General features: G+C 43.6%; 1 protein-coding gene and 1 pseudogene across 1 annotated transcript; one reads left to right on the forward strand and one right to left on the reverse strand.

Annotated features, from left to right (window-relative positions):
- Nucleotides 1-20,953: 20,953 nt before the first annotated feature.
- Nucleotides 20,954-23,199, forward strand: LOC112259176 (homeobox protein XHOX-3-like). Its single transcript, XM_024433922.2, has 3 exons — nt 20,954-20,957; nt 21,287-21,525; nt 21,958-23,199. The coding sequence occupies exons 1-3, from the start codon at nt 20,954-20,956 to the stop codon at nt 22,426-22,428; spliced, it is 714 nt and encodes a 237-aa protein (XP_024289690.1). The 3' UTR covers nt 22,429-23,199.
- A 4,368-nt stretch (nt 23,200-27,567) lies between these two features.
- LOC112259177 lies at nt 27,568-58,936 on the reverse strand (annotated as a pseudogene).
- Nucleotides 58,937-72,089: the final 13,153 nt, after the last annotated feature.

Consider the following 72,089-nt stretch of genomic DNA (forward strand, 5'->3'; position numbering starts at 1 on the left):
AGTAGCCTATATGCTGCAATTAAAAATCCTTTACCTCTCCGACTCTGCTATTTTGAAGGTAGGCCTGGTGTTATCTAGTATTATGAAAACATATGTCAATCTTCTTCTGGAATTACTATCAGGTAACGAAATGTACATTTTAGCTCGAAGGCGCAATTCTGCATTTTATGGTTGATTTGCGTCAGCGAGAGACGCACAAGGTCCAGCGATATGGACAATGTTTCAAACAATATAACTATAATGAAAACGTTTCAAGCAATACAAATAGGTTAAACTAGTGGCTGATTCTTCTCATTAGTCAGGATTTGTACATTGTGTTTAAATGGGATAGCCAGAAATACTCTCTCTCAATCTTTACCCTCTACCCAGATTATTTAAGGGCAACAACAGCCCCATCGCCTCACTCATTCCAACCCTCACCACACACACGCGCGCGCGCACACAACCCCCAGACAGTAGTCTTTACATAGGGATCAGAATAGGCCCTCAAGGTCAAGGCCAAGTTTAAAGTGAGGCTGGCCCTCCCTGAAGGCTCTGTTTAGGCCGCCACCGACCAGACCAGACCAGACCCGCCCCTGCCTGAGTAAATGCTCAAGTTCAAGGCTGCCTCTGTCTGTGTGTCATCATCACAAACACACAAGGCACACAAATACCATATAACGTTTGTAACCAGCACCTTCCTTTCATTTCAATCAAAGATAGACCTATAGACCACAGGGCAAGTGACTAGGCTAGCCTATATACGCTCAATTAATACATGATTTATAGAATAATGTATTAAGAATTCAATCTACAGTTTCCAAACGTATATTGAGATTACTCTTGAATAATTGTGCAACAGTGCAGGATGAGATTGCAGTATGTTATGCTGTATTTGGCGCGTTTGTCTGCTATGTCATGTCTCATGCGTACCGCGTCGATGCCACGCGCCTTGGCTCCTGGAGGTGCAAAGCATCCGCCTAATGGCACATGTTGTACTTGCGCACAGAGCTACTGTACGCAGGAAATGCCTTAATAACCCTTATTGTCAAACTTCCGGCCCAGTTGTCGAGGCTCATAATGACTTCACAAAGGGTTCGGTGCATTTCACGGTTGTCTCGCTCTCCACGAAAATAAAAGGCATTTTCCTATACCCAAATCCAGGAATAAGGAATGGTAAGTGTCAAAAATGATTTGTAACCTAAGTAATATTAATAACTGTGCGTAATTGCGCAACTAACAAGGGGAGTGACTCGGAGGGAAGACAACAATAGAAAGAGTGGTGTACACGTGCAAATAAACTCAGGTTAAATATTTCCTAGGAGGGTAAATACAATTTATTACCAATGCTTTGAAAACGGTAATATATTCAATTTCAAACTACTTGTCCATAAAACATATTCAAACCCAAAATCTATACAATAGCTAGCGTTATTTGGTATGAGTTACTTGCGAATACAGTAGGCTATACAGTTTGGAAATAATACATTAAACTATTAGGCTCAATCGTGGAATAAGTATGATATCATGCGGTTACGAAAGTTATTGAGGAGAACGTGTCGTGCGTAATTATAATGCATCACCAAACATGAATAGGCCTCACCAACATTTTTTGTACAAAAATAGATGCATGTAGCCAGGAAAAAAAATCGGACTTTGCGTGTGGATTCGAAATGTAGATATTAGACATGCCAATGACTATTAGGGTTAAAACCCTGGGCGTTTTGAAATTTACCAAAACCATATCTTGGAATTTAAGTGCTCTCTGGAATTTAAGAGTTCTGTGTTCAATATTTGAGAATGACAAGTTCTTAAAAGTGTGATGTAACGAGTAGCCAACAGCCCAACACAATATGGTTGTGTGCTATTGATTTGTTATGGCAATTCATTATTTACATCCAAGAACTGTCTGATCAGGTATGCTACGAATGTTTAAAAACAGCAAATAATTCCTAATATACAAATAAATGCCAATTAGTCAGCATACTAACCCTTTGCAAATGTCATGTAATTTCCCATTGCACCCTTGAGCACTTGGCAGAGGTGGCGTGTTGCCATGGCCTCCCATTTAGCCCCTTGTGTGTTTCTGCGCCTGACCCATTTGGCTTGATTCTAAACTATTTCCAACCCTCTGTGTTGACAAGATACGTAGCCTATAACTTTTCTTCCTGATGAAAATGCCGGATCCCGACATTTAGATTTAATTTATGTGAACAATGGACATAAATATGGCATCAACATTCTGAAAACAAGACCCTAAACAACGAACCATTGGGTGAATTATCGACGAATACTTTCCATATAGTAACTGTTTTCTTTAAATATGAACCAAATGTCAAAGCAGCCTTTTAAAGTATTTGCAATCTCGAAAGAACCACCATTTGGTGCAGAGGACAGGTTGGGCGTTTCACCTCAAGTCACTACCGCAGGCCTGAGGCTCAACAGTTTTATTAGAGGGGCCACTCTTTCGCCATGAGGTCTAAGTCCTCAATGAGACTTTCGGGATACATTCAATTACCTAATAAATAGTAGGCTATTTATGTTTTCTAAAGTGGATTCGTGGAGCACAATACATACTAATCAAAGTAACCTAGTCCATTGCTGTAAAGTTGTTCTAGGCCTACATTTTGTCAACTGAATATTTGCAAAAATGCAAATGCAGCAACATGCTTTAATTTACTGCAGACATGGTGGCAGTATTGTAATAGCCTACAGTTCTTCGACACTCGGCATGTTCACGTTATTTTCTATTTTTCGTGTCTTTACCATACTGATCTACCGCGCACTGAATATGAAACGTTTTCCTAAATTGAACGTCATATAATATTATGCACCATTTTAAAGTATGCTAGAGCCTGTCTATTCAGTTGAAACCCTAAATAAAAAGATATCGACGACTGAGAAAACATAGACATAGCTGTATAGACTAGCCTATAGTTTAATTATTTTGATAATTTTTCTGCCCATGAAGCATTGTCCATATATGGACCTTGCATGCTGAGTCGCCATTATAGAGGAGTGAGTATAACAGGGAGGCAAAAATAAATTGACCTGTTTCGTAAATTAGTCGAAAATCTATATTTTTGAAAGCAGATTTTGGTTGAGTTTTTAAATTACATTTTCAAAGAGCTGGTTAGACAGCCTGACATGCGTGAAAAAAATAGATGTTTTTATTTGTTCGTACTAAAAAACGTGAGCTACAGCCGTGTAACTTCCATTTTCACGCTTCACAGCCATTAACATCAATACTTAAGGCTTAAATTCTATTCTTGAGTTTTACGCAAGGGGAAAAAAGCATGTTTAATCCTATTTGATTTGCAGCATAATCAACTTCACTGCTCTAACGAAACTATTATCACATTTGACGCTTGCTATTAATGAGAATCAACACCATTCAAACATTTTGCTATAATTTCCGACAGAATGTTAAGCAGCATGTGGTTACTAATACATAACAGTTGTCAAAAGGTCAAATTGACAGACCAGATTAAGGTCATTTCAATGAACATGAAGTCAGGCTATTTTTCAGGCTCAGAATAATGCAATATTATAACTGCAGTGTGGTAATTAATGTAGCTATATGCAGTTGTTAATTAAACCACTAAAGGTATCAAGCAAGTATCATCAGCAGCAGCCCCAGCATCACCCCTATAGTCAAAGTGTAGCTAGAATAAATTGTGTGAAAAGTTTTAGGAAACAAAACCATGTTTCAGCACTGAAGTAAAAAGGTTATTGGTGCTGCTTACTAATGGCCTTTATAACTAGTATCCCTACATAATCATCATCAACAACAACAAATCACCATCATCCTAATCATCATAGCCACAATGGTAACACAAAATACAAAATCTAAACGACTTAATTACTGTTATTGAGCTTGTTAAACTGGGTGAGTAAACAGTAGCAGTTTTTAACATGAAACCAAGTTGTGAAATATACGAAATTGAAGTAGCCCGATGGCTATTTATTCCAAATGTCCTTTATGTCCGCCAGCACCAAAGAAAAGAGTGTGGAGTGTTACAACACTTTAGTAAGATAGAGTGGCTATTATGTGGTTACATAAATGCCACTAACTGCTTGCTTTCTTGAGCTTTAGCCTAGATACAAAGTCTTCAGATTCTTCAGAATCTTCAGATTCCTTAACAAACTGTTTTACCATTTGGAACTATTTGAAGAACTTTCAAATATATTCTAAATGATGTTCCCTGTCTCAGATACATCCTCAGCAATGATGAAAACAACAAGGGCAGTGTGACGCTTCACACACAGGCAGCCTGTCATTGTATTCGCATAAAGATCTTATGAAAATGACCCTACTCCTTCGAAGGGAATCATAACGGATCATTAGCACCAACCGTATAACTCTGACTATCATAAAGCCACAATAGAGATCATTTCAATGTCCAGTTGTCACTGTTATATGGCGTGTTATTGCAGTGTGGTGTCAGTTCATTTCATTTCAACCAGTTTCAACCAGTTCACATCAACATGGGCATTGTTGAATACCAATTTAAGTCCTTCTTTGCTATTTATAATGGAACTGTTATAACAAGTGGATATAGTTCAAATATGACTGGTAACATAAGATGTATGGTAGTAAGTGTGTAATTTGAACGGCATTCTGTAAGAACAAACTAGCAGATGAAAAACTGTCCACTAAAGAAGATTGACTCATTCTAACTGGAAATGGTTCCTACAAGACAATACGCAGTATGACTTCTTTCAGAAAAGCTTTGATCGTACAGGAAGGAGCATAACTACGTAGAACAGGACACTACACTAAAAGCACATGTTTAGAATTAAGATAAGGCATAGACCCCTCATTATGAGTGGATGTCCTTTACTCTGTCAGGGAATCCTAACCCAACAAACATGCATGTGTAACTAGCAGTGATGTCTGCGGGAGAGTTGGGAGGAAATTTTAGTTACACATCTAAAGTTAGGACTCAGACCTTAGATAGTGTGTGTGTGTTTATACGTGTGTGTGTGTGTGTGTACGTGTGTCCGTGCACAACCCACAAAAAAACAGACCTGGCAATCTGGCGACTTTCAGGAGACTGGGGTTCATTTCAACAATGTGCTGTACAGTATTATCTGGGTAACATTTCATATAATAGCTGAATAATTACAAAAGTAAATTCTCATCACCACAAAACCAGGATTCATAACTTGGGTCCCACAGATTGTTATGGAGACACGCCATAATGTTCTCACGTGATCTTTAGTAGCAGTCTCTGAATATACCCTACACTACTCTACTGTACACCATTCACTGTTTTTACCGGGATGCCTGCATATTGGCCTTGTTGGGCACCTTCCTTGCCATGGTTTAGGGCAGGGGTACTCAACTCTGACCCTACGAGGTCTGGATTCTGCAGGTTTTCTGCTATACCTGAAAAGTAATTGCACACACCTGGTGTCCCAGGTCTAAATCAATCCCTGATTAGAAGGGAACAATGGAAAAAATGCAGTGGAACTGGCTTCGAGGTCCAGAGTCGAGTTGGAGGGGTTTAGGGCCTTAATGACAAATATACACTCAGTGGCCAGGTTATTAGGTACACCCAGCTAGTACCAGGTCGGACCCCCCTTTGGATCCAGAACAACCTGAATTCTTGGGGAATGGATTCTACAAGGTGTGGCGTTCAAACATTGCTAAATTGGTATCAAGGGACCTAAAGCTGTGCCGGGAAAAGATTGCCCACATCCTTACACCACCGACATCAGCCTGTACCATTGACAACAGGCAGGATGGGACCATGGACTCATACTGCTTATGCCAAATCCTGACTCTGCCATCAGCATGACGCAACAGCAACCGGGATTTGTCGGTTTGTGGTCCACCTGTTAGCTCGCATGATTCTTGCCATTCTTCTTCAACCTCTATCATCAACGAGCTGTTTTCGTCCACAGGACTGCCACTGACTGGATGTTTTTTGCTTGTCGCACCATTCTCGGTAATCCTTAGACACCGTTGTGAGTGAAAAGCCCAGGTGGCCGGCTGTTTCTGAGATAGTGGAACTGGAGCGCCTGGCACTGCCAATCATACCACGCTCAAAGTCACTTAGGTCACTCATGTTGCCCATTCTAATGTTCAATCGAACAGTAACTGAATGCCTTGATGACTGTCTGCCTGCTTTATATAGTTTATTTCTGTAGGAGTGGACAATGTTTTTGAATGGGGCGGTGCACCTAATAAACTATGTTGAGGATATAAGACATGGTTCACAAGCATAGTGAGTGATCCGTCCATTAGCCCCTTAGTGGTCTTGTCACCAACATGCAGATTTTGCAAAGGACTTAGCACCTAAGCGAAGGGCATAACATCAGGTACGTCCTTTGTATCATTAGTTATAGATACATAATTGTACCCTTGAAGTTTGTACTTTAAAAGAGCCAAAAGGTACACATTTGCCTTTTTAGGGTAGTACCACAGTGAAAAAGCTGTCTGATCCTTTTAAGTGGCAAAAATGTACCTATTGTGATGATGTCTCATCAAATTGGACATATAGGTAGGATGAAAACATGCCAACAGGATATGTATGCGGTCAAAATGACCATCTGCTTCTGTAGTTATTGACAAAGTTGATGGAATTACTGTTAGCCCACATATACTGTCAACTATTGATCTAACATAATACAATCCCAAATTACGAGACACCATCATGGCAAGTAGTAACTAGGCAGGCAAGTTGAGCCATGACTGAAAAAATACATATTTAAGTACATAGTTTAAGACAGAAGGCAACTTAGGCTACCTCAGAAAAATACAAAAAGCAATAAAAACTATTCTGTATCATGCATATCCCTCATTTGAAAGATCTTTATCTAAAATGTTTGCCAAATATGGACCATTACAGATAGAAACCTACATAATTAGATAGTGAATATCATAAAGCAGATCAAGTGAGACTGAAAATATTACTTCATCGAGTAAATCATTAAAAAGAAATCGATATTGCATACAGAAAAGTAGAGTTGAGCCGGTCTAGAGTACTAGAACAAATCCCCCCACAAAAAAAACTGAAAGTCGACCAGGACACATTCTCAACAATAGACCTACTAGTATACTGCAATCTATCGAAGTTCTATATAATAGGCCTACAAGCACCTGACCTGCCTTTTGTAGACCTTCATTTAGGCCTACATGCACCTGACCTGCCTTTTGTAGACCTACATATAGGCCTACGCATGTACATTTTCAAGGACGATGAAGGAACCGGACACAAAAATGAATAGCGGCCCATGGAATGTTATTAATTGTAATCTATAACATAATGGCCAAATAAATTAAAACAATCAATACTTCTCCCTGTTCTGTTATATTCCAGGACTCTAAGGACTCTCCAGGACTCTAAGGACTCTATTTATCTAAACATGAACTACAACTTGGGTGGCTGTTTTAAATGAGGATATGCTGGATAAAATGTTATTTAGGAAATCAATAATGACTGAGGTGCACGTTTCAATGGTTCAGTTTCCCATGACTAATAGACTCACCATCGACACAACCCAAGGTTCAGTTTGAACTGTAAAAGTTCAGAATAATCAACTCAATTTTGTTTTGATTAACGGACAGAAATATATCTGTATAATGACCACTACCATTACGCCCGAGCTACAAGAGACACTGGCGGCCGTGTCGGATAATTATGACTGTGGTTTAGATTTCAGTCCTGATCGTCAACTTAGAGGAATAAATGCGTTTATGGCGGAGAATTCCCACGCAGTTCCAGGCAGTGCTTTGAGTTCTGTTTCAGCTTGAGCACAGTAAATACCCGGGCTCGAATCATTACACTCTTTCATCTTCGTTTTATAATGGCAGTCTGTGCAGTCGTTCAACCAACCTGAGTTAATGGATGCGGAGACGAGAGCCAAGGCAAGTAACAAGAGCCTTACCTGAAAACGGTATCGGCCTACATGAGAGCCATTACGCACAGTTTATGCACCAGCCATTCTGTCGACTCTGAGCACAAGACATTTATCGTAGACGTAGCCTACATGTTCTCGTTATCAGTTGTATGACTCAAATTCACTTGCTAGAACATCTTGACAATGCGTTACGAAAAGTGCCTAAAACAAAACTTTACTATAACCAAATATCTATGGTCATGACACAGAAAATACGTTTTGGGTTTGGCAGAATAATAACGGTGTTCTGACGCAACATCTTGGAGAGGGAAAAGCAATTGTTTTCCTATTAATGAAGAGAATGCATTTCCAAGTAGACCTACTTTTAATAGTTTTGTGAACTCCAAGAATGTCCATCATAGAAAACGAATACTGCATATACATGTTCCAGTCGTCATGTTTTCATAATAATTATGTATACTCTACTTTTAATAATACAATATTATGCTTCTGCTTTGCCTAACAGCAGTGGGGCTATATTTATTTGATTGCGCTAGGTTGGTTTGACAATGACATGGTGGTAGGCAATAACAAAAATAACCAAACATTCAAATCCGAAGCGGTAGTCACAATGTAGGCCAATGTACAGTATAACAGGAAACATTTCGGGAACAATGTATTCGATAAATTAAAAACGAGGTGAACGTTTAAGATGACAAGTACACTATCCATAAGAAACCTCAAAAGGCAACACGCACGGTTATTTTGTCCCTCACAAGAAACAAATGTTAAGGTCAAATTATAGGCCTAAGCTTACTAATAATATTGAAATTACTATCATTAGGCATGTATTGTAATAACCTGCACACGTGATTGTGTTAATAGAGGCTGTGTGCACTCCTTGTGATGTGTGTGCATCACGCATGTTTTCACCACGATTAGCCTATCCGCACAATATATGACTCTATAGGACTCACCTGCACTGTAGGTAAGCGTCAAACCCATGGGAGGGGGGCACACCTGTTATTGAATATTTTGACAAGGACACACTCATTACTTGATTTACCCACCATCAATTCAAGTTCACTATATTACATAAGGCAGAGGGAAGCAAACCTTTGCGCAAATGCATTAACCTCGATAGAAGATTGAAATATGTACAAATTGAGAATTGCAGTATAGGCTACCTTATCTATACGTTTAAATTGTTTTTCATAACTGAATAAATACGCACGACCCTTGCAGGAGGAATACAGTGTGACATTAAAAATAATAAGGACTGGAACTGGAAAGTAGTACAAACAGGGTAATGTAAGCAGGTCATTATAGTGCATCTAACTTCAGGCCTAAAAATGTCAATGATTAAATGTTTGTCCCTATGAGCAGCACCTTCATTAGTAACAATGAAATTGGGTTGACATATCGACTATTGATGACACATACGCTAAAACGACCTGTCAGAGATGAAGCAAAAATAAAGAAATAAAAATAACAGATGACAAAGTGTCAGACAAACGGAACCACCGAAGCCTATATTTTAAAATGTTTAACCTTTATTTGACTAGGCAAGTCAGTTAAGAACAAATTCTTATTTCAAATTACGGCCTACCCCGGTCAAACCCGGACGATTCTGGGCCAATTGTGGGCCGCCCTATAGGACTCCCAATCACGGCCGGATGTGATGCAGCCTGGATTCAAACCAGGTACTGCAGTGACGCCTCTTGCACTGAGATGCAGTGTCTTAGACCACTGCGGCACGCGGGAACCCTATAACCTATATTGTGTGCGTGTCAAGCTTATATTTGTTTCCCCAACATAAACAGTGACAGTGTTTTTAAGTGTATTTCTTATTTAACCTTTATTTAACTAGGCAAGTCAGTTGAGAACAAATTCTTATTGACAATGACGGTCTACCAAAAGACAAAAGGCTTCCTGCGGGGACGGGGGCTGGGATTAAAATGAAATATTTTGGACAAAACACACATCACGACAAGAGAGACAACACAACACTACATTAAAGAGAGTCCTAAGACAACAATATAGCATGGTAACAACACAACATGGTAGCAGCGCAAAACATGGTGCAAACATTATACACAGACAACAGCACAAATGGAAAGAAGGTAGAGAAAAGTGTAGGTCCCTCTTGTACTGTACACAGACAACATCTGCTTCGGGCTTGACAAAGAGGCCATGGGCCTTTGCCAAACGTCGTTAAATGAGCAAACTCCTGTTTCAGTCAAGGGAGAAGGATTGGCATCGACTCCCACCGATCTCTACAGGTTGGTTTATTTCGGTCTCAACAATGAATAAGCGTCGCGTTGAGTCATAATGAAACGCAGAGAACAGCTTCAAATGGCATAGTGTATCGTTCTCTGGTCCAAAATGGCAAACCGAATGTTAACGACACTGCAATATGTAAGAAACATGACATCATCAATACATACCATCATGGGGTTGCTCAACATACACGAACGTTTATTTAATTTTGTTATTCTTGGGTGGTGACATGGCTGGTTGATCCATCACCACTTTAATAAATTAGTCTTGAAAAACATAGGCTGACTTAAATGTTCTAAAACGTTAAATGAACACAACAGGCCTAGCACTTGTGCTAATAGCCATTTTTTTTTCCAAGACAGAAAATTAGCAAATTCATAACTCTAGCATAACTCAATTGATTAGTGAACTGAATGAATATATGTTGAATCATTAACCGCTTGTTCATTTCGTGAAATAGGCCTACGTACAATATTTAGGCCTACGTTGAGGACAGCAAGGGATGCGGCTACAAATAATTAAATGCAATTATTTTGTAAGTTGGCCTAATTTTGAAACTAATGCTATTGGAATAAGTTTGGTAGGGGAAATGTATAATCTAAATCTTCCATTAAATGGTGCAAAAACAAATCAGCTATAGGTTACCTATGCCATATGACGAATTCCATACAACTTGACAGTCATGCATCTTTGTCACTGATATATATTAATTTCTGCAACAAATGCCGATTATTTCCAAATGTAGGACATGTTTTGATTGTTAAAGCGAACGAAAACTGTGGCATAAGCCATCATGGTTGGAAAATATTCGGAGAAGGAGAACTAGAATTGAAAAAATCTGAACAAATGATATTTAATATAGCCTTATCCGTCATTGGCTGCAATTAATTTGTGCTTTTGATCCTCTGACCTGAAACTAACATTGACCACAAAGGTCTGCGTTTTATTAACTGAATGATAATTCCTTCAACGAATATCGGCCAGGACCTAATTTCCCAGTGGGTTTGTACCTTAAGCATTATGACGATCGTACCAGATGCATATTTATTTATGGGTCAACTTTTTAAGTTACTCAAACAAGCACGTCGAGAGAACGTTCGATAAGTGCGTCGTTAGACCGTGTAGTTAAATGGAAAGAAAAGCAGCACTGCTCTCGGATCAGTTTTCTCCATTCAAATTATTCCACAATACTGACGACGGATCAGATCCCAGAGAGATATTACAACCTATTGCTGCATTAGGCTATTGAAGCTTACCCAATAATAATGCACTAAATCACAGATTGGGCACATCATTGCCCACACGTTGTCTGTCACACACCATGAAACACTTGGCAAAAATTACAGACAGTAGCCTAGTCGCAAAATAGAACTCAATTGATTGAACATGAACTTGATTTCAATATGATTGAAATAGGCTATAAGCCCCTGGTATCATAATGCCGTCAACTTGTGGTTTTTCATTTTTAGAACCATTTATCCTTCACTTGTTTGTAACAATTCCAAATACTATGGCAACTTTGTATTTGTAGTCAACTTCGTTCTGAAATGATCTGCAGTCACATACTTTTTCTTTATGGCGCGGATGAGCACTGTGTGTGCACTTTGGCTGATACCAGTGGTCTGGATCACTCGTAGATGTAAGAAGATTTTTTAAGAGCCACGTACTAACGAAGGCTTTGAGGAACACATCGGCTCCTAAAGATATACACGAGGGTCAACTATCACTGTTTTAACTGGGAACGGAACATGAATATTTCAAGCAAGCTTATCAGTCCTCCCTATTAATTAGCTTATTGCCCCATCCTCTATAGATTTCTATCTATATACTCCTCCATCTAAATGTTCCTCTTCAACTCGGTGACGCAAACACAAGTGGTACTCTGCACCCTCGTTCAATGACAGCCTTCCCGAAAGTGGGCAGTTAGTGGTCTGATCATAAGGGGGCGCTCAGTGCCTAAACCCACAAACCCTTTTCTGCCCCCAAAACATGGGAGGGTATACGCTATGGGAAGCTCAGAGGGTAGGCCTATATTTAGTCAATATACCTTAATAGCAGAATGCATTCATGTGACCTACTGAATTGGATTTAGAGATAGGTCATTGGAATCAGAGATAGGTCATTTCAGCGTAAACTGTTTAATTTATTTATTTGTTAGTCTTTGTATAATACTCGATAGACGTATGTGGTTAACGTCTATATTGGGGTAGAGAAGAGGGTCCAGATGTCCAGAACATCGATGTTTCCCACATCGAAACACATCCAAGTTCTACATGCATTTGGAAAGTATTTTGTTGACCAATTTTGATTGAATAGCGGCCAAATATGACTCTGGTTATTCGATCAGTCTGAATGTCCAGGATGATTGTCAGTTAATTATATACAATACCAATCCAACGTTTGGACACACCTACTCATTGAAAGACTTCTCTTTCTTTTTTTCTCTTAAAAAAAACAACAATTTTCTACATTGTCGAATAATATTGAAGACATCAAAACTATGAAATAACAGATATGGAATCATGTAGTAACCAAAATACTGACAAACAAATAAAAATATATTTTATATTTGAGATTCTTCAAAGTAGCCACCCTTTGCCTTGATGACAGCTTTGCACACTCTTGGCATTTGCTCAACCAGTTTCACCTGGAATGCTTTTCCAGCAGTCTTGAAGGAGTTCCCACATATGCTGAGGACTGGTTGGCTGTTTTTCCTTCACTCTGTGGTCCAACTCATCTCAAACCATCTCAGTTGGGTTGAGGTCAGGTGATTGTGGAGGCCAGGTCATCTGATGCAGCACTCCATCACTCCACTTCTTGGTCAAACAGCCCTTACACAACCTGGAGGCGTGCTGGGTCACTGTCCTGTTGAAAAACAAATGATAATCCCACTAAGTGCAAACCAGATGGGATGGGGTATCGCTGCAGAATTCCGTGGTAGCCATGCTGGTTAAGTGTGCCTTGAATTCTAAATAAATCACAGACAGTGTCATAAGCAAGCACCCTCACACCATCACACCTCCTCCGTGCTTCATGGTGGAAACCACACATGTGGACATCATCTGTTCACCTACTCTGCGTCTCACAAAGGCACGGTGGTTGGAACCAAAAATCTCCAATTTGAACTCATCAGACCAAAGGACACATTTTCACCGGTCTAATATCCATTGCTCGTGTTTCTTGGCCCAAGCAAGTCTCTTCTTATTATTGGTGTCCTTTGGTAGTGGTTTCTTTGCAGCAATTCGACCATGGCCTGATTCATGCAGTCTCCTCTGAACAGTTGTTGTTGAGAAGGGTCTGTTCCTTGAACTCTGTGAAGCATTTATTTGGGCTGCAATTTCTGAGGCTGGTAACTCTAATGAATTTATCAAAACAAAACAAAATCAAATCATATTTTATGAGTCACATGCACCGAATACAGTGAATTACTTACTTACGAGCCCCTAACCAACAATGCAGTTAAAAAAAATACAGATAAGAATAAGAGATAAAAGTAACAAGTAATTAAAGAGCAGCAGTGAAATAACAATAGCGAGTCTATATACAGGGGGGTACCAATACAGAGTCAATGTGCGGGGGCACCGGTTATTTGAGCTAATAAGTACATGCAGGTTGAGTTATTAAAGTGCCTATGCAAAGATGACAACAGAGTCGCAGTGGTGTAAAGAGGGGGTGGGGGGTATGAGGGCACCGCAAATAGTCTAGGTAGCCATTTGACTAGATGTTCAGGAGTCTTATGGCTTGGGGGTAGAAGTTGTTTAGAAGGCTCTTTGACCTAGACTTGGTGCTCCAGTACCGCTTGCCATGCGGTAGCAGAGAGAACAGACTATGACTAGGGTGGCTGGTGTCGTTTACAATTTTTAGGTCCTTCCTCTGACACCCCCTGATATAGAGGTCCTGGATGGCAGGAATCTTGGCCCCAGTGATGTACTGGACCATTCACACTACCCTCTGTAGTGCCTTGTGGTCAGAGGCCGAGAAGTTGTCATACCAGGCAGTGATGCAACCGATGGTGCAGCTGTAGAACCTTTTGAGGATCTGAGAACCCATGCCAAATCTTTTCAGTCTCCTGAGGGGGAATAGGTTTTGTCGTGCCCTCTTCACAACTGTCCTGGTGTGCTTGGATAGTTTGAAGGTGATGTGGACATCAAGGAACTTGAAGCTCTCAACCTGTTCCACTGCAGCCCCGTTGAGGAGAATGGGGGCGTGCTCGGGTCCTCTTTTGCTAGTGGTCCACAATCATCTCCTTTGTCTTGATGACATTGAGGGAGAGGTTGTTGTCCTGGCACCACACAGCGAGGTCTCTGACCTCCCTATAGGCTGTCTTGTCGTTGTCGGTGAATAGGCCTACCACTGTTGTGTCATCAGCAAATTTAATGATGGTGTTGGAGTCGTGCCTGGCCGTGCAGTCATGAGTGAACAGGGAGTACAGGAGGGGACTGAACATGCACCCCTGAGGGGCCCCTGTGTTGAGGATCAGCTTGGCAGATGTGTTGTTACCTACACTTACCACCTGGGGGCGGCCCGTCAGGAAGTCCAGGATCCAGTTGCAGAGGGAGGTGTTTAGCCAGGGACCTTAGCTTATTGATGAGTGCTTTGAGGGCACTATGGTGTTGAACGCTGAGCTGTAGTCAATGAATAGCATTCTCACATACAGTGGGGAGAACAAGTATTTTATACACTGCTGATTTTGCAGGTTTTCCTACTTACAAAGCATGTAGAGGTCTATAATTTCTTTTCATAGGTACACTTCAACTGTGAGAGACGGAATCTAAAACAAAAATCCAGAAAATCACATTGTATGATTTTTAAGTAATTCATTTGCAATTTATTGCATGACATAAGTATTTTATCACCTGCCAACCAGTAAGAATTCCGTCTCTCACAGACCTGTTTGTTTTTCTTTAAGAACCCCTCCTGTTCTCCACTCATTACCTGTATTAACTGCACCTGTTTGAACTCGTTACCTGTATAAAAGACACCTGTCCACACACTCAATCAAACAGACTCCAACCTCTCCACAATGGCCAAGACCCGAGAGCTGTGTAAGAACACCAGGGATAAAATTGTAGACCTCCACAAGGCTGGGATGGGCTACAGGACAATAGGCATGCAGCTTGGTGAGAAGGCAACAACTGTTGGCACAATTATTAGAAAATGGAAGAAGTTCAAGATGATGGTCAATCACCCTCGGTCTGCGGCTCCATGCAAGATTTCACCTTGTGGGGCATCAATGAACATGAGGAAAGTGAGGGATCAGCCCAGAACTACACGGCAGGACCTGGTCAATGACCTGAAGAGAGCTGGGACCACAGTCTCAAAGAAAACCATTAGTAACACACTACGCCATCATGGATTAAAATCCTGCAGCGCACGCAATGTCACCCTGCTCAAGCCAGTGCATGTCCAGGCCCGTCTGAAGTTTGCCAATGACCATCTGGATGATCCAGTGGTGGAATGGGAGAAGGTCATGTGGTCTGATGAGACAAAAATAGAGCTTTTTGGTCTAAACTCTACTCGCTGTGTTTGGAGGAAGAAGAAGGATGAGTACAACCCCAAGAACACCATCCCAACCGTGATTCATGGAGGTGGAAACATCATTCTTTGGGGATGCTTTTCTGCAAAGGGGACAGGACGACTGCACCGTATTGAGGGGAGGATGGATGGGGCCATGTATTGCGAGATCTTGGCCAACAACCTCCTTCCCTCAGTAAGAGCATTGAAGATGGGCCGTGGCTGGGTCTTCCAGCATGACAATGACCCGAAACACACAGCCAGGGCAACTAAGGAGTGGCTCCGTAAGAAGAATCTCAAGGTCCTGGAGTGGCCTAGCCAGTCTCCAGACCTGAACCCAATAGAAAATCTTTGGAGGGAGCTGAAAGTCCGTATTGGCCAGCGACAGCCCCGAAACCTGAAGGATTTGGAGAAGGTCTGTATGAAGGAGTGGGCCAAAATCCCTGCTGCAGTGTGTGCAAACCTGGTCAAGATTTTCCTACTTACAAAGCATGTAGAGGTCTGTAATTTTGGAAACGGAAACGTATGACCTCTTTAATTGCAAACAAATGTTTCTGTACCAAATATTAAGTTTTGCTTTTCTGATGTATCAAATACTTATGCCATGCAATAAAATGCAAATTAATTACTTAAAAATCATACAATGTGATTTTCTGGATTTTTGTTTTAGATTCCGTCTCTCACAGTTGAAGTGTACCTATGAGAAAAATTACAGACCTCTACATGCTTTGTAAGTAGGAAAATCTGCAAAATTGGCAGTGTATCAAATACTTGTTTTCCCCACTGTAGGTGTTCCTTTTGTCCAGGTTGGAAAGGTCCGTGTGGAGTGCAATGGAGATTTCATCATCTGTGGATCTGTTGGGGCAGTTTGCAAATTGGAGTGGGTATAGGGTTTCTGGGATGATGGTGTTGATGTGAGCCATGACCAGTGTTTCAAAGCACTTCATGGCTACAGACGTGACTGCTACGGGTCGGTAGTCATTTAGGCTGGTTACCTTAGTGTTCTTGGGCACAGGGACTATGGTGGTATGCTTAAAACATGCTGGTGTTACAGACTCGGACAGGGAGAGGTTGAAAATATCAGTGAAGACACTTGCCAGTTGGTCAGCACGTTTCAGTGTTTATTTGCCTCGAAGCGAGCATAACGGTAATTTAGCTCGTCTGGTAGGCTCGTGTCACTGGGCAGGTCTCGGCTGTACTTCCCTTTGTCTCCTGTAATGGTTTTCAAGCCCTGCCACATCCGACGAGCATCAGAGCCAGTGTAGTACGACTCGATATTAGTCCTATATTGACGCTTTGCCTGTTTGACGGTTCGTCAGAGGGCATAGCAGGATTTCTTATAAGCTTCCGGGTTAGAGTCCCGCTCCTTGAAAGTGGCAGCTCTAGCCTGTAATCCATGGCTTCTGGTTGGGGTATGTACGTACAGTCATTGTGGGGACGACGTCATCAATGCACTTATTGATGAAGCCAATGATTTATGTGATGTACTCCTCAATGCCTTCAGTGGAATCCTGTAACGTATTCCAGTCTGTGCTAGCAAAACAGTCCTATCTATACCTTAAACATCTGCTTCCTCTGACCACTTTTTTATTGATCTAGTTACTGTTGCTTCCTGCTTTAATTTTTGCTTGTAAGCAGGAATCAGGAGGATAGAATTATGGTCAGATTTTAAAATGGAGGTCGAGGGAGAGCTCTGTATGCGTCTCTGTGTGTGGAGTATAGGTGGTCCAGAGTTCCTCTTCCTCTGGTTGCACATTTAACATGCTGATAGAAATTTGGTAAAAACGGATGTAAGTTTCCCTGCATTAAAGTTCCCGGCTACTAGGAGTGCTGCCTCCGGGTGAGTGTTTTCTCATTTGCATATGGCGGAATAAAGCTCATTCAATGCTGTCTTAGTGGTGGTGTGTAAACAGCTTCAAAGAATACAGATGAAAACTCTCTTGGTAGGTAGTGTGGTCTACAGCTTATCATGAGATACTCTACCTCAGGTGAGCAATAGCTTGAGACTTCCTTAGATATCGTGCACCAGCTGTTGTTTACAAAAATACATAGACCGCCGCCCCTTGTCTTACCAGATGCCGCTGTTCCATCCTGCCGGTACATCGTCTAACCAGCCAGCTGTGTGTTGATGTTGTCGTCGTTCAGCCACGACTCCGTGAAGCATAAGATGATACAGTTTTTAATGTCCCGTTGGTAGTTTAATCTTCCGCTTACCTCTGCGATTTTATTGTCCAAAGATTGCATGTTTGCTAGCAGAATGGAGGGAAGTGGGGGTTTATTCGATCGCCTACAAATTCTCAGAAGGCAGCCCGACCTTCGCCACCTCTTTCTCCGCCTCCTCTTCACGCAGATCACGGGGATCGAGCCTGTTCCAGAGGAAGCAGTGTATCCTTCGTGTCGAGCTTGTCAGAGTCGTGAAAGGAAAAAGAGGATTCTGCTAGTCCATGGTGAGTAATCGCAGTCCTGATGTCTAGAAGTTATTTTCAGTCATAAGAGACGTTAGCGGCAACATTATGTACAAAATAAGTACAAAAATAAGTTACAAACAACGCAAATAAAAAAAAACACAATCGGCTGGGGGCATGTAAAACGTCTGCCATCCGCTCCGGCACCATCTTATCCTCTGCAGCAGAGGTTAACTCTGGGTCTTCCTTTCCTGTGACGGTCCTCATGAGAGCCAGTTTCATCATTGATGGATTTTGCTACTGCACTTGAAGAAACTTGAAAAGTTCTTGACATTTTCCATATTGACTGACCTTCAAGTCTTAACGTAATGATGGACTGTCATTTCTCTTTGCTTATATGGGCTCCCGAGTGGCACAGTGTTCTAGGGCACTGCATCTTAGTGCTAGAGGTGTCACTACAGACACCCTGGTTCAAATCCAGGCTGTATCACAACTGGCTGTGATTGGGAGTCCCATAGGGCAGAGCACAATGGGCCCAGCGTTGTCTGGGTTTGGCCAGTGTAGGCTTTCACTGTAAATAAGAATTTGTTCTTAACTGACTTCCCTAGTTAAATAAAGGTACAATTTTTATAATAATAGAGCTTTTCTTGCCATAATATGGACTTGTTCTTTTACCAAATAAGGCTATTTTCTGTATACCACCCCTACCTTGTCACAACACAACTGATTGATTGCCTCAAACGCATTAAGGAAAGAATTTCTTATAACCTCCCGGGTTAGAGTCCCGATCCTTGAAAGCAAATGAGCTTTTAACAAGGCACACCAGTTAATTGAAATGCATTCCAGGTGACTACCTCATGAAGCTGGTTGAGAGAATGCCAAGAGTGTGCATAGCTTGTCATCAAGGCACAGGGTGGCTACTTTTAAGACATTTGCTTAACACTTTTTTGGTAACTACATGATTCCATTTGTGTTGTTTCATAGTTTTGATGTCTTCAATATTATTCTACAATGTAGAAAATAGTACAAATAAAGAAAAATACTTGAATGAGTAGGTGTGCCCAAACTTTTGACTGGTACTGTATATTTTTTTAAGTAAAGAGAGAATGTGCAAACTTCACACTTCACAGATGTTTAATGGCTGATATCAATCATTTCTAATAATATGTCAAGTCACAGACAGGCCCATATAGCAATATATAGGCGTACCAACATGCTAACCTGTATTCCAAGCTCCATTTGACCTGGTTTGACCCGGTTTCCCCCAGACAGAATACAAGCAGTCAGTCAACGTGGAGCCACTCAGCCATTTGTGATCAAAGAGTCTATGTATAACAATACAAACATCAACTTGGGTGATATCAGTAGCCTAAACCATCCTTCAGCCCCATGTCCGCCGATTAAACCACGTGCATACTCTGTCTCTACGTCTGGAATAGGAGGATAGACAGGTGGACCACTGCGCACCCAGGTTGCCACCCTCTCCCGATGGTCCCCATTTCCATGACCACTCCGCTGGGGCTATGCAACGTTTATCGGGGCAAGGAAAGGTTTATACGTTGGGGAGCGGGACAAAGAGATGCAGAGGCTCTTCCACCAGTCTTATAGCCTACCCGGAGGCCACACGTTGGTATTTATTTTATTTTATTTTAAATAAGCCTACCCTACTTGCCGAGCGAACCCGTGACAACTAACACTTCCTATTCCCAAATTAGACAAAAATGACGTTTCAATTTTAGATAGCCTATCTAGAATGAGGGCGACGCATCGATTCAGCCATCTCTGCAATTCACTTTTCACAATGACAAATCGATGAGAATTAGGCGGCTATGCATCAGATTTAGTTTAAGTCTATGATGAACAAATCTGCTCAATAGAATGTATTATCGATCCCCTCAGTGGAGTTAACACTCTTTCATCATCGATGGGATCAGGACTGGATTAAGCATTGTAACAGGGTTCTGATGGAACATAATCCAATGATCACGTTGATCAGTCAAATCAGCACCCCATTTACAAGTGCGCACTAGGCGCAACTGTATTGACACATTAGTAAGCACATAAAGTAGAACATTTCCTCTGATTTTAAAGGTACCAACTCGTATTTCAACGGGGGACTCGGATACATTTTGGAACCATATTTCATTTCAAATGTGTTAAATGCATGTAGCTACGTTAATATTTATGTTTGACTCTGTAGCCGATCAATAATATGTTTTTACAATGTTTTAAAGCATGCCTCTGTTTCAATAATCATGAACATCATCATCGCCAAATGTGTTTACATAGGCCTAATTATATCGAGTTGGTGTTTTAAATACTATTTATGCCAAACTATACGTCTAAACTGTATTAAATCGGTCTACACTATCTGAGAAAATTTTAAATGGCCAGTTTTGCACAAATTTACGAACATTAAGGTTCTAATGATTGACTTCCAAAAATACAAACATCAAACGCCACAGAACAATGAGGGTTGGTCTATTTCGACATGGAAGCTTCTGTGACAGTAAGGAAAGGGAGGTCGTTCTTAATCTCCATAACAAAAGTACAAAGACTGGTCGGAGACCAAAAACAATTGAACACCTCCTTCCCTCCTTGCGCCCAGGCGGCGCCTTGGCGGTTAGACCGTGTCTCTCATTAGCAAAAGATGTCTCGACCAGGGAGATATAAACGCTAGAAAGAAGGAGAGAAGGAGGGGGATTCAAACGGGGCGACAAAAACAACTAATCCCATCTATGTAAACGAATTTGGCTCAAGTCTGCAAACAGAGGGTCAACAAGGCATGGAAAGAGACACCAATTTTGGATGATACAGTGGCGCACGCATTGGGAATCATTTGAATTTTAGGCGAACATTTTTAAAGGAGTAAACTTTGTTAATTAAACTTGAAGCCAGGACACAAATAAACTACAAGAAACGACATTATGCGTAAGTAGCCCTAAAGTATTCTCAAATATTTTAGTTGTCTGTACGTAGCCTTGGCTTCCACGTGCTGTGGAAGCCAACCGATAATGTGCTCTAAGGCTATTATTTTTTAGGCCCGTGCTACTTTAGTAATGTACGCGTAATTACGCATGGACAATACATTGCCAAATAGTATGCTACGGGTGTTTTGGTATTCCTTTCGAATAGTAGGCCTATCCTATTGAGAAGTTTGGATCCAACCAGTTTGCAACAGACATCCACTTTAATTTCTAAAATGAAATCAAAACTGTTCTTTTTCATTTAACTTTACGTTCAATGTTTGTAATTTTCAGTTGCAGAGGGCAGAGAAACGCCGGTCGCCACAGTGGTTGATACAAATAGTAGACATGGAGAAGAGCCATGCCCGCGCAGCTCAGTCAATTTTATTGACCATAGTCGGCGACACCGTACTGCCTTTACCCGGGAACAACTGTCCCGCCTGGAGCAAGAGTACCTCAAGGAGAGCTACGTTTCTCGACCGAGGAGATGCGAACTGGCGACAGCACTGAACCTCCCCGAGACCACAATCAAGGTAGCTTACCCTAATGCACACATGGAAATTCTATTTAATTACCTCTCATTCTTGATCATTTTGAGAGTTAAGACTACACTTGGCCCTGACCAACTTAGTCACTTTAATATGCATATAAACGGCTTTACCTTTATGTAAACTATTTGAGGATATTTTATGAATGACAAGGAATGCAAGGCATGACTTCATAAATGAGGGAGTTTAGCAACAGCTTCTGGCATTCACTTTTTTATAGGTAGGGAGTGTCAGTTCAGGCTCCTGAACTACCAGTTTAACAGTGATGGTCCAACCTTACCTGAATTTAAACAAAGCACATTTGTGATGTATTATAGTGTGGGTCTACTGTAATTTATCATTGAGAAATGGGAAGCAGCCCAGGTGTAGTGGGCATCTCGGTTGGTCACTCCTTCCTTCCTCTCCCCCCAACCCCAGGTATGGTTCCAAAACAGGCGAATGAAGGACAAGAGGCAGCGTCATTCTCTCAGCTGGCCACACCCCCTGGACCCCAACCTGTGTGCCCTGATGGTGAGCCAGGCTGCAGCAGGCTTACCTTACTCCTTTCTCTCTCCCCTCCCCCTGCACCTCTACTCTCACCACGGAGTGGGGGCAGGTGCCCCCTCTGTTCCCAGCCCCTTCGCTGCTCCCCTCAGGCCACTGGATCCCCTGCGCCTCTCTCACTCCCCCTACCCCAGGCCGGGCGGTATACCCCCAACGGCCCTCTACCCCCATTCCAATGTGATGCACCATCCCGCCACTTGCCCCTGCCCCCTCTGCCTCCACTGGGGATCAGACCAACTGTTCAAAGCCAGAGGGCTGAGCGCTATCGGCCTGAATCGACCATGCAGTCCCAAAACTATGGCTGCCAGTCTGGACAGGAGGGAAGAGGTGCCTTTTCCCAGATGAAGTTTGCTGCAGTAGCTACCAGGAAATGATGATATGAAGTCAGTGGTGGTGACAGTACATTGAGCACAATCACACCTCATGATCAGATAAACTGCCCTCCCTGGAGGAGTGCAATTTGATCCAGCTTTCCATGTTGTTAGAGCTCTAGATTTACATGTGTCTGTCTGTAATAACACAGCTGGGGATGTTAATACTGTTTTATTTATTCGTGTGAAATGCAACGTTCTTTCCAGATCAATGATCTTGAAACATTCCGGCCTTCACACATACGGTAGCTAATACTGGGGATGACCTTGAGGCAATAAGAAACGTTCCTTTTGTTGTAATTGCATGTTATTATGTGCAAGAACGAGAAGTTTCATTCTAACTGGTGATTCACTAAAAGGCAGAGGAGTTCCATTAGTAGAATGTCCAATTAGACATTGAAGGTAAAACAATATATTTAAAAAACCCAGACATTTTCCAGTCCATAGAAATTCACATATTTCACTGTTTGCTCTGATAATCAAGTATGAATCTCAACACATGAGAAATGGCTTTGCAGAGACTACTGTTGCTCATGTGTTTGTCTGATGTTTGCACTATTCTATTATCTTGTCTAGAATTGAAGAGAATTGCATACAGTGCCAGAATATGTGAAGGCGCAAAGTGTAGATAAGATTTTCCTTTCCATCTTTCGGAATATGCAATGAAATATTTTAGTTAATACATATTTATGAGAAATCTCTGGTTCAATATTTTAAAGAACAAATTGTGATTGAGTGCACTCGTTTGCATCAACAATGACATATATTACTCTGTCAAGCCTACTTTTACAAAGTAAATTAAATAAATAAACTCAACACTTCTCAAATCAATCTACATTTTCAATGTTCTTTTGAATGGTTCAATTGCACACATAGAACCTATATTATAATCATATGACTGTGTCTTATCTGATAACAGTTCCTTGGTCTAGGGCAGCAATACCTTTTAGTGTAAGGACAGAAGCTTGGAGACAAGAAGCAAGTACAGGGAGTGAACATTTAATAAACAACGGACATGAAACAACACGGGCAGCATCTGGACAGGGGAAACAAAAGGACATTAATGCTGACACAGGGATCAAACTGAGGAAAAGACAGATATAGAGGGGGCAATCAACAAGGTGAAGGAGTCTGGGTGAGTCCACTGAAGCGCTGATGCTCATAATGATGGTGATTGGTGTGCGTAATGATGGGCAGCATGGCGCCCTCGAGCGCCAGGGAGGGGGAGCGGGCGTGACAGTACCCCCCCTCTAGGGGCGTCACCCGGCGTCCCACCTGGACGAGCCTGACGGGCCGGCCGAGGCATGGAAGCCGGCTGAGGCGTGGGAGTCCGACGAGCTGGCTGAGGCGTGGGAGCCCGAAGAGCCGGCTGAGGCATGACTTGGGGTGGGAGCCTGCAGAGCCAACCGAGGCAAGGAAACCTCTTGAGCCAGCTAAGGCGTGGAATCCTGACGAGCCAGCTGAGGCACCCCCGGGTCCTTCGAGAGCAGCACACGGACCTGACATCACCAACCAAAACAAAAAACAATATGGGTGTCAGCATTCTGTAAAGAAAGACGCTGGGAGACGAGAAGCAAGTACAGGCAGTGAACAAATAATAAACAAGGGACGTGAAAGAGAACACGGATCTGGACAGGAGAAACAAAATTACATTAATGCTGACACAGAGATCAAACGGAGGAACAGACAGATATAGAGGGGGCAATCAACAAATTGAAGGAGTACGGGTGAGTCCAATGAAACGTTGATGCGAGTAACGATGGTGACAGGTGTGCGTATTGATGGGCAGCCTGGCGTCCTCGAGCGCCAGAGAGGGGGAGCAGGAGCAGGCGTGACAGTTAGACTTGTTTAGATTACTGTAAGTAGTTCTTTGTCTGATTCAGCAGTAATCCCAGACAGACTGTAGACACAGAGGCTATCAATTACATTATTGCTATTTATTGACGTTCAGGTGCCCTGTTATTATAGATTGTATTACACATACAGAGACTGCATGTTCTTACCAGGCTAAAAATAGAGAAATTATAGTACAGGCCAAAACATCAACAGATAGGAGGTCAAATATGGACAGATTTTAAAAAAGGACAGAGCGATGTACATAATCGTTAAAATGACGAATAGAAGCCCTCACTGATGTATGCCATAATCAAAGTAATATTATACTGTAGGTCCGGGAATAAAATAATATCAAAATATCCACCTCTCATTGAAGCTGAAAACAAATGAATAGCCTTCTGCTGGACATGGTTGCAGCTGTGTGCCATTATGTGAAACTGCAAAGCACAACAACCCTCCACATCTTGTAAATGGTTAGTGGAGTGGTCATAAAATGTTCTGGACAGAAATCTGCAAAACAATGTTTGTAATGAAGCTCTGTTAACGTCGTAAAACAGAAACATGGATGGAAGAGTTCGCCCTCCTCCGAGAGAGACACAAAACCAACCAATTAGAACACAGCTCTGATAATCAGACTGGAAGTCTGGTTTAACAAGTTGACCATCGGGACAACACACTCTGCTCCAACTCAAACCTGTTCTGTTATCAAGAAGAACAACAGAACATCACACTGCCTTTCTATACTGTAGTCCCAAACACTGAGTGTCCATACAACCGTTTCTTTGCAAGTCTGTCATCTCATGAAAAGGTGATAAACCGGGCTACTGGAAAACAGAGGATAATTCTACTTCGCAAGTCTTAAAACCTGTCGAGGTCACCCTTCTCAAATGTAGATCAAACACTACTGTAATGATTTACCTACAGGAGTTGTCTAGAATATATTACAGTATGTGTAACAATGTTTTACTGCACGTCTTTTTGAAAACAAGAACTTTTACAGTGATATGGATACAGTTCACTGAAAAATCAATATGGCACTTAAAGAACAAAAACAAACCAATAACTGCAGCACTATAAGTGCTTGCTACTGTATGGTACATTTTGGGGTGTATTAAGGTGACCGAATGAAGTTCAATGGAAGTTTTCAATCCTATGTTCGTTTCAAATGAAATCAGTCTAGATTGATTGCTTTTATCTAAGCACTCATAATGACTGGGCAGATGATTTCTAAGTGCCAGCAGTGGCTTAGATTACCCTGTGGTCTCCACACCTGCACAGGTGCTTAACAAAGTATAGGGAGAGATTAGTCTGTCTGAACACAGCTTATGTTGGCGGGACACCAAGGGGAAGAGCAGCCATTTGTGAAGGCTCTTCTGTCTAGGGTTCATCTCTACAGATCTATTGTGATCATGCGTTTGCCTGACTAAATATGACTGGCTACCGAGACTGTCGAGGACAGGTTATATAAAACAATAGTATCAGCATTGGGAAAGGAACTCAAAAAAAAAAGTTGTTGCAACCACAACATTGTATTAGAATGGTAAATCATATGTCGTCATGATTGGTCATCGTGCCCTTGGATGAAATGACTGAATACATTTGTAAGCAGTTTATTGTTGCATAAATTAGTTAGCAATTTGCCTTCAATAAAATCGCTTGTGAGAGGCGCAACCTGCTGGAATGGTGTCAGCTTTTATAGGGACCAAAGGGGATGGAGAATTGCAGTCGTATCCAGGTCGGTCACAGTAGCAATGTTGGACAAGGTCTCTCAATCACCAGTCTGTCCTCTGCAACGTAGCTGGCGTAAGATACAAGTAAAAACCTGTTGTCTGAATCACAATCCCCTACCACCGTCTTGACCAATGCTACTCCAGACCAGCACAATCCCTCAGCATTCAAAGCACAATCTCCAATTCAAAGAACAATCTCAGAGTTCTGAGCTCAAAGAGCTTTTGTCTTTCATATGAACAGTGACTGCTGAATGAAGGAATGAAGCGATAGGGAATGGCCTCTGTAAATGCCATGGAAACACTAGATGGGAACCGACAGAGGGGAATCTCTTTCCCTCTGGAAGTCTGCATAGGTAATAAGATCAGACAGACACTGGAAAGGAAGGCTCTCTAACTAGAGAACTATGGGCAATCCAAGCAGCGAAAGCAGAGCAGACAGTAAAATCTCTGTTTCCCATCCAGCGTTTCTGCCTGTGTCTGGGGAACGCCACTGTGTGATATTTACTTTATCCTGCTGCTGGACATGCTAACAACATGCTAACGTAGACTCTATCGTAATCAACAGCCACAATGCTCTGCAACCAGACTTCAACACTTTTATTTTCACATGCAGCTCATAGTAAGAAATTGTTTACGTTTTGGATTGGTTCACAGACCTTAAACAATTTCTTGAAATGGCATCAAGTAAATAAGGTATACTTTGTAACCCCCCCCTCCCCCTCAATGATGAATTAATAAGTACTTTCAAATATACTTAATATTATAAAAATGACATTAATGACTACTATGTGACTTGACAGAGATATATTCACAAGAAGCTGCTGAGGCGCTGGATTGTGTTTAACAACTAACCATAACTACGCTCAATGTAATGTTTCCAAATGGAGGCCTACCTTTTTAACCTTCAGCTACCAGACATCTTGTTTTTTTAAATGCTTCCCCTTGTGTTTCCCACTAACCCTCACAGCCAGCCAGCCAGCCAGCCAGCCAGCCAGCCAGCCAGCCAGCCAGCCAGTCAGTTCCACAAATGGGATATAAATACTGCGGTGGATAACCATCAGCGCTTCAGACAACAGGACAAGTTACAGCCTGAGCATAAGCACCTGCTAGTTCGAGTTGAAATGATGTACCCACCTGAACATTTCAAAACCGCGCTCCGTAAAACATGAACGAGTAGTAACAGATATCGATTTAGATGTTTAGACATTTTTGTTAATTTGATGAAAAAGTCACAGAGACTAAATTGCTGTGTCTCTCGGTGGAAGTGGTCAGATTGAGGAGTAATGTCTCTTGATGATGCTTGATAGATGAACCAATGTTCCAACCACATTCCCATCTGGGCAAAATCATCTTAGTGGAGTTAAAACAAGTGTGAGCATGCAATCCACAAGCATGCCTGTAGTTAAGTTGACCTGTACAACATACAGTCTCAACGAGTCTCAGATCGGCTGGTTTGGCTTGTTCATGGAAGGGACAGCAGTCTTACCGGTATCTACGTCCATAGCTTCTTCTTTCACCAGGTCCCGGGAGTGATGGTGGTCGATGGCCTAATCACAGCGGTTGACCATGGTCTGGTCTGTAGCCTGGCATATCTCCATCACTCCGTACGATGCCACAAAGTGTCTGCCGGAGAGCTGCGGCAGCCGGATGTGGGCTGCGGGAGTGAGAGCCTTGTGCTGCATCCACTATAGGTCACGGGCCGAAGACAAAGACAGCTGCTGTGCTTTCCCCAACAGGTGTAGGAAAATCTTATTTCACCCACCTTGTATTACCTATTTGCCCAAAACCTCATGAGAGGTGATATTTGTTACCACAAACAATCTTATATGTCATTAGCTGATTTCCTACCTGCTGTTCTGTGACGTGATGTGTATTGGCCGCTTGGTCATAGGGGCTAGCTTAGAGATGGTGTAGAGGCCTGGGGAGCGCTGGGTCCTTCAAATACCCGAGGGAGGGGCAGCCTGGGGTGGGGCAGCCTCAGGGTGGTAGGGGGAGAGCCCTGCATGTGCATTTCAGCAAAGCTGCTGTTGTTGTTACCCAGCTTACCCAGAGAGGCACTGAGGATGAATCGTGGGGGAGGGAGGGAGGGGAAAGGTTAGGTGAGGAGTATGTATGACAAACGATAGGGATCTCTATCAATGTGGGGCAAGCAGGCATCACAGAAAAAGGAAGAAGTGGAATAGTTAGTAGTTCACTTACTGGGTAAAAGGAAACATTGTTCACTACGAATCGGTGCACTTCACACCCAATTTGGGCACATGCCCTGGAGAGGCATGGTGGAGACACTGTGGCCCAGCCCCTGGGGGTGCAAGTCTTGGTCCCACCAGGGCCAATAGGGCTAAGACAGAACAGTCCCGGGAGGGTGACACTCAGACAGTACAGAGGGCTCCTTATCTTTGGTCGCACTGCAGCAGTCACCCTACGACTCCAGCTACACAGAAATCATAGTTTAACATCAGCATGTGGTAGAGCAGGGGGGTCAAACTCAATTCCTGGAGGGCCATGTGTTTGCAGGTTTTGGTTGTGTCCTTTCAATGTGTCAAATGAAGACATGAGGGGAGTTCCTAACTAGTCAATGGCCTTAATTGATTAATCAAGTACAAGGTAGCGAAAACTTGCAGACACTCGGCCCTCTATAAATTGAGTTTGACACCCCTATGGTACAGCTCTCAAGCATCCATTCACTTCTCCAATGGGGGTTGAATAAGAATTGATGGCATTGTTTGTCTAGTGGCTAGACATATCTGTCCCTATGTGTTGCCCATGTGTGTTGCTGTCTATGTTCCTCTCTACACTTCTAGATTAGTATATCTGGACTAATGATTGAACATTTCTGGGGGCACTCTAAAAGTTATGATTTCTGAGATTGTAAATATGCACCTCTGGGAATATTAATGTGCTTTGAATTACTTTTAAGTGACCAAACGTATGTGTTAGCATTTATGGGCTATTAAAATAGCATGTGTTTTTGGATTTATGGATAAGCCTATATAAGGCGTGGGTCAACCTTTAATAGAAAACATGGTATTTGCACGTTTACAGTAATGGGATGTTTGAAGGAAATGTTGTTGGGCTTTTTATTAAAGAAACATGTTGTTTTACTGTTGTTAAATTGCAGTCTAAAGAATAATAAGTACTAACCTTTGAACCTGTATAATCTGACATCTTTCAAATAGCTGCTCAGGTATTTATATATGCCTGTCTGTGTACAGCATATACAGTGGGGCAAAAAAGTATTTAGTCAGCCACCAATTGTGCAAGTTCTCCCAATTAAAAATATGAGAGAGGGCTGCAATTTTCATCATAGGTACACTTCAACTATGACAGACAAAATGAGAAAAAAAATCCAGAAAATCACATAGTAGGATTTTTAATGAAATTATTTGCAAATTATGGTGGAAAATAAGTATTTGGTCAATAACAAAAGTTTATCTCAATACTTTGTTATATACCCTTTGTTGGCAATGACAGAGGTCAAACATTTTCTGTAAGTCTTCACAAGGTTTTCACACACTGTTGCTGGTATTTTGGCCCATTCCTCCATGCAGATCTCCTCTAGAGCAGTGATGTTTTGGGGCTGTTGCTGGGCAACACGGACTTTCAACTCCCTCCAAAGATTTTCTATGGGGTTGAGATCTGGAGACTCGCTAGGCCACTCCAGGACCTTGAAATGCTTCTTACGAAGCCACTCCTTCGTTGCCCGGGCGGTGTGTTTGGGATCATTGTCATGCTGAAAGACCCAGCCACGTTTCATCTTCAATGCCCTTGCTAATGGAAGGAGGTTTTCACTCAAAATCTCACGATACATTGCCCCATTCATTCTTTCCTTTACACGGATCAGTCGTCCTGGTCCCTTTGCAGAAAAACAGCCCCAAAGCATGATGTTTCCACCCCCATGCTTCACAGTAGGTATGGTGTTCTTTGGATGCAACTCAGCATTCTTTGTCCTCCAAACACTACAAGTTGAGTTTTTACCAAAAAGTTATATTTTGGTTTCATCTGACCATATGATATTCTCCCAATCTTCTTCTGGATCATCCAAATGCTCTCTAGCAAACTTCAGACGGGCCTGGACATGTACTGGCTTAAGCAGGGGGACACGTCTGGCACTGCAGGATTTGAGTCCCTGGCGGCGTAGTGTGTTACTGATGGTAGGCTTTGTTACTTTGGTCCCAGCTCTCTGCAGGTCATTCACTAGGTCCCCCAGTGTGGTTCTGGGATTTTTGCTCACCGTTCTTGTGATAATTTTGACCCCACGGGGTGAGATCTTGCGTGGAGCCCCAGATCGAGGGAGATTATCAGTGGTCTTGTATGTCTTCCATTTCCTAATAATTGCTCCCACAGTTGATTTCTTCAAACCAAGCTGCTTACCTATTGCAGATTCAGTCTTCCCAGCCTGGTGCAGGTCTACAATTTTGTTTCTGGTGTCCTTGGACAGCTCTTTGGCCTTGGCCATAGTGGAGTTTGGAGTGTGACTGTTTGAGGTTGTAGACAGGTGTCTTTTATACTGATAACAAGTTCAAACAGGTGCCATTAATACAGGTAATGAGTGGAGGACAGAGGAGCCTCTTAAAGAAGCCCCCCCAGCAAAAACACAGAGAGAAGATCCTCCAACCCTTAAGTCACAGGGGGTCAAATACAGACTTATTTTAGTTTTAATTGGAATGCCATCAGACAATGGACTGTTTAAAGTAAGACCGGAATGGAGCCCAAGCCTCATTAAACAGTTTGGGGTTACCCACGTGAATTTAATTAGATTTTTTCTAGTTTCAGAGAGCACAACACATCTCTTACCCAATATTTATAAGATGGGGGAGCTGCCATATTCCAGCTCTGTAGTATTAGCCATCTAACTAAAAGAGTTGTATAAGCAACAGTGTCCGACTGGATTCTTGATAGGGGGGTACCCATGGGCAGTACTCCAAATAGGGCTGTAAGCGGAGACGGATCTATAATAGTGTCATATATATCAGAGAAACATTTAAATATGAATTCCCAGAAACCTGACAGTTTATGACAGCCCCAAAACATATGCAACAGTGTGGCTGGTTCCACTTTACATCTGACACAGGTAGGATCAAAATCAGAGAATATTCTTCCAAGTTTGGCCCCCGACCAGTGGATACGGTGAACCACCTTGAATTGAATGAGGCTGTGTCTAGTGCTAAAAGAGGACGAGTGCACCCTGTGCAGCACAGATTCCCAGGCGTCTTCCCCAAGTTCCTCCCCCAAATCCTTTTCCCATCGAGTCTTTAAAGGCACCAAAGAAGGGTTCTGTAAGTCATGAATGATTGCTTATACATCTGAAATTGCGCCCCTAGGAAGCTTTTTCAACTCCAAAATGCTCTCTATAGCTGTATTCGCAGGCCTATGGGGAAACTCAGGTGTGTTAGAACTTTGAACTTTTCTTGCAGCTGAGAAAAAGAGGCAAATGTATCATCAAAGAATAATTGGGCTAGCGAGGAGAGGCCTAGTGAGTGCCAAATGCCAAATCATTCAAAGATGGAGGAAATAAAATGTTCTGATTGATTGGGCCTGATAGAGAAAAGCCTCGGAGGCTAAAGGCTAAATGGAACTGATTCCAAATTTTAAGAGACTGCTTTACAATTGGGTTGACACACCTTCTGCCTAGGGACACTGAGAGAGATGAGCACAACACAGAGGAAAGTGCTGCAGGTTTACACGATTCAGACTCCATCTGGACCCAGAGTGGTCTCGGGCCAGTAGGATCAGTCTGCAGCCAGTACAGAAGGGCTCTGAAATTTGCAGCCCAGTAGTATGTCTGTAAATTTGGTAGAGCTAAACCCCCCAATGACCTAGGCTTCTGTAAATGTTTTCTACCAATCTGTGGTACCTTGCCATCCCAAATAAAATGCATGAATGTTTGATCCAGTGAAATAAAAAAAGATTTTGGAATAAAAATGGGTAAACATTGAAATAAATATAAAAATTTTGGCAACACATTCATTTTCATGACATTAATCCTTCTGATAAGAGAAATGGGTAGCGAATTCCAAAAAGTAAAAGATTGTTTCAAACTGTCTGCTAGAGCAACAAAGTTTTCCTGAAACAAATTTGAATATTTCCTTGTCACTTTAACTCCCAAGTAGGTGAATTGATCCCGGACAATCCTAAACTGAGAACTTGTAGAAGAGCACTTTAAAGCAGCCTTATTTACTGGAAAAAGCTCACTCTTGCCTAGATTCAGCTTGTACCCTGAGATTGATCCAAACGTTTTAAGAACAGATAGGGCACGTGGCAATGAGGTATCAGGGTTGGAGATAAACAAAAGGAGGTCCTCAGCATATAGCGAGACTTTCTGCTCCAAGCCCGCCCTGATTATACCTTGAATGGCATCATTAGAGCGTAGTGCAATGGCGAGAGGCTCGATTGCCAAAGCAAACAACAAGGGGGAGATCTCTCATCATCAAGTGGGAGAACTTGCACAATTGGTGGCTGACTAAATACTTTTTTGCCCCACTGTATGCATAGTACCGTACACAGTTGACTACTGATAAGTGCACTTCAGATAAGTGTACATTTGGAAAAGTGCTCACCTTGGCAGCCATGTTGCTTATGTATTGCCGTGAGTCAGTCTTGACAACAAGTGGCACTGTGACGTCTTTATAGAAGGGCATTCCCTTGAGGAGCTGGTACACCTGGTCTACGATGCCCAGGTCTCTGAGCAGACTGGCTCTCAGCTGCAGCCCCCTGAGACGAGGAGGCAATGCAATGTTATTCATCAGGTAACAGAAACATTGTTTTTTGGGGGGAGGGGATTGAGGTGACCATAGGACACAGCAGCAGGCAGAAGACAGTACTCACATCGAGATGGACGGGGCAGAAGGGCACTTTGTGGATTTTACCCTTCAGACCCAGTCTCTGACACCTCCTCTGGCTCAGTTGCTCATGAGGCTCCTGCAACTGTTCTCTGCACAGAGAAACGTTCCTGAGTATACTTTGTGTAAACCTGTATACAAGCACTGCTGTGTGCGCCACACATGGACACAAACATCCCTGCTATGTGTATAGTCTATCCAGGAAACCTGCATGCACACATTATGTATGGCACTGAGGTTGGAACTGACGTGTGGGTGATGTGTGTGTGTCTACCTGGTGCACCTCTCTCTGGCCTTGGTGGCAGCAGTCTGTGGGAAGAGCTGCTGTGTTTGAGGTACTTGTCGTACTCCTCCCCTCCCGTGCAGGGGAAGATCCTGCGGAGGCCACCCAGGTAGCTCAGGGCTACGAGGACCAGCTGCTACTGGCTCTGCTCCTTGCTCCTGGAGCACAGAGGACATTGGAATGGGCTTGGTACAATTACATTTTCTTTGTGCTACTTTTTCATTTTATGTTTGGATAATTGCGTATGACTCAGCGCAGACTCTATTATGAGTCCGTGCATATTGGACCATAAAACTCATAACAGCAGACTCTATTATGACTAAATCAAGGCAGACTATTATGACTCAAGAGCAGCAGACTCTGTTATGACTCAAGAGCAGCAGACTCTGTTATGACTCAAGAGCAGCAGACTCTATTATGACTCAGAGCAGCAGACTATTATGACTCGAGCAGCAGACTATTATAACTCAGAGCAGCAGACTTACATGACTCGAGCAGCAGACTATTATGACTCAGAGCAGCAGACTATTATGACTCAGAGCAGCAGACTTACATGACTCGAGCAGCAGACTATTATGACACAAGAGCTACAGACAATTATGACTAAGTCAAGGCAGACTATTATGACTCAGAGCAGCAGACTATTATGACTCAAGAGCAGCAGACTATTATGACACAAGAGCTACAGACAATTATGACTAAGTCAAGGCAGACTATTATGACTCAGAGCAGCAGACTATTATGACTCAAGAGCAGCAGACTATTATGACTCAGAGCTACAGACTATTTTCGAGCAGCAGACTTTTGACTTTTTTTGACTCAAGAGCAGCAGACTTATGATTAAAGAGCAGCAGACTATTATGACTCAAGAGTAGCAGACTTTCATGACTCAGAGCAGCAGACTTTCATGACTCAAACAGCAGACTATTATGACTCAGAGCTAGAATTTTTTTTGACTCAAGAGCAGCAGACTTATGACTCAAGAGCAGCAGACTATTATGACAGAGCTAGAGATTTTTTTGACTCAAGAGCAGCAGACTTATGACTCAAGAGCAGCAGACTCTATTATGGCTAAGTCAAGGCAGACTATTATGACTCAAGAGCAGCAGACTATTATGACTCGAGCAGCAGACTATTATGACTCAAGAGCAGCCGACTCAATAGCAGCAGACTATTATGACTCAAGAGCAGCAGACTATTATGACTCAGAGCTACAGTTTTTTTGACTCAAGAGCAGCAGACTTTTGACTCAAGAGCAGCAGACTTATGATTAAAGAGCAGCAGACTATTATGACTCAAGAGTAGCAGACTTTCATGACTCAGAGCAGCAGACTTTCATGACTCAAACAGCAGACTATTATGACTCAGAGCTAGAATTTTTTTTGACTCAAGAGCAGCAGACTTATGACTCAAGAGCAGCAGACTATTATGACAGAGCTAGAGATTTTTTTGACTCAAGAGCAGCAGACTTATGACTCAAGAGCAGCAGACTCTATTATGGCTAAGTCAAGGCAGACTATTATGACTCAAGAGCAGCAGACTATTATGACTCGAGCAGCAGACTATTATGACTCAAGAGCAGCTGACTCAATAGCAGCAGACTATTATGACTCAAGAGCAGCAGACTATTATGGCTCAAGAGCAGCAGACTATTATGACTCAGAGCTACAGTTTTTTTTGACTCAAGAGCAGCAGACTTATGACTCAGAGAAGCAGACTATTTTGACTCAGAGCAGCAGACTATTATGACTCGAGCAGCAGACTATTATGACTCAAGAGCTGCAGACTATTACGACTCAAGAGCAGCTGACTCAATAGCAGCAGACTATTATGACTCAGAGCAGCAGACTTTCATGACTCGAGCAGCAGACTATTATGACACAAGAGCTACAGACAATTATGACTAAGTCAAGGCAGACTATTATGACTCAGAGCAGCAGACTATTATGACTCAAGAGCAGCAGACTATTATGACTCAAGAGCAGCAGACTATTATGACTCAGAGCAGCAGACTATTATGACTCGAGCAGCAGACTATTATGACACAAGAGCTACAGACAATTATGACTAAGTCAAGGCAGACTATTATGACTCAGAGCAGCAGACTATTATGACTCAAGAGCAGCAGACTATTATGACTCAGAGCTACAGTTTTTTTGACTCAAGAGCAGCAGACTTATGACTCAAGAGCAGCAGACTTATGACTCAAGAGCAGCAGACTATTATGACTCAAGAGCAGCAGACTTTCATGACTCAGAGCAGCAGACTTTCATGACTCAAGCAGCAGACTATTATGACTCAAGAGCAGCAGACTATTATGACTCAAGAGCAGCAGACTATTATGACTCAAGAGCAGCAGACTATTATGACTCAGAGCTAGAGTATTTTTTTGACTCAAGAGCAGCAGACTCTATTATGACTAAGTCAAGGCAGACTATTATGACTCAAGAGCAGCAGACTATTATGACTCAGAGCAGCAGACTATTATGACTCGAGCAGCAGACTATTATGACTCAAGAGCAGCTGACTTAATAGCAGCAGACTATTATGACTCAAGAGCAGCAGACTATTATGACTCAAGAGCAGCAGACTATTAAAACTCAGAGCAGCAGACTATTATGACTCAAGTGCAGCAGACTATTATAACTCTGAGCAGCAGACTATTATGCCTCAAGAGAAACAGACTATTATGACTCAAAAACGACTAAAACAGGCATACATTGGCCAGTTTCATCATGATTTTCAAAACAATTGTTTGTGATACGAATGTAAAATGCATATCAAACATCCTTCCTTCCCCTCCCAATTAAGTTTCTATGTGAGAATTGCCAGAACAATCTGAGATATTTCCGCGCCTTCCTAGCGTTTAATCACCCTATTATGACTCAGTGCTATGACTCCATAACATCCATGTGCTGTGACTCTATCATGACTCAGTGAAGTGACTACAATGACTGTGCTGTGACTCTATTGTGACTGAAGTTTTGCAGGGTCGTCACCACACCTTGTCTCCTTGGAGCGGACGTGCTGCAGCCAGTCTCTGATCCTGCGCCTCTTCCTCTGTGGCTTTCAGTCGGTCACAGGCCTCCAGATTATACATACAGCAGCCTGTCCTTCACCTCTCTGTCCAGCCTGGGGTCTGTGGTAAAGCTAATGGAGTGGTTGATCTCCACACAGAAATACACAAGTACATCACACTGTACAAATACATGAGCAAGTGAGCGTGTGTGGTCTCACCTCTATCAGCCAGGGCTTGAGGCGGTGGTTGATGAGCACGTCGAAGCCCAGGATCTCGAAGTAGGCCCCGGTGGCATTGTTGGAGGTGGCGTGGTGCAGGAAGCAGATGTGGTAGCTGTGGCGGAGCACTGAGTGGGCTGAGACCAGAGCCTTGATCGCCACATCCTCGATGTCGGCCCACAGCTTCCCCGTGTCACAGTGCATCGTCTCCAGGAGACGGGTCAGCGTCAACAACTTCCTGTAGGGAGGGGGAGCGAGACAGACAGAGGGGAGAGACAGAGAAAGACAGACAGCGAGCGAGGCAGCAAGAGAAAGACCATTCAAACAGTCAGACAGGAATGTCGCCACATACAGTATTGGTTGTGCATCGTGTCATAGACCTGTTCAATGTCCCTGCCTCGTCTTGCGAACACTTTTAACCATCACAATGTTGTCTGTGTGTACACTGTAGACACACGTTCATTTTCACTTGACCCCCACTGTTAAGGTTCTAGAAGTTAGTTTTGTTTGGGAGGCTACAATAAGCTCAACATACCAAGGCAGTGATGAAACATGAGTGGCAGTATATCAGCCTCCTGAGTTGTGACACATGCTGCAAATAAGATTGGCTGCTTGGCCTGCTGACAAGCCTGGCTGTGGCTCTTGCATACTGATACAAGTATGGCGCGGGGGACCTGGGCCGGAGATGGCCATAAGTCTCAGAGTGAGACATGACTGACAGCTCTGAGTCGTTGCTTTTAGACTGACATAAATTGATCCAGCAGCTTCATTCTGACACAGGTCGCGTAAGCATGCTCTCAGTTTTGTGACAGACAGGGTTTTCTCAAGTGGATTGAGCTGTTATCCTAATGAGAGGGAAACATATATAATTTATACCTAAAAGAATAGAAGTTGTGCTTGCCTTTCCCTTCCTGGAACCAAGCACTCGTACATGTCCACGCTAGAGGAAAGTGTCAAATACAGCATCGGAGAGAAAGCCCAGGAAGACCCGTGTCAATAGATCACCTTTCGATGCCAGCGTTCTCATCCCAGACAAAGTTCTCACTTTGTTTGTTAATGGCATAGGTGGTCAGGTGCATGAAAGAGGCCAGTGTGTGAGATAGAGACTGTGTCGAAGAGGAACTTAGAAACCAGGAGTACTTTCACAGTGCTTGCATGTTGGGCATTGTTGCTAAGTCTTTTATGACAGAGCTAGTAAAACGTTAGCTTGAGTCATCAATGGGGCCATACCACTGGTAAAAAAATAATAATACTGTTTGAGAGGCGCAAGATTGATCACACCCATTGTAGGTCTGAGTTCAAGGACAGATGTCTATCTTATCTAAGTCCATCTGCCTGCGTGTCTGTGTTTGATTGTGTTCCTGTCTGTCTCTGTCCCCTTGAACACGCTTACAACAGACGGACGATATGCAACATGTCAATACCGACAGAAAACAAATGTTACCATGTCTATGGTCCCTAACAGAACTACACAGTATGAACACGAAAGACCAATGACATTGTGTACATCTCATGTTTATTTCAATGTTAAACATGTTGCCCTCTCATTCCCCCTTCTGTGGTTGTGCCCATTGTGCCGTGCCACACCACGCTGTTGCGGGTGGTGTTGTAGCGGCTGGTGCAGAAGCGGGCCAGCCGCTCCTTATACAGGAAGATACGGAAGGGGTCGAAGACGTCACCAGCACGTAGATGCGTAGGTCAAACTTGAAGCCGTCAATGACCAATGGCTGTTTGTGGTGGCAGAGGGAGACAAGAACAACAAATAAGAATGGCTAAGACAAAGTAGAATATCTGGAAATTATGACAAGACAGGTTGAGAAAATTGCTGTTCTGCTTTACCCTGACAACTCAGTTAATTGATATGATAGATTATACTCAGTAATATTGAATACAATGGGAACAGGAGCAACATACATCTCAACGGTTCCCAAAGTTTTCCGTTCCGGGGACCACCAAATCAGTCAAAAGCTTTTGTGGACCACCATTCGTGGAGTTGCAGTATTTCAAATAAACATGTTTAGAGTCAATTTTATCAATGAATGTAACAGTATAAAGGCCAATTATTATTATTATTATAATGATAAACAATCTGCATTGTGAAACGTTATGTAAAATTGCTTATTATCCCATTAATAATCCCAGCTGCATCTTTTTCTTCACATCTTCTTGTAAGTGCAGTACAATAAAAAGGTCAACAGCCAAAGTTCATCCTGCTCCTATTCTACTTTCATATATGATTTAGATCAGGGGTTCCAAACCATTTTTCCCCAGGGGCCCCTTTTTCACATGTAAAAAAAAATGGAATTTAAAAATGTTGTTTATTTAGATAGAGTATATTAAATAAAACACCAGCTTGAATTTGTTTAATTTGAAGGACCTAGGAAAATATTTGTTTGAAGCTCATTTCCTGAAAGACTAATTACATATTTTGGTAGGCTATTTAATGACAATAATAATAATGGTAATAATAATAATAAAAATCATCATCATCATTAAAAAAATATATGATAAGGAAGGTAAAGTCAAGACCCGATTTCCCCAAATGTTATTCTGCTACCAAATATGTTTTAATAGGATCATTTATATGAACCCTCAATTTAATTATACTGATTCTCTTTTACAGAAAGTGAATTGATCAACTGATAGCGACACTGGGAGACGAGAAGCAAGCACAGGGAATGAACATTTAATAAAAAACGAACAAGAAACAAAACAAAGACAGCGTCTGGATAAGGGAAACAAAATTATAGCCCCATCGATAAGAATGTGGGCGTGCTCAGACCTTTTCCTGTAGTCCACAATCATCTCCTTTGTGTTGATCATGTGGAAGGAGATGTTGCTGTCCTGGCACCACACTGGCAGGTCTCTGACCTCCTCCCTATAGGCTGTCACATCGTTGTCGGTGATCAGGCCTACCACTGTTGCGTCGTCGGCAAACTTTATGAAGGTGTTGGAGTCGTTTCAGGCCATGCAGTCGTTTCTGGCCATGCAGTCATGAGTGAACAGGGAGTACAGGAGGGGACTGAGCACACACCCCTGAGGGGCCCCTGTGTTGAGGACAAGCGTGGCAGATGTGTTGTTACCTACCCTCACCATGGGTCGGTAGTCATTTAGGCAGGTTACCTTAGTATTCTTGGGCACAGGTACTATGGTGGTCTGCTTGAAACCTGTTGGTATTACAGACTCTGACAGGGAGAGGATGAAAATGTCAGTGAAGACACTTGCCAGTTGGTCAGCGCATGCTCGGAGTACACGTCCTGGTAATCCGTCTGGGTGGCCCGTCAGGAAGTCCAGGATCCAGTTTCAGAGGGAGGTGTTTAGTCCCAGGGTCCTTAGCTTAGTGATGAGCTTTGAGGGCACTATGGTGTTGAACTCTGAGCTGAAGTCAATGAAAAGCATTCTCACATAGGTGTTCCTTTTGTCCAGGTGTGAAAAGGCAGTGTGGGGTGCACTAGAGATTGCATAATCTGTGGCTCTGTTGGGGCGATATGCAAATTGGAGTGGGTCTAGGGTTTCTGGGATAATGGTGTTGATGTATTACAGACTCAGACAGGGAGAGGATGAAAATGTCAGTGAAGACACTTGCCAGTTGGTCAGCGCATGCTCAGAGTACATGTCCTGGTTTTACTGTTTGCTTATGGCCGTATAAACCTCATTGAGTGCGGTCTTAGTGCCAGCATCGGTTTGTGGTAGTAAATAGACAGCTACGAAAAATATAGATGAAAACTCTCTTGGTAGATAGTACGGTGTACAGCTTATCATGAGATACTCTACCTCAGGCGAGCAAAACTTTGTGACTTCCTTAGATATCGTGCACCAGCTGTTGTTTACAAATATACATAGACCGCCACCCTGTCTTTACCAGAGGCTGCTGTTCTATCCTGCCGATACAGTGTATAACCCGCCAGCTGTATGTTATTCAAATCAAATCCAATTTTATTGGTCACATACACATGGTTAGCAGATGTTAATGTGAGTGTAGCGAAATGCGTGTGCTTCTAGTTCTGATTACGCAGTAATATCTAACAAGTAATCTGACAAATTCACAACAACTACCTTATACACACAAATAGACAAAAATGTAAAGGGATGAACAGAATATGTACATATAAATATATGGATGAGCGATGGCGTGCGGCATAGGCAAGATGCAGTAGATGGTGTAGAATACAGTACGTACATATGAGATGAGTAATGTAGCATATGTGAACATTATTAAAGTAGTGTCATCTAAAGTGACTAGTGATACCTTTATTAAGTCCATTTGTTAAAGTGGCCAGAGATTTGAGTCTGTATGGTGGCAGCAGCCTCTCTATGTTAGTGATGGTTGTTTAACAGTCTGATGGCCTTGAGATAGGTGTTTTTCAGTCTCTCGGTACCAGCTTTGATGCACCTGTACTGTCTTCACCTTCTGGATGATAGCGGGGTGAACAGGAAGTGGCTCAGGTGGTTGTTGTCCATGATTATCTTTTTTGCCTTCCTGTGACATCGGGTGCTGTAGGTGTCCTGGAGGGCAGGTAGTTTGCCCCCGGTGATGAGTTGTGCAGACCGCACTACCCTCAGGAGAGCATTACGGTTGAGGGCGGTGCAATAGCCCGACAGGATGCTCTCGATTGTGCATCTGTAAAAGTAGTGTTTAAGATGACAAGCCAAATTCCTTTAGCCTTCTTCACCACGCTGTCTGTGTGGGTGGACCATTTCAGTTTGTCCGTGATGTGTATGCCGAGGAACTTAAAACTTTCCACTACTGTCCCATCTATGTGGATGGGGGAGAGGGGGTGCTCCCTCTGCTGTATCCTGTAGTTCCACAATCATCTCCTTTGTTTTGTTGACGTTGAGTGAGAAGTTATTTTCCTGACACCACACTCCGAGGGCCATCACCGCTTCCCTGTAGGCCGTCTCGTCATTGTTGGTAATCAGGCCTACCACTGTAGTGTCATCTGCAAACTTGATGATTGAGTTGGAAGCATGCATGGCCACGCAGTCATGGGTGAACAGGAGTACAGGAGAGGGCTGAGAACGCACCCTATGGGGCCCCAGTGTTGAGGATCAGCAAGGTGGAGATGTTTTATTACCTTCACCACCTGGGGGCAGGCCGACAGAAAATCCAGGACCCAGTTGACGAGTTTGGAGGGTACTATGGCGTTAAATGCTGAGCAGTAGTCAATGAACAGCATTCTTACATAGGTATTCCTCTTGTCCAGATGGGATAGGGCAGTGTGCAGTGTGATGGTGATTGCATCGTCAATGGACCTATTGGGGAGGTAAGCAAATTGGAGTGGGTCTAGGGTATCAGGTAGGGTGCAGGTGATATGATCCTTGACTAGTCTCTCAAAGCACTTCATGATGAGAGAGGTGAGTGCAATGGGGCGATTGTCATTTAGTTCAGTTTCCTGAGCTTTCTTGGGAACAGGAACAATGGTGGCCATCTTGAAGCATGTGGGGTCAACAGACTGGGATAGGGATTGGTTGAATATGTCCGTAAACACACCAGCCAGCTGATCTGCGCATGCTCTGACGACGCGGCTGGGGACGCAGTCTGGGCCGGCAGCCTTGCGATGGTTTACACGTTTAAATGTTTTACTCATGTTGGCCACGGAGAAGGAGAGCCCACAGGCTTTGGTAGCAGGCTGTGTCAGTGGCACTGTATTGTCCTCAAAGCTAGCAAAGAAGTTGTTTAATTTGTCTGGGAGCAAGATGATGTCCGTGACGTGGCTGGTTTTCTTTTTGTAATCCATGATTGACTGTAGACCCTTGCCATATACGTCTCGTGTTTGAGCCGTTGAATTGTGACTCTACTTTGTCTCTGTACTGACGCTTTGCTTGTTTGATTGCCTTGCGGAGGAAATAGCTGCACTGTTTGTATTTGGTTATGTTTCCGGTCGCCTTGCCATGATTAAAAGCAGTGGTTCGCGCGTCCAGTTTTGCGAATGCTGCCATTAATCCACGGTTTCTGGTTAGGGAAGGTTTTAAAAGTCCCAGTGGGTACAACATCTCTGATGCACTTGCTAATAAACTCACTCACCGATCATCTGATGCTATCCAGAACATATCTCAGTCCACTTGATTGAAGCAATCTTGAAGCGTGGAGTCCGATTGGTCAGACCAGGGTTGTATTGTCCTGAGCATGGGCATTTCCTGTTTTAGTATCTGTCTATAGGCTGGGAGCAACAAAATTGATTCATGGTCAGATTTGCTGAAGGCAGGGCGCGGGAGGGCTTTGTATGCATCGCAGAAGTTCAATTAGCAATGATCCAGAATTCTGCCAGCTCGTAGTTCGTCCACTTATTATCCAGCGATTGTATGTTGGCCCATAGTACCGATGGCAAAGGTAGATTAGCCATTTGTCACCTAATCTGTACAAGGCACCCCGATCTCCTTCAGCGATATCTGTCTCTTTCTCCTGCGAATGATGGGGATGAGGGCCTTTTCGGGTGTCTGGAGTAAATCCCTCTCGCCCGACTCATTAAAGAAACATTCTTCGTCTAGTTCAAGGTATGTAATCTCTGTTCTGATGTCCAGAAGCTCTTTTTGGTCATAAGATATGGTAGCAGCAACATTATGTACAAAATAAGTTACAAAGCCATTTTATAGCTTGTTTCTAGCCTAAAGCATTGCAGATATTTTTGTTACTTTAGATCTGTATAAACAATCGAGAACTGTAAATTGTTTTATAGTTTTTTTAATCAAAGGTCCCACATCCCCCCACGAAACGGTAGCATCCCACACGGGGGGTGAGCCCCCTAGGTTGGGAACCCTTGACTTAGATAACAAATAGACAGCCGTATCAAATTTCAAAGTCCACTGCAGGGTACAGGGCCAATTGTGTCCGTCTCCCCTCTAAGAAAGAGTTTGGGATTTCCATTCACAGACATCATGCAATTAAAAGGATAAGGGTATATTATCTAATGTAAAAGGTGTATCAATCTAGCCTGGTTATACCAGATTGAATGGTGAGCAGGGCATAAAATGAACACCGGCCACCTGCCAAATGCAGGTAGATTTTGGCATTGTTGGGTTAGATGTCTATTTCACCAGCCACGTGTGCAGTTGGTCAGGACTCCACAGTGCAAGAATTTCATTTGCAGTGAGTCAAAGAGTCAAAGAAATACAAATCCTATATAGCCCACTCCACTTCGTACTGCAACACTGCCTGGTTGGGAGCTATGCACAAGTGAAAAGCTGAGTGAAAGATACCTTTTTTTAGAAGCGCTGCGCACAGGCATAAAAATGGGTCTAATTTACTTGAAAGGAAAGTCTACTGAATTGAGACTTTGTCCTTGTGCTATTTGCTAATTTACATTGTTTTGTTCACAAGCTAAGTTGTTTTTCTATGTTTGAAACGATAGGGAAGCTAAAGACCACTTCCACTAATCAGACTTAATCTCACAGGCACAAACATGACTTGAGTCTCGCTACCACAGTCACAGTAACTCTCTTTGCATCTATCATATTTTGGTTAAGACTCAGGTCACAAAAATTATTATTTAAGCAATAAGGCCCGAGGGGGTGTGGTATATGGGTGGCAGGTAGCCTAGTGGTTAGAGTGTTGGACTAGTAACCGAAAGGTTGCAAGATCAAATCCCCATGCTAAAAGGTATAAATCTGTTGTTCTGCCCCTGAAAAAGGCAGTTAACCCACTGTTCCTAGGCTGTCATTGAAAATAACTGACTTGCCTAATTCAATAAAGGTATGAATAAAATATGGCCAATATACCACAGCTAAGGGCTGTTCTTGTGTACGACTCAACGCAGAGTGCCTGGACACAGCCCTTAGCTGTGGTATATAGACCATATATCACAAACCCCAGAGGTGCCTTATTGCTATTACAAACTGGTTACCAACATAAGTAGAGCAGTTAAAATAAATGCTTTGTCGTACCCGCGGTATACGGTCTGACATACAGCATTCAGGGCTCAAACCACCCAGTTTATGGTGTAATTTTAGTGGCCCAAAAATATTTTGGCTGGTAAAAAATCTGAGTTGCTAGATTTTTTAATCTACTGGCCACAGTGGCTAGGGGACCAAAAAGTACATTTTATGCCCTGATGGTGAGCGCAACATTCAGTTTGGTTTAACTAGGCTAGTGCCAATTGACTAATGGGAGCATCATGACTCCACCGAGAGGCACCAGGTGCGGAGGAAGATGTTGTACTCCTTGGGGAAACTCTTCAGCATGCAGTTCATGTTGCGAGCCAGCATGTACTTCCTGCTCAGCTCCATCATGCAAGGGAAGTGTCTTCTGTCTTCACATCTTCTGTCAGGCCCACGAGAAAAAATACTATAGTATACTGTTGTTTAAATTCTGTAGTATTACTATGGTTAAAAAAGCATTGTGTTTATGCAGACTGTAGTATACTGTAGTATTTATTACTGTTTTTGCAAATATTAAAGAAGTATGCTATAGTATTTACAGTTTACTATAGTATGAATAGAACAGCTGCCTCCGGTAAGAAAAGGGGTGGCGGTCTGTGTCTATTTGTAAAAACAGCTGTTGCACGCAATCTAATATTAGATATTAAGGAAGGTTTTGCTCGCCTGAGGTAGAGTACCTCATGATAAGCAGTAGGTTACACTATTTACCTACAGAGTTTTCATCTATATTTTTCGTAGCAGTCCATTTACAACCACAAACCAATGCTGGCACTAAGACCGCACTCAATGAGCTGTCCACGGCCATAATCAAACAAGAAAATGCTCACCTAGAGGTGGCGCTCCTAGTGGCCGGGGACTTAATGCAGGGAAACTTACATCCGTTGTACCTAATTTCTACCAGCATGCTACATATGCAACCAGAGGAAAAAAAAAACTCTAGACCACCTTTACTCCACACACAGAGACGCATACAAAGCTCTCCCTCGCCCTCAATTTGGCAAATCTAACCATAACTCTATCCTCCTGTTTCCTGCTGACAAGCAAAAATTAAATCAGGAAGCCCCAGTGACTCGCTCAATGAGGAAGTGGTCAGATGAAGCAGATGCTAAGCTACAGGACTGTTTTGCTAGCACAGACTGGAATATGTTCCAGGATTCTTCCGATGGCATTGAGGAGTACACCACATCAGTCACTGGCTTCACCAATAAGTGCATTGATGACGTTGTCACCACAGTGACCGTGCGTACATACCCCAACCAGAAGCCATGGATTACAGGCAACATCAGCACTGAGCTAAAGGGTAGAGCTCCCGCTTTCAAGAAACGGGACTCTAACCCGGACGCTTATAAGAAATCCCGCTATGCCCTCCGATGAACCACCAAACAGGAAAAGCATCAATACAGGACTAAGATTGAATTGTACTACAACCGGCTCTGACACTCATCAGATGCCGCAGGGCTTGCAAACTATTACGTCCTATAAAAGGGAAGCACAGCCGTGAGCTGCTCAGTGACATGAGCGAACCAGACAAGCTAAGTAAATTCTATGCTCGCTTCAAGGCAAGCAACACTGAAGCATGCATGAGAGGATAAGCTGTTCAGGACAAGTGTGTGATTACGAACTCCGTAGCCGATGTGAGCAAGACCTTTATCAGGTCAACATTCACAAGGCCGCAGTGCCAGACAGATTACCAGGACGTGTACTCGTGTACTGCGCTGACCAATGGGAAAGTGTCTTCACTGACATTTTTAACCTGTCCCTGACCGAGTCTGTAATACCAACTGTTACGTTCCCCAGTTTCTGTGTTATGGGTTTGTATGTGTTTGAATGTGTGTATTTCAGGAAATGGCTTCCTGAAGTCCAAAGCAGCTGATTGGTCGGCCCCATTGCAGATTGGAGCTCTCTTCAGGAGATACAGCTACTGCAATTACCAACTTCTTCTGCAGCTTGAAAAGCCAGTGTTCCTTTGAGCAGAGAGAGTTTCTTTGATGTTTTGTGTTGGTTGTTGCCCAGACAATTTTTGTAAAGTATTTTGTAGCCAGTCCTGCTGAGGTATGTTTATGTCAAAAGGACTGTGTTTTTGATTGAAATTGTTCACTTTACATTAGTAATTATTGTTTTTGTTCCCAGGGGGGGAAGGGGAACGCACCTTGGGAGTGCTTAGGCAAGAGGCCTGCGGGCATATACATACCAGTAGTATGTACTCTGTCTATGCAGTCTAGGTAAGACCTGGGCGGACCACCCCCTGTATTTTGGTTAGCGTGCCAGGTGGCGTTAAGAATAGGTAACCAGTGGGTAGGTCGGTAAGGCAGGACAGGCTACTCTTTAAAGTTTACATTCTTTGCTTTGGTTCCGTCCAGCTCCTTTTCCCCACATTACCGTGTTAAGGATAAATTCATTCCCAGTAAATGGTAATATTCTCTGCCTCTGTCATCCTTAAAAGCACCTACAATCACATACAACTTTCACTACACGGGGAGTTGAGTGTCGCAGGGTGTTGCGTTCCCTCCTCCAAGAGGTGTGCGTAACACCAACATGTTTCAAGCAGACCACCATAGTCCCTGTGCCAAAGAACACCAAGGTAACCTGCCTAAATGACTAACACACCTTAGCACTCACGTCTGTAGCCATGAAGTGCTTTGAAAGGCTGGTGATGGCTCACATCAACACCATCATCCCAGAAACCCTAGACTCATGCCAATTTGCATACCGCCCCAACAGATCCACATATGATGCAATCTTTATTGCACTCCACACTGCCCTTTCCTACCTGGACAAAAAGGAACACCTACGTGAGAATGCTATTCATTGACTACAGCTCAGCATTCAACACCATAGTGCCCTCAAAGTTCACCACTAAGATAAGGACCATGGGACTAAACACCTCCCTCTGCAACTGGATCCTGGACTTCCTGACGGGCCAACCACAGGTGGTAAAGGTAGGTAACAACACATCTGCCACGATAATCCTCAACACTGGAGCCCCTCAGGAGTGCATGCTCAGTCCCCTCATGTACTCCATGTTCACCCATGACTGCATGGCCAAGCACGACTCCAACACCATCATTAAGTTTGCTGACGACACAACATTGGTAGGCATGATCACCGACAACGATGAGACAGCCTATAAGGAGGGGGCCAGTGTGGTGCCAGGATAACAACCTCTCCCTCAATGTGATCAAGACAAGGGAGATGATTGTGGACTACGGGAAAAGGAGGACCCGAGCCCGGTGCGAACACCGGGGTCTCACTGCGGTGACGGTCCACGCTGGCTTTCTGGCGATGGACACAGGCGGCTTCCTATGTCTCCTCCGCGCGCCTAAACCAGTTGTCTACCACAGGAGTCTCGGTCTGACCCTGATGCCACGGTGCCAGAACCGACTGGTACCCCAATACACACTGAAAGGGGAGAGGTTAGTGGAGGAGTGGCGAAGCAAGTTCTGTGCCATCTCGGCTTAGGGCACAAACGCTGGCCACCTGCCCACTCCCCTGGCCGGTCCTGGCAATAGGACTGCAGAAGCCTGCCCACATCCTGGTTAACTCTCTCTACCTGCCTGTTACTCTCAGGGTGAAAACCTGAGGTAAGGCTGATCGAGACCCCCAGGCGTTCCATGAACGCCTTCCAAACTCCCGATGTGAACTGGGGACCCCGATCCGACACTATATCCTCAGGCACCCCGTAGTGCCGGAAGACGTGTGTAATCAGGGCCTCCGCAGTCTGTAGGGCCGTAGGGAGACCAGGCAGAGGGAAGAGACGACAGGACTTAGAAAAACAATCCACAATGACCAGGATCATGGTGTTTCCCTGTGAGGGAGGAAGATCTGTTAGGAAATCCACTGACAGATGTGACCAAGGTTGTTGTGGAACGGGTAAGGGATGTAACTTACCTCTGGGCAGGTGTCTCGGAGCCTTACACTGGGCACACACCGAGCAGGAGGAGACATAAACCCTCACATCCTTAGCCAAAGTGGGCCACCAGTACTTCCCAGTCAGACAGAGCACCGTCCGACCGATCCCCAGATGACCAGAGGAGGGAGACATGTGGGCCCAATAGATCAACTGATCATGGACAGCAGACGGAACGTACATCTGTACGCAACGCCTGCATCCAGATCCCACACGACCTGCGCTACCAGGCAGGAGGCTGGGAGTATGGGAGTCTGATCCATGGGCCTCTCATACAGCCGGGACAGTGCGTCTGCCTTCTTATTCTGGGAACCTGGTCTGTAGGATAGGGTAAACACAAAACGGGTAAAGAACACCTCTACAGTCAAGGCAAGGGCGCAGACCTCCATCCTTCTTCTTCACAAAAAAGAAACTAGAGGAGGCAGGTGAAGTAGAGGGCCGAATGTACCCCTGACACAGGGAATCAGAGACATATGTATCCATAGCCACCGTCTCCGCTTGCGACAGGGGATACACGTGACTCCTGGGAAGCGCAGCGTCTGCCAGGAGATTTATCGCACAATCCCCCCGTCGATGAGGTGGTAATTGAGTCGCCTTCTTTTTACAGAATTGAGTCGCCTTCTTTTAATTAATTGAGTCCCCTTCTTTTTACCTGGTCTGGACTTTCCACCATGGTAGCACCAATGGAAACCCCTACACACGTCCCTGAGCACTCTCGCAACCAGAGAGCCCTCTGTTGCCAGGAAATAGTGGGGTTATGCAGAGCCAACCAGGGAAGACTTAGTACCACAGGAAACGCAGGAGAGTCAATGAGGAAGAGACTGATTCTCTCCTCATGATCCCCCTACATAACCATGGCCAAGGAGATGGTGGCCTCCCTGATTAGCCCGGACCCAAATGGTCGACTATCTAGAGCGTGTACCGGGAAGGGTCTAACTATAGGAAAAATGGGGATCCCTAACCTAATGGCTAATGCTCTGTCGATACAATTCCCAGCTGTGCCTGAATCGACGAGCGCCTTATGCTGGGAATGTGGGGAAAACTCAGGGAAACAAACAGGCACAAACAGTTGCTCAACAGAGGACTCTGGATGAGTGTGATGCAAACTCACCTGGGGTGACGCCAGAGTGCCCTGCCTGTTGCTTCGACTCCCAGAGGAACCAACACGGCACCGACTGGCAGTGTGTCCTCTGCAGCCACAGATGGCGCACGTGATGGCTCCTCCTCCAATCTCCCTACGAGCAGCCCCTCCTAACTCCATGGGCACCGGAGCGGGAGTGCTGGACGATGGAACCAACAGAGCCCACTCTGGACGTCCGCGGGTGACCAGCAGGTTATCCAGCCAGATGGACAAATCCACCAGTTGGTCAAAGGAAATGGTGGCATCCCTACAGGCCAGCTCACGTCCTCTCGTAGGCTGCAACGATAGTGGTCGATGAGGGCCCTGTCATTCCAGCCTGCTCCGGTGGCCAAGGTCCAGAATTCCAGTGCGAAATTCTTGGCACTCCTCTTCCCTTGCCTCAAATGGAAGAGCCTTTCCCCCGCCACTCTGCCCTCAGCTGGATGGTCGAAGACAGCCTGGAAGCGATGGGTGAACTCCTCGAAGTGGTCTGGCGCCGTCTCCTTCTCTCCACATGCCATTTTCCCACTCCAGCGCTCTTCCTGTGAGGCAGGGGACACGGGCGGCCACTCTCTCCCCTCCCGAGGGAGCTGGGTGCACAGTGGCCAGGTAGAGGGCCAGTTGTAACAAGAATCCCTGGCACTGTGCTGCCGTTCCATCATACTCCCTGGGAATGGAGAGACGCATCCCACTGGAATTCTCTCAAGATGGAACGGGTGGAGACAATCCCGGTTGTGCTGGTCGAGGCACTGGAGAGACTTCCTGTCTCTCCCAGCGGTCCATGGTCTGGACAACACGATCCATCATGGCACCAAGATGATGTAACATGGCCGAATGTTCCTGGACGCACTCCTCTAACCGGGGTACCTGCCCCTGCTGACTCCATTAGAGGTGTGTAATTCTGTCAACGGGTATATTAGAGATGAAGTCAGGTGCAGGAGAGTAGAGTGATTTATTTTAGTTCCAAAAAACAAGAGCACTACATAAATCAAACGCGCTCAAAACACACAACATAAAAGTAAACGCGTAATAAAACACCACAATAACATGAAACAATTACACACAAAACATGATGGGAAACAGAGGGATAAATACAAGTAGATTGATTGGGGAAATGAAAACCAGGTGTATATGGAAGCAAGACAAGACAAATGGATACATGAAAATTGGAGCGGCGATGGCTAGAAACTGTAGTGTTTTTGCGGATGGTAGTACATTATACTGTAGTATTTAGTATAGTGTTCTACAGTACACTACAAAATGCTATAGTAAGTACTAGACATGATAGAATACTACAGTACTTACTATAGAATTATGTAGTAAACTGTAGAATCTCTCCATCATAAACTGTAGCATTTTTTTATGGGGGGGAGAGGGTAAATCCTATAAAGTCATATGCAAGGAAAACGTATGCATTTAAAATTAAACTTGAAGAATGTCATTGTGAGCTAGTCGTAATGGGTAGGGCCCAAAGGTTTTTCCTGGTCAGGATGTTAGGAAAGACTTCGGACCCAAAACCTATGAACAAGGGTTTTAGGGGACATCTTCAAACATGGTAGGCTATGTAGTAAATCTTTAGAAATTGATTATGGGGATACCTGGTAGCATTTCATTGCCATGCCGAGGTCCAGAAAGACTGTGATGTCAGTCCAGAAGACTGACCAGTCCTCCCCCTCTAGTGCCTCCTTCAGGCCAAACCTGCGTGTTGCACTGGCACCACAAAAGAGAAACAGAGTGCCTTCAGAAAGTATTTACACCCCTTGACTTTTTCCACATTTTGTTGTATTACAGCATGAATTTTAAATGTATAAGATTTAGATTTTGTGTCACTGATGTACATATAAAAACCCATGATGTCAAAGAGGAATTATGTTTTTAGAAATGTTTACAAATGAATAAAAAATAAAAAGCAGACATTTCTTGAGTCAATAAGTATTGAACCCTTTTGTTATAACAAGCCTAAATATGTTTAGTAGTAAACATGTGCTTAACAAGTCACATAAGTTGCATGGGCTGACTCTGTGTGTAATAATAGTGTTTATCTTGATTTTTAAATGACTAACCCATCTATGTACCTCAAACATACAATTATCTGTAAGGTCCCTCAGTCAAGCAGTGAATTTCAAACAGATTCAAGCACAAAGACCAATGAGATTTTCCAATGCCTCACAAAGAAGGGCACCTATTGGTAAACAGGTAAAAACAAAAGCAGACATTGAATATCCCTTTGAGCATGGTGAAGTTATGAATTACACTTTGGATGGTGTATAAATACACTCAGTCACTTCAAAGATACAGGCGCACTTCCAAACTCAATTGCCGGAGAGGAAGGAAACTGCTCAGGGATTTCATCATGAGGCCAAAGGTGATTTTAAAACAGTTACAGAGTTTAATGGCTGTGATAGGAGATGATTGAGAATGATTGAGAACAACAACATTGTAGATACTCCACAATACTATCATAAATGACAGTGTGAAAAGAAGAAAGCCTTTACAGAATAAAACATATTCAAAACATGCATCCTGTTTGCAATAAGGCACTAAAGTAATACTGCCAAAAATATGCCAAAGAAAGGAACCTTTTGTCCTGAATACAAACTTTATGTTTGGGGCAAATCCTACACAACACTGACTACTACTTCATAAATTCAAGCACTATAGTGGCTACATTATGTTATCGTCAAGGACTAGGTGGCACGCCTTGGCCTTAGTTATCTTTGTTTTCTTTATTATTTTGGTTAGGTCAGGGTGTGACATGGGGGATTTATGTGTTTTGTCTGGTCTAGGGGTTTTTGTATGTTTATGGGGCTGTTTCCTTTCTAGGTAGTTTGTATGTCTATGGTTGCCTAGATTGGTTCTCAATTAGAGGCAGCTGTCTATCGTTGTCTCTGATTGGGAACCATATTTAGGCAGCCATATTCTGTGGGTACTTTGTGGGTGGTTGTCTTCTGTCTTTGTGTCATTGCACCAAATAGGACTGTTTCGGTTTTCACATTTGTTGTTTTGTAGTGTTCTCGTGTATGGTCTTGATTAAACATGTTGAACTCTAACCACGCTGCATTTTGGTCCTCCTCTCCTTCAACGGAAGAAAACCGTTACACTGGGACAGCGTTTCCCAAACTCGGTCCTGGGGACCCCAAGGGGTGCACATTTTGTTTTTTGCCCTAGCACTACACAGCTGATTCCAATAATCAACTAATCATCAAGCTTTTTATTATTTGAATCAGCTGTGTAGTGCTAGGGCAAAAAAAATAAACGTCCACCACTTGGGGTCCCCAGGACTGAATTTGGGAAACGCTGGACTAGGGAAGTTTTTTTAGGATAAAAATGAATAAAATAGAGCAACGCACAAGCAAAATCCAAGAGGAAAACTTGGTTCAGTCTGCTTTCCAACAAACACTGGGAGACAAATTCACCTTTCAGCAGGACAATTACCCAAAGCACAAGGGCAAAAATGCACAGGAGATGCTTACCAAGACGACATTGAATGTTCCTGAGCGGTCTAGCTACTTTGACTTAAATCGGCTTGAAAATCTATGGTAAGACTTTAAAATGGCTGTCTAGCAATGATCAACAACCAACTTGACAGAGGTTGAAGAATTTAAAAAAAGAATAATGGACAAATATTGTACAATCCAGGTTTGCAAAGCTCTTAGAGAATTACTCAGAAAGACTCACAGCTGTAATCACTGCTAAAGGTGATTCTAACATGTATTGACTCAGTTGGTTCAATACTTATCTAAACAAGATGCACTATCCAGTGGATTTGAAAAATATTCAGACCTCTTCATTTTTCCCACATGCTATGTTACAGCCTTATTCTAAAATTGATTAAATTATTTTTTCCACTCATTAATCACAATACCCCATAATGACAAAGTGAAACCAGATTTGTAGAAATTTTAAACAAACAAACAAATAGAACAAATAGTTATTTACATAATAATATGAGACTCGAAATTGAGCTCAGGTGCATCCTGTTTCCATGGATCATCCTTGAGATGTTTCTACAACTTGATTGGAGTGAAGCTGTGGAAATTAGATGGATTGGACATGATTTGGAAAGGCACAAACCTGTCTATAAATCATTAAATCAAATCAAATTTTATTTGTCACATACACATGGTTAGCAGATGTTAATGCGAGTGTAGCGAAATGCTTGTGCTTCTAGTTCCGACAATGCAGTAATAACGAGCAAGTAATCTAACTAACAATTCCAAAAAAACTACTGTCTTATACACAGTGTAAGGGGATAAAGAATATGTACATAAGGATATATGAATGAGTGATGGTACAGAGCAGCATAGGCAAATATACATAGCATATATAAGGTCCCACAGTAAACAGCACATGTCAGAGCAAAAAAATCAAGCCACGAGGTCAAAGGAATTGTCCGTAGCGCTCCAAAACAGGATTGTAATCGAGGCACAGATCTGGGGAAGGGTACTAAAGAATATCTGCGGCATTGAAGGTCCCCAAGAATACAGTGGCCTCCATCATTCTTAAATGAAAGAAATTTGGAACCACCAAGACCACCGCTGGGACAAACTGAGCAATCGGGGAGAAGGGCCTTGGTCAGGGAGGTGACCAAGAACCCAATGGTCACTAACAGAGCTCCAGAATTCCTCTGTGGAGACGGGAGAACCTTCCAGAAGGACAACCATCTCTACAGCACTCCACCAATCAGGCCTTTATGGTAGAGTAGCCAGACGGAAGCCAGTAAAAAGGCACACAACAGCCCACTTGGGACTCTCAGACCATGAGAATAGATTATCTTGTCTGTTGAAACTTAGATTACACTCTTTGGCCTGAATGCCAAGCGTCTTGTCTGGAGGAAACGTAGCACCGTCCCTAAGGTGCAGCATGGTGGTGGCACCATCATGCTGTGGGGATATTTTTCAGCGGCAGGGACTGAGAGATTAGTCGGGATCGAGGGAAAGATGAACGGAGCAAAGTACACAGAGATCCTTGATGAAAACCTGCTCCAGAGCGCTCAGGACCTCAGACTGGGGGCAAAGGTTCACGTTCCAACAGGACAATGACCAAGACAATGGCCGGAGGAGAAGAGGGATTCGAAGCGGTCTTCTGGTCAGACTTAGGAGGCGCGCACACCACCCACCACTTCCGAGTATATTACTCGCTAATGTTCAGTCCCTGGATAACGAAGTTGACAGGATCAGGGCAATGGTTTCTTTCCAGAGAGACATCAGGGATTGTAACATACTCTGTTTCACAGAAACATGGTCACTCAGGATATACTGTCAGAGTCGGTCCAGCCATCTGGATTCTCAGTTCATTGCGCCGACAGGAATAAACATCTCTCCGGGAAGAAAGGCGGGGGTGTATGTTTTATGATTAATGACTCATGGTGTAATTGTAATAACACACAGGAACTCAAGTCCTTTTGCTTAACCAACCTAGAATTCCTCAATCAAACCGTATTATCTTCCAAGAGAATTCTCTTTGATTATTGTCACAGCCGTGTCTATCCCCCCTCAAGCCGATACCACGACTGCCCTCAAGTAACTTCACTGGACTTTATGCAAACTGGAAACCATATATCCTGAGGCTGCATTTATTGTAGCTGTGGACTTTAACACAGCAAATCTGGGGAAAATGCTACCTAAAATCTATCAGCACATAGGCTGTAGTACTCTTGCTGGAAAAACACTCAACCATTGTTATTCCAACTTCCGGTATGCATACCAGGCCCTCCCCCGCCCTCCTTTTGGCAAATCTGACCACGACTCCATTGCTCCTCCCTTCCTATAGGCAGAAACTCAAACAAGAAGTACCCATGCTAAGGACTATTCAACGCTGGTCTGACCAATCGGAATCCACGCTTCAAGATTGTTTTGATCATGCGGACTGGGATATGCTTCGGGTAGCTTCAGAGAATAATATTGATGTAAATACCGAGACGGTTACTGAGTTTATCAAGAAGTGTATATGAGATGTTGTACCCATTGTGACTATTAAAACCTACCCTAACCAGAAACCGTGGATAGATGGCAGCATTCGTGCAAAACTGAAAGAGTGAACCACCGCATTTAACCATGGCAAGGTGACTGGGAATATGGCAGAATACAAACGGAGTAGTCATTCGTCCGCAAGGCAATCAAACAGACACAACGTCAGTATTGAGACAAAGTGGAGTCGCAATTCAACGGCTCAGACACGAGACGTATGTGGCAGGGTCTACAGACAATCAGACTACATAAGGAAAACCAGCCACGTCGCGGACATTGACGTCTTGCTTCCGGACAAGCTAAACACATGCCCACGTTGAAGATAACGCAGTGCCACGGACGCGGCCAGATACCAAGGACTGTGGACTCTCCTTCTCCGTGGCCGACGTGAGTAAGACATTTAAACATGTTAACCCTCGCAAGGCTGCCAGCCCAGACGGCATCCCTAGCCGCGTCCTCAGAGCATGCGCAGACCAGCTGGCTGGTGTGTTTACGGACATATTCAATATCTCCTTATCCCAATCAGCTGTCCCCACATGCTTCAAGATGGCCACCATTGTTCCTGTACCCAAGAATGCAAAGGTAACTGAACTAAATGACAATCGGCCCATAGCACTCACTTCTGTCATCATGAAGTGCTTTGAGAGACGAGTCAAGGATAATTTCCCCTCCACCTGTCACCCTAGATCCACTTCAATTTGCCTACCGCCCCCATAGGTCCACAGATGACGCAATCACCATCACACTGCCCTATCCCATCTGGACAAGAGGAATACCTATGTAAGAATTCTGTTCAGCACTCAACACCATAGTACCCTCCAAGCTCATCATTAAGCTTGAGGCCCTGGGTCTGAACCCCGCCCTGTGCAATTGGGTCCTGGACTTCCTGACAGGCCGCCCCCAGGTGGTGAAGGTAGGAAACAACACCTCCACTTTGCTGATCCTCAACACTGGGGCCCCAGACGGGTATGTGCTCAGCCCCCTCCTGTTCTCCCTGTTCACCCATGACTGCGTGGCCATGCACGCCTCCAACTCAATCATCAAGTCTGTAGAGGACACAACAGTAGTAGGTTTGATTACCAACAACGACGAGACAGCCTACAGGGAGGAGGTGAGGGCCCTGGTAGTGTGGTGTCAGAAAAATAAACTCACTCAACATCAACACTTCATGAAACAGCAGAGGGAGCACCCCCCTATCCACATCGACGGGACAGCAGTGGAGAAGGTGGAAAGTTTTAGGTTCCTCGGCGTACATATCACTGACAAACTAAAGTGGTCCACCAGTGTGGTGAAGAAGGTGCAACTTCAACTTCAAGGCTGAAGAAATTTGCCTTGTCACCTAAAACCCTCACAAACCTTTTCAGATGCACTATTGAGAGAATCCTGTCGGGCTGCATCACCGCCTGGTATGGCAACTGCACCACCCACAACCGCAGGGCTCTCCAGAGGGTGGTGCGATCTGCACCACTCACTTTAATAATGTCACTTTGATAATGTTTGCATATCTTGCATTACTCATCTCATACGTATATATGTATATATTGTATTCTATACTATATCTTAGTCTATGCTGCGCTGACATTGCTCGTCCATATATATATATATATATATATATAATATTCTTAAACTCCATTCCTTTACTTAGATTTGTGTGTATTAGGTATTTGTTGTGAAATTGTTAGATATTACTTGTTAGATATTGCTGCACTGTCGGAACTGGAAGCACAAGCATTTCGCTACACCCGCAATAACATCTGCTAGACACATGTATGTGACCAATCAAATTAGATTTGATCTGTTACCATGACAACCTGTCCATATGCTGTCCATAACGATTTCAGAAACAAACAGATTTCAAACAACACAGATTACCCTCAGCTCCAGCTAAATTAGAAACATCATATTTTCTTGCCGTTCAGAATATTTTAGCATGAAGATACTGAACATTTCCTAATTTATGGAAATAATAATCTAAATCTGATACTCAACTAGAGAAAGGATCTAAGGATCTGTATTTGCCATTGGCAGGAAGTGAAAGAAATGTGTAGTTTGGTTTATGATGTGTATGAATGGACACTGTTCTTGGTTGCGTATAGCGAGTGTTTCTTTGGTGTTGAATTGTGTGCCGTAGTGTAGTTCTGGGTTTGTGGATAACATAATCAAAGGTTGCGGTAATGGATAGGACTTGTGTAGTTGTGTGGGTTTTGTGATTATGTAGATCTGTGGCTGTGTACTTGACTATATGATTGTATTTAGTTCTGTGGTTGCGGATCGGATATGGTCGCAACGCTTACTGCTTAGTTCTGTGGTTGTGTACATGGTTCCTCATGTTCTCCCTCTCTTTGTGTGTGTGTGTGTGTGTGTGTGTGTGTGTGTAGGTGTGTTTTCATGTGCGTGAATGTTGTGCATTTTACACACATATAGTATGTTGTTTGAACCCAGAGACACAGTGTGGGAAATCCCTATGCGAAGGGAAAGGAGGCAGAGCACAGCTGCCCTCTCATCACATGCCCTGAATATAGAGCAGTCTGAATGCCGTCTGGCTCTGCCAACAAAGCAAGCCACAATTTTATGGGCTTGTATATGCGTGTGGTTCACCCATGATCCTAAAGCCGGTCTCTTAACAACTCTTCCACAGCCCAGACAGTCCTTTCCCTTTTCTCTATCTTTGTCTGTCTCTCTCTCCCACAGAAAATCCTACAGCGCTTACTAAACACATCATGTCATAATGTAGGAGGCTGAGCTTCTCTTCAACTCAAAGATATTGCTTTTGACATTTAAATTAGGCCAATATGAATAGTTGGCTAGGCCGAGACAGTTTTGGAAGAGTCTGTAAATACTTGGTGTGTCAGGATAATTCCTTTACTTTCAATCTGACCAGACAGAACCATTCGGTCATTCCAATTTCTAACGGTTGTGTATTATTGAAACCGTACGATGGGTCAAATAGTCTGTCATTACACTGGTGTACCAACATTTGACTTTGAAAGTACTAAACCAATTTGACACTTAATTCTACTGCCGATCAGGATAACAATATTACACTAGATCAGCATTTGATAAATATTGCGATAAAGAATATGAGAAAAAAAATCACGTTTTGCTTCTTCCTAAAAACCTGATGCTCAAGGCCACGAGTGCTGAGCCAAATAGGTCTAGGTTAATGAGCTCAATTGATGATATTTTAATGACGCTCAATCAATGGCAATACATCAAGGAGACAATGGTGTTGATTGATCAGCTCTTTAGGGATTAAGCACGATCCATTATCATTAGTCATTACTGCATTCAGTCATTCAGTGTGTACATCTCTTTGCTAATCATCAGGTTTGATCGTTAGGAGGACGGGGATAGAGGTACTCACCGCTCTCAAACTTTCAGTTGGTCAGGTTGATCCACAGTCATCTGAAAGAGAAGAAACAGACAGACCGAGGGGCAGATAGGTGCATTCTGACCGTCCCCGACGAAACACTGACCGTCCCCGACGAAACACTGACCGTCCCCGACGAAACACTGACCGTCCCAGACGAAACACTGACCGTCCCAGACGAAACACGGACCGTCCCCGACGAAACACGGACCGTCCCCGACTAAACACTGACAGTCCCCGACTAAACACTGACAGTCCCCGACTAAACACTGACCGTCCCCGACTAAACACTGACAGTCCCCGACTAAACACTGACAGTCCCCGACTAAACACTGACAGTCCCCGACGAAACACGGACCGTCCCAGACGAAACACGGACCGTCCCCCGACGAAACACGGACCGTCCCCGACTAAACACTGACCGACCGTCCCCGACTAAACACTGACCGTCCCCGACTAAACACTGACAGTCCCCGACTAAACACTGACAGTCCCCGACTAAACACTGACAGTCCCCGACTAAACACTGACAGTCCCCGACTAAACACTGACAGTCCCCGACTAAACACTGACAGTCCCCGACTAAACACTGACAGTCCCCGACTAAACACTGACAGTCCCCGACTAAACACTGACAGTCCCCGACTAAACACTGACCGTCCCCGACTAAACACTGACAGTCCCCGACTAAACACTGACAGTCCCCGACTAAACACTGACAGTCCCCGACTAAACACTGACAGTCCCCGACTAAACACTGACAGTCCCCGACTAAACACTGACAGTCCCCGACTAAACACTGACAGTCCCCGACTAAACACTGACAGTCCCCGACTAAACACTGACAGTCCCCGACTAAACACTGACAGTCCCCGACTAAACACTGACAGTCCCCGACTAAACACTGACAGTCCCCGACTAAACACTGACAGTCCCCGACTAAACACTGACAGTCCCCGACTAAACACTGACAGTCCCCGACTAAACACTGACAGTCCCCGACTAAACACTGACAGTCCCCGACTAAACACTGACAGTCCCCGACTAAACACTGACAGTCCCCGACGAAACACGGACCGTCCCAGACGAAACACGGACCGTCCCCGACTAAACACGGACAGTCCCCGACTAAACACGGACAGTCCCCGACTAAACACTGACCGTCCCCGACTAAACACTGACCGTCCCCGACTAAACACTGACAGTCCCCGACTAAACACTGACAGTCCCCGACTAAACACTGACAGTCCCCGACTAAACACTGACAGTCCCCGACTAAACACTGACCGTCCCCGACTAAACACTGACCGTCTCTGACTAAACACTGACCGTCCGCGACTAAACACTGACCGTCCCCGACTAAACACTGACCGTCTCTGACTAAACACTGACCGTCTCTGACTAAACAGTGCCCTGCTAATGCCAAGTTTAACTGAATTTCCATTCACAATATTGAAATGTTTTCTCCAAACATCCAGATTTGAGTGGGATGTACTGCATTGACTATAAATCCTTGTAATAATAATGTATGGTTCCATCAAACATATGGTTTCATTGGGACGGCTTTCTACATTGATTGTAAATTGTGCTTCAAGTCAAACACATTGCTAGCCAAGCTTTTACAATAAGATCCAGCTATACTGAGCTGCTCAGTGTCAGCAGCATGTCATTTCTGTAAATGCCTGAGTTCCCCAGTGCCTACTAACAGGAAGCACAGTGCACCAAAGGCCCCTCCTTCCATTTCTCCCCATCTCCCTTCCCCTGGTTACTGAGCCAAGATCCTAGACATACACATCATTGGCCAATACAGGAGTCTGATTCATACTAGTGTTACTACCACCACCTACTGGCTACTGGTCTACGGAGCACCATGCTCACCCACACTGCCAAAGCTCACACCTCATAGCAAGCAGTGCTAGCTAGAGGCTGCTAAACCGCAAAGCCACATTCATGTTTTCAATGTGCCCAAAAGTCAACCTCATATGCATATACATAAACAAAAACATAAATAAACAAATAAACAAACAAATACATAAATGACAACCTAAATAAATAAATAAATGTACTGAACCAACCGCTCTCTTTTAATAAGAGTCAAAATAAAATGGGTGGGTGTATCGCATTGTGACTGGTCCTCATAAAAAATCATGCACCCTGACAATAATTAAGAGCAGGGCAATTTGACTTCCCGCCGTTGGAAAAGACAGACTCTTAAAAGGTACTGGTCTTGTAAACAGCATCTGAGAGCTCATTTTAAGGACCTGTATAGTTCACATGGCGCTTATTACTAGTTTCTGAACTGTTAAGCCTTCTCCTATCCCAGTAAAAAACAAAAAAAAGGGGGTGTGCCAAACTGTGCAGTAAAGAAATCCGCCATAAACTGTCCTTCGCTCTGCTCTCTCAGAGTCCTTCATCGGCTCCTGAATGTCATACGGTATGCAAGATATTTTAACGAGGAGATCAACTGGGTGGTGTGCCGTGGTGGGTACAAGGTTGACAACCAGGGTCTGGGTAAAAAAACACATTGCCTGCTTATACATGATATAATTTTAACTACCAATACTGTTTCTATCATTATTATTATCATCAATGTACATAGAAATACTAAACGATTATAACAGTATTTGGTATGCACTAATAACATAAACCAATAAATGGGATGGTCCTTGCATTCTGGTCGTTGCTTTTAGGAGCCCAGCTCACTCTGGGGTGTCTTCATTTGCCACCACCACCTGACACCCCTACTCAACCACCTGTACTACCCAGCAGCACCCAATCCTATTTGGATCTCTGACCCTCAATGTTGGGCAGCAGACATCAAAAAGATCCCCTTGTTTACCCCTTGTTTGTGGGGTTGTGGCCCCATAGCCGCAGCTTTCGTCGCCTGTGCGGTTTGTGGGCGTGCCGAGGGACCTTGGGGGGCCTCTGGAGGGGAAAGAGTGGGACGAGAGGCCTGGTTTTATGGACAGGTACTGTAACCGGAGAGCTGTGCTCCTGGCTGCTGCAGCGTCGCCCACTGTCTTTACAGACAGGCAGCTGCTCATAACCAGCCCGACGCTGCCTCCAGGCCCCACCCCCCTGTGCCACCTCCCTCCCTTCCAACCCCCTAATACACTTCTCCCAGCATCCCCCTCAGACAAGGCTCAGGCTGCCCCTTGGGATCCAAATGGGCTGCCAGCACTGCCACATATATGACATAAGTAATGTGTGTGTGTGTGTGTGTGACCACGTTCGTCCAATCACAAAAGGATTAGGAAGAAAATGGAGCCTTGAGGTACCTCTTCTTCCTCTTTTTCTTCTACCTGATGAGTGCCACTCATGGAGGGACATTTTGAGTGTTGGGCTCTCGTCCCTGCTGACCACCCTGTGCCTTGTTGGTCCCAGGGGATTCACACGATGATGATGGAGACGTCTCCTCATCTAGGACATCCTCAGGAGGCATCATCCTATTGAATGCAAGAGGAACCAAAACATTATTTAATTATCAATCTATAGGCATATATACAGTACCAGTCAAAAGTTTGGACACACCTACTCATTCCAGGGTTTTTCTTTATTTTTTACTATTTTCTGCATTGTATAATAATAGTGAAGACATCAAAACTATGAAATAACACATATGGAGTCATGTAGTAACCATAAAAGTGTTAGCCCTATTTGGTAAAATACCAATTTGTTTATCTTCTGTATCCCACCCCTAACTTGTCACAACACCACTGATTGCCTCAAACGCATTAAGGAAAGAAATTTCACAAATGAACTTAACAAGGCACACCTGTTAATTGAAATGCATTCCAGGGGACTACTTCACGAAGCTGGTTGAGAGAATGCCAAGAGTGTGCAAACCTGTCATCAAGGGAATACTTTGAAGAATCTACAATATTAAATATGTTTTGATTTGTTTAACACTTTTTTGGTTACTACATGATTCCATGTGTTATTTCATAGTTTTGATGTCTTCACTATTATTCTACAATGTAGAAAATAGCAAAAATAAAGAAAAACCCTGGATTGAGTAGGTGTGTCCAAAATTTGTCTGGTATGTATGTATATATATATATATATATATATATATATATATATATATATTCGGCATTTGTTCAAAAATATTTACATTCAAGACCAATATAAAATCTTAGTTGGTCCCCATTTGAGAAAGTAGGAAATTGTATGTGCTTTGAATGAAAAGCATTGCGGGTGTTCTGGGAATGAATCATTAACAAACTACCAGAATAAACACTGAACAACCACATCTCTGCTACCAGTGTTAACTGCTGTGTCAGTGTCAACTGGCTCCAGACACAGAGTCCGCTTCTGGGCAACATGTCAGCATAGCAGTAGTAAACACGTTCACCTCCAGGAAGAGAATAGTAGAGATGATGTATTCTACTAACCAACACCCCTGTGAATGTAAACAGTGAGGAGTACCCACATGGCTAACCACAGGGACACCTGAGCTAAGTAGGACAGACAGTAAATAGCTCAGATTACAAGTGTGGGCTCATCAAAGCACTGAGGTTAACCAAGAGGGTTAATATAAAAGTCCCAGGTGGGTAACTGGCCACCATGCAGGTGGATGGGAGCTGAGACACCCAACCTGGCTGGATACCATAGCAACATAACCACCTCGTCTGGTCCTTATTCATCTGGTTCCACAGATGGACTGTTTGAACCCAGGTAAGGTCACAACAGCCCTCGAACTAAAAGCACAAGCTGAGGTGTGGAAACGGGTGTGTGTAACTGATAGCCTACCTGGCATTCCTTACAGCACTGCTCAAAGCTCAAATATGACCACACTGGTCTGGTACTGTTCTCTTACCACACTTCCGCTCTCACGGTGGAACAGCTATGGGGCAAAACTGAATTATAACGCAGCTGTACTTTACATGTCAAGTGTATGCCTACTCTGTCCCAAAAAGACAGAATGATTCTGTCAGATTGTCAGAACCATAGCCTACACATATCAGTAAGCTACTCTACAACCATAAAATGCATGACATAGCTAGCTCATCTTTGACATTCTGTGTAAGTTACAGACAAACTGGCATGGGGGAAATGGAGAGAAACGTGAGGGCACAACTCTGTAATGTTAGCTACCCTACAGTAGACAGTAACGTTAGCTAGCATACTTAAAATGTTTATCATTTCAACATGCACATCAAACTGTGCCACTGTGGACCAACTTCAACCCATTCTAACTAGCCATTATTGACTGTCTGTCGTTAGCGTTAAATATGATTTTTTAAAATAAATATACCGAATGATTCTTCGCCACAGGTCAGCAGCTATGATGCTCCAGACCGAAGGAACGTTGTCTTTTGTTTGGTCTAGCACAGAGACTTTTCAACCAACCTTAACAATTTCTTCCAAACATGTATCTTCTAAAATGTCTGTGTCCAGTTACAGGTGGTGCGTTTGAATTTGAAGTAATGAAGTAATCCAACAATGTGTACACGCCATCTTTCAAATCTTCTCTCATTGATCGAGACAGGTGAGTGTCTCGATCTGCGGCACTTTGGGGTGGACACCTGTCTTAATCAATGAGAGAAGATTTGAAATAGACAAGATGGAGGTGTACACATTGTTGGATTAATTCATGGAGCATTTTCTAAATTCAAACATACCACATGCAACTGGACACAGATATTTTGAAGGATACATGTTTGACTGAATCGAGAACAAAGATAATATCAGCAAGTTAAGGTTGGTCTAAAATTCTCTGTGCAACCAGTGCCTAACCTATAACTCCCGGTAATAAATACCAAACATCTTTGATTAAATTACATTATACGGTGTAACAATCTGTAGCTAAGCTGTAGCCTAACGCATCAGCTCAATTTCTATATTCTCTATGAGTCTATCTATTCAACTGGTCACGGAAAGCTATAGGCCTACTGGGTGTGCAAGCTTTTGTTCCAGACCTGATTCATCATCTTACTGTTGACTAGAGGGCTGGGGTCAATTTGAATTGAATGCAGTGAATTCAGGAAGCCATTTTAATTTAAAACTCTAAAATGAAAAAAAACATTTGAAATAAATAACTTCTACTTCTCAGTTTATTGAGAAGTCATTGAAAATAGATGCCTTTATATTTTGAATTGTTATTCAAGTTTACTTCCTGAATTGACTGCCTTCAATTTGAATTGGTAGGCCGCCCTTGTTGACCAGACTGAAGACCATGAGTGACCCAAAAATCAAGATAAACACTATCATTCAGTTCACCGTGCACATTATGCTCCCTGGATCAGTCTCACCTTTTCCTCCCTAAGACCTAGTAAGCCTATTTACTCTATGTGGATGTGTGTTGTGACATTTGATCTCAGAATAGGGGCGGATGGGCGCTGTCCTGCTATATCCCCATAGAGCACTGGTAGTTTAGACATAATCTTGCTTTCACCCAGAACATTTGGAGAGATACTTTTGGACACAACAGCTAGCAGTGAGTGGACTTTTTCATGGTAGGCCGTCATTGTAAATGAGAATTTGTTTTTAACTGACTTGCCTAGTTAAATAAAGGTTAAATAAAATAAATGCAATGAATTTTCAGTATCATAGTAACACATTAACACCCCAAGGGGGCAGGTGGTGTGAGTGTAGCCTACACCAGCTGTTTCTTCTGTGAGTTGGCCATGGCCCCAGTTGGAACCAGTGGGTGGTGGCTGCTCAATAGGTCGGCCTGCTAAGGATGGACTGCTTTGCGTCAGTGCTGTTTCAGCCACACATATGCTATTTGAGTGACTGACTGCTTGGTTGGGTTTACAGCACACCCATTGTCTGAACTATGGGGATGGCTTCTATATCAGCCTACATGACATAGCCACTACAGTCTACTTCCTCCCCCCATCAGTACTCTCCTCTGACTGATCCTGTCAGATATCTAGCTGTTGGGTGGCCATTTTCCTTCCTCGCCCTGAACAGGGCCTATAAATCAGCTGGTCCCCTCCTCCACCTCCTCCCCCTACCCTTTCACGCATTCAATTAATCCAAATGATTTCTACAGGAAATCTGATGAACCAATCAATTCACCTGCACATTTCAATACCCCTGCAGATCCATCGAGTGCCTCTGTGGCTGTAACTGCACGGCTCCATCGCTCTTGTAAAAACATTATTAATTGCCCCGCGAGCTAGGCCATCCATCTTTCTCCGTCCGTCCGCCCGACACAGCCCCGACAGGCAGCACAGAAAAGGCTGAATGTGTAATAATGTGCTCTGGCGACAGGCCGCGCCTACTACTACGTCCCTTTTAATCCTATTAAAACAGCTAGCAGCTAAAGGGCCGCTCCTCTCCTCTCTCTCTCTCACCATGCAGGGCCCAGTGTGATGCTACTGACACTGGGAGACAATGGTGTGGGCAGGAGGTGGGGTAATTTCAAAAGACTCGTCGGCCTCTAGACTCTGCACCTATCGATCGCTCTGATGGTGGTCATTGTTTCCGTGTTATTGTTGGAAGGAATGCTGAGGATGTGTGCAGTGTGTGTGTGTGTGTGTGTGTGGGGGGCTTTGGTTGTAGCTACGGTAACCTACCACCACCCCCATGCCTCACTGTAACCCGTGTGCCTGCCAATGTCTGCTAGAAGCTTCCCTCTGCTGAATGTTTTGTGGTAGTTCAGTGCTTGTCTTTGGACAGTTATGTACTGTGTATCTGGTGAATATTATAACTTAATGACTGTCTTTGTCAGAGACAGCTGTGGCACCACCTTTCTTCCATTTTACACGTCTAAAGCCACATCACCAGCAGATGGTCAGTGGGGAAGAGAGAACCCTGGACCTCTACCCTCCCCCTCATCCACACACCAACCTCCACGTATCCCACCTCACAAAGCTGGTCAGTGTCCATCAAGGTCTGGACAAGCCCCAATCACTATAAAGCCATTGCATGAAAACACTAGCAATCATGGATATATCTGAAAGTCTATATGTTGAATCTGTGACACTTTGGGACAGTGTTTAAGAAACTTGATCTAAAATCTATAGATCTACAACCTTCCCTATAAAGGCCTGATGAAGAAGATTCGTGCTCTTTGGTATAGTGTAGAACATAGCCCAGAGAGTTGGTTCTAATATAATTTCCTCACTCAGCCAGCTAATTAAACCAGCGACGCATCAGCAGTTAGCACTTAGTCATAATGACAATCATAACCCTTCTGTAGTCTCGCAGAGTAGTCTACAGGGTTTTTCATTCACAGTGAATGGGCACAATAAGCATCCATTCATTCACCCAGTGGATGAATGAGGGATCAGGGTCCATGTTCTGTGTTTGTGTGGTTCCTCAAACACAAATCCAATGGTCAGCGGGCCAGTCGGACACATTGCGTTTTAATATCAGCCTGCTGAGAGATTGCCCTGTTTCAGAGCGCTAATCAATTAGCATGCTCTCGTTTGTCACAGCCCGTGCCCAGAGAAATAAGCTTCAGTCGCCTGTTAAGAGTATATTGATTTTACACTTGCCACAGTCAAGGCATATTGTTGATGGTGTGTGTCGTAGGGGTGGTGAGGGGAGGGAGGGAGCTTGTTGTGGTCTTTAAAGAGCTTGCATGTGATTCAGAACACTGCCCACTCCCCTACTCCCTCCCGTCTTGCAATTTATTAGCGACTTCAGCCCTAAACCAGAAGATCCTTTGACACAAGCAACTGAAAAAAAATTCACAGCCAGGCCCACTTTTTCCAATACCTCAGGCCACATTGTGCTGCTACGGCTGTGGTTATAGGCCTCGGAGAACCTGTAGTGTTTACTGAGGATCTTCGCAGATTCTCTGTCAGTTCCTGGATGGTTAAGGGGTTAAAATGGAGTAGTAGGGGTATGGGAGGAAACAACATACAGTGGCAGTTGAATTGGCTTCCCTTCAATATAATTATGAGAAACCAATCCATTTTGGGGAAGTTATGCTGAACAAAAATAAAAACGCAATGTGCGACATTTTCAACTATTTTACTGAGTTACAGTTCATATAAGGAAATCAGTCAATTGAAATAAAGGCCCTAATCTATGGATTTCATATGACTGGGCAGCCACGGGTGGGTGGGCCCACCCCCACCCCCACCCCCACCCCCACCCACTGGGTAGCCAGGCCCAGCCAATCAGAATTATTTTTTTCCCCACAAAAGGGGCTTATCACAGACAGAAATACCCCCCCCAGTTTCATCAGCTGTCCAGGTGGCTGGTCTCACATGATCCCGTAGGTGAAGAAGCCAGATGTGGAGGTCCTTGCCTAGCGTACACATGTTGTGAGGCTGGTTGGACGTACAGCCAAATTCTCTAAAATGACATTGGAGGCGGCTTATGGTAGAGAAATTAACATTAGATTCTCTGGCAACAGCTCTGGTGGACATTCCTGCAGTCACAGCATGCCAATTGCACGCTCCCTCAAATCTTGAGACATCTGTGGCAATGTGTTGTGTGACAACTGCACATTGTAGAGTGGTCTTTTATTGTCCCCTGCACAAGGTGCAAATGTGTCACGATCATGCTATTTAATCAGCTTCTTGATATTCCATAACTGTCAGTTGGATGGATTATCTTGGCAAAGGAGAAATGCTCACTCACAGGGATGTAAACCAATTTGTGCACAACATGTTCGAGAAATAAGCTTTTTGTGCGTATTGAACATTTCTGGGATCTTTTTTTTCAGCTCATGAAACATGGGACCAACACTTTACATGTTGCATTTATATTTTTGTTCAGTATAGTCCCATCACCGACAAAATCCCAACCGTAGTTCTACATTGCTTAAAACACTTTGAGATGGTTATTCTGTTGAGAGGGAATAAAAAGGATTCATGTACATATGATCAAATTGCCTTGCACTACTTCTATATATTGTGATATGGATAAGTGTAATCATTATTTTCTGTGATATATGAAAACTCTTTTATATTTTTTGCTTCAGAGGATAAAGAAAAACTAGATGGCTTCATAAGTTGACACCCACTGCCATTGGTTACAACATAAATGCAACCCATACCATATGCTCCACCTATCAACATCCTCTGTTGTCTCCATCTGCGCTGTGGGCTCAGGTGCCAGGCTTCAAACACAGCTGCCCTTTGACCTCATCGACGGATTACCTCACCACCCAACTGTTTTGCTTAGGAGGGTCAGTGTTATGTCGTTTTTCATCCTCCGTTCACTGCATTGTCATGGAAATCATGTCTACATGGTCGCAGCAGCAGCGTGATCACAGTGAACGAGCCTCAATTTCTGGCCAAAATTGGATATATCTCACAACCGTATTGCCGCATGATTTCTGCTTAATGTACAGCCGTCATGTGGGCTCATGAGGGATGGGCTGTAATATAATGTTAATTAAAACAGCCGTAGTGGGCATCATGGAAGGCCCAGTGGAGGCTTCCATTTTAACCAATGGAGGCTTCCGTTTCAACCAGAACCAATGAAGGCTTCCATTCCAACCCAATAGGCTAATAATTAAAATATGTATGGTTCTATATTGGCTATGACAGGTAATCACTATTTTTCTCTCCCCTTTTTTTAATCACACACACACACGGATGTCAGCTGTCTGGTATTTCACTCTTGCAGTTTGGCTTAGCCTTTGTGTGTGTGTATAGGTCCCGTAGGAAACACAGGGGTTTTGCCTCCCAGCCTCTGGTCTCAGTCCGTCCTGCCCATGTGTGTGGCGACCAGGGTGGGCCTGATGGAAACTTGACACCCTGGCCCCATGTGAGACCCATCTCCCCCTTTCCGATTATAGGAAAAGTCCCCCTAGCTGCAGCTGTCTCAGCCCCCCACCTCCAACACATGTACACACACACACACACACACCCATAGTCCACAACACAACACTACACCTCACCACATGACCATATAAAGACACCAAAACACAAACAACAAAACCACCTCTTTACTACTCCTCCCAGTCATCATGAAGAACAGAATCGGACCCCCCATATCTCCTCAATCTCATCCATCATCAACCACTCCAACTCTCTCTCTTTCACACACATGCACATGCATGCACGCATGTCCTCAGACACACACACACACAAAAACACACAAACACACACTAAGCTGGTTAGGAAACTCTACACGTCTGAGTGTGGGTTTATCGGCATCCGTGTGGACAACAGCCGTCAGCCCGTAAAACCCTCTCAGAGCCTCCAACTGCCCCACAATGGAGACCTATTAGACTTTTTATCACGTCTATGCCGGGGGTTTTGAGGAAGAGGGGAATCTCACAACCCCCAAAATGGCTGCCCAACGACCAATAGTGCCCACTGTTGTGACAATATGATTGGTGTGGCTTTTCTATGTTTTTTTTACATTCATTGAATTGTGTTTCTAATTTACAATAACTCGTATGAAGCTGCGTAGTGAGTAGCGACACCGTGCAGTGATTGTTGTGTGGTGCGCTAACTTTGACTTTAGTGTGTAGTTCTCACCCTTTGACGTCAAGCTGGCACTGTGGAGAGCTGTGAGAGAGCCTACATACCCGCAGAAGCCAAAGCTGCTGGATTGAAGTTTTGACACTGGTTCAGCCCCATGCTGATCTGACTGCAGCCACTAAATTAAGAGCTCCCCCTCGAGCCGTCAGAAGGGGAAAGGATCAGCTCTGGAGGATTTGGATGGCAAGAAATAGTTGGAAGTTGGATTCCATAAACATCTCCTCGTGCAAGTAGCCTTTAGTGGCCATGATATATCTGTAGTTGTAAAGGATTGCAATTCGAAACTGTAAAGTTGCTTGAATACAGTGTGTCCGGTCAAGTCACAATTCAGGGATTTCACCTAGTCATATTCAACAATCAATGTGTATTTTTCAAAAGTTTAAATTGTCACTGGCACCTTGAGAGAGTCTCATTTTCCCCCCTCTAATGAGCAGGTTCATCATTCACAAGCTATAGGAAAGTATATTCAGAACCCACTTCCCTCACAACCCCATGTGACCAGGAGAATTTGCAATATTCATAGAAATCTAACTGAACTTGTTTTAAAGATCTCAAATCTGCACGATCATGACCCGACTGCTCAATTCTCTGCGTCCAGTGCATTATCTGTATGATTGAATCACACATTACACATGGATATACGGCTATTGTCAGTGCGGTAGACTTAACTGGTAGCCCACTCTGTGTGAGAATGTCTGGATGAATATGTTGGATTATTGATGAGCAATGAATATGAAACATCCTAATGATGAGCTATGATGGATGAACTGCCACCTGGCTTTTCCCGTTAACGCATAGTTTATAGCTGGGTATTTCGAAATAGATTGAGGCTGAGCATTTTTTCATTCAGATTCAGTTATAAGCGAGGGGTTTCATACAACTAAGTAGACTGAAAGTGAAAGTGAAAAAAGCTATTTAGAATTCATTTTTTCAAAACCAGACCGGACCACTGAGAAGATAGTGCCACCTGATGGTCTGGATTAGCACATTACACCCCTTCAGAATTAAAACGCTTGAAATGCAATGGAGCCAATCTCAATAACTACTGGAATAGTGTAAACGTGAGATGAAATGTGGATTGGATGGGATATTACGGCAGTCTGACTTCTAGTGAATTATTAGGGATTCTCATGGATTATTTCCACATCTCTATCATATAAATACAATCCCCCGCCCTTTGTATGTCGCTCCTCTTCCCCCCAACAGCATGCAGACGGACTCTGTGCTTCTCTCACTGCAGCTTGTAAAGGCGCCATAATTTATTGCTCTTGTCATCTGTAAAACATATCAAATCTACCTCCTGCTGAAGTGAAGCAGCTTCGCATAAGAATAGGATTTGTCTCGCTGTATCAGGGCAGGACGAACCCATGCCCCCTCCCCTACTTCATACCCCGCAAATGATGAAAACAACCCAAAAAACAAGGGAAGACAGAAAATGTGTCGGTCTCAATATATGCCTACATTTTTATGATATTCTGTATAATTAGGAATATATTATGGATGATCTACTCTTGCATCCTCTTACAGGGGTTATGACTGCATTGAATGAGAAGCTGGCCATGTCCATATCTAGATGCTTTGAATGTTCATGGTGAATGTTGAAAAGGTCAGTTCCTTTGTTCTTATCTGCCGTAAATGTTGTCTCACTAAATGTTGTCTCACTAAAATTGTCATGAGAGGAAATAATACATAATAAATCACAAAAATTCAGCAATTAGTCCTCAATAATTTGAAAATGCAAGCAGAAGCACATAAATGTTACAAATTTCATATATCTAACTAGGCAAGTCAGTTAAGAACAAATTATTATTTACAATGATGGCCTACCCCGGGGCAATTGTGCGCTGCCCTATAGTACTCCCAATCACGGCCGGATGTGATTCAGCCTGGATTCGAAACAGGGACTGTAGTGACACATCTTGTAGTGAGATGCTGTGCCTTAGACCGCTGTGCCACTCGAAAGCTCAACCTGTCTTGCAAATAGTGAATGATTTCATACCAATCCTTTAACAAAAAGGGGGAATCAGATTTCAATATCAATTACATCTGAATCTGTTTTTATGTGTC

The sequence above is a fragment of the Oncorhynchus tshawytscha genome, linkage group LG09 (genome assembly GCF_018296145.1).
Source record: "Oncorhynchus tshawytscha isolate Ot180627B linkage group LG09, Otsh_v2.0, whole genome shotgun sequence".
Classification (NCBI taxonomy): Eukaryota; Metazoa; Chordata; class Actinopteri; order Salmoniformes; family Salmonidae; genus Oncorhynchus; species Oncorhynchus tshawytscha.

Coding starts and splice junctions, on each gene's coding strand:
- LOC112259176 (XM_024433922.2), top strand. Junction 21,526..21,957: donor TCCCCGAGACCACAATCAAG/GTAGCTTACCCT, acceptor CCCCAACCCCAG/GTATGGTTCCAAAACAGGCG.